The 72089-nt window shown below is 40.0% G+C and overlaps 1 protein-coding gene and 1 pseudogene across 1 annotated transcript; both read right to left on the bottom strand.

The window, feature by feature from the left end:
• Positions 1–27213: 27213 nt before the first annotated feature.
• LOC125931307 (probable G-protein coupled receptor 160) lies at positions 27214–28281 on the bottom strand (annotated as a pseudogene).
• Positions 28282–38182: 9901 nt separating this feature from the next.
• Positions 38183–45033, bottom strand: LOC125932153 (uncharacterized). The gene is given in 7 exon segments (XM_049644615.1): positions 38183–39647; positions 39650–39943; positions 39946–40462; positions 40465–41464; positions 41466–42048; positions 42051–42870; positions 42872–45033. Coding segments are annotated over 7 exon segments (4725 nt in total). The 5' UTR covers positions 44246–45033; the 3' UTR covers positions 38183–39510.
• Between the last annotated feature and the right edge of the window lie 27056 nt (positions 45034–72089).

Raw genomic sequence — 72089 nt, 5'->3', positions numbered from 1 at the left:
CAGGGGTTCATTTACAATGCAGAACTATGTACCTTTTAATCATAAAAACAGATTAAGCCAATATTTTATTTAAGCCTTGACTTTCTTCTCAACTCCATTCCTCTATGCCTCAGAATTTTTCATTTCTGTGAACCTCAACAAACAAAATGTTCTTCACCCCTAGTACATATTCCATCCCTAGAATCATAATATGATGTTTATTTTAAGACAGCTGCAGAAACCAAATTAAGCAAAACAAATGATCCTAACCAAGTCCATCCAGGCACTTGAAATATGTGCTCCCAAAGTTCCAATGTATTTAAAATGAAAGGCCCATGTTTGCTAATACCAATGAAACACTGTGGAATTTTATGAACTGTAAGATACTAAAGAAATTTGGCTGTTGAATTACCACCGCTTTCCAAATTAGCAAGTCAATGGCATTCAAGTATTAACTTCTCTGTGTCAATGGAATAATTTATGTTTTCTGCAGTTCAGTTTCCCTCATAAGATGACTAGGTTTTGAGTTCTAAGTTCTTTCCCAACTCATAAATATTCATAATAGAATCTATATAACTATGTAACCATAAAAAGACTTCTACGACTTCACCTTGTTTCAACTCTGTAAAGGGGTTTTCAACAAACAAAATTGACAGGTAATCATCACCTCTAGAAAAATGTATGTGTGCGCACGTGTGTGTGTGTGCATCTTCAATTCTTTAAAACAACTGAGATTTGAAGATTCGGTTGTAATATGAAATCACTTGAGATTGCTTGGTATATACCATGAACAAAGTTTCTTAAAATTTATGCAACAGATTAGGCAATCTTTGGAAAGCATTGTCCCTCCATTTGAATGTATTTTTTAAATACAAGCTAATTTCAGAAGTTTCCATTTTGCCATAGGGTTTGAAAACAGTACTAACAACCATTATTTTGTTCAGCAACAGTTTTGTCTGAAATAAAATCTTCCAACGCAGTTCTGTATCTCAGAATGTATATGATCAAAAGTGATAATAATGACCCCAAATCTACAAAGAACCTAAGAGAAAATATTTTTCCAACATTATGCCAAATGTTCCAGTTGTCCCATGAATTGACACTACTTTAAACAATGTCCTGAAATAGAGACAGCTTTTACCACTTTACAAAAGAAGAAGGAGGAGAAGGAGGAAGAGTTCACAGAATTCTAATTTTAAACATTTGTGGAGCCCCCGGTTCTGCTTTTCTCTCAGTTGTCTTGCTTTTGCTGATCCCTTGGAATCCTAGCATTAGGATATCAAATCTTGGGTCACCTAGGTGGTTCAGTTGGTTAAGCGTCGGACTCTTGATTTTGGCTCACGTCATGGTTTGTGAGTTTGAGTCCCATGTCATGAACTGACAGTGCAGAGTCTGCTTGGGATTCTCTCTCCGTTTCTCTGTCCTTCCTTCACTAGTTCTCTCTCTCTCTCTTTCTCTTTCAAAATAATTAAATAAACATTAGAAAAAGCATATCAAATCTTTTCCGATTCTGGTAGGGAAGAGAAAAAGGCAGAGATCTGTTCCAGACCAGCCATTTCCATTTATATCTACACATTTTTCTACTGTTGATTTCTTGCTACTACTTGGCAATCTGAAAAGTAAAAATATTAATGGTTTTGGCAAGTAAAACAGACTTGTATAGGAACATTAGTGTCTTGCACTTTTTATAAGGCTTATATCTATGTATAAGGGGACAGATTTACAGGAAGAGTGGTGGTATAATTGGTAAAGATGTAAGGTTGACAGAAAAGAGTAATACTCCTATACATGCAAAGGTATTTAATGAAAAATACCAGCTTATAAAAAGCAAGTACATGAGTTATATCTATCTACAGTTTACCCATCCAAGTAGCTGCCCAGGATCTGGGACTATCACTACATGTGTACAGGTTCCAGGAGGAGGATGGGGACTGATTTCCTTTTCTCTTCTTGTTCACAAGAGACAAGTGAGTAGTCCTTAGCCATTAACTAAATAGGATTTATCTAGAAAGACTTAACAAGTTTCCTTCAACACTCTCCTAGTAAGTTATTCCTCAATTAAAACAATACTATGTTAAGGGTGCCTGGGGGCTCAGTCCATTAAGTGTCCGACTTCGGCTCAGGTCGTGATCTCACGGTTTGTGAGTTAGAACCCCATGTCAGGGTCTGTGCTGAAAGCTTAGAGATGAGCCTGCTTCGGATTCTGTGTCTCCCTCTCTCTCTCTGTCCCTCCCTGGCTTGTGCTCTCTCTCTCACTCAAAAGTAAATAAACATTAAAATTAAAAAAAAAATACTATGCTAATAACTGCAAGTCATTAAAATGACTGACTTTCAATTCAAGCACCATTAAAACTTTGCAAAATCACTAGACTCCCACAGCCCTAATTTTATTCTCATTTTCCCCAGCTAGAAATCAAGAATCTGCTGCTAGCCAATAACATATGATTATGTATTTGAAAGTTCATTTTCCTTCTAAAAATAAGAGCAGTAAGACTATTATTCATTGCTCCTATGATTGGAGAGAAATCTAAGAACTAGCTCCTCCTGATTATGTTTTAGCCAAGTCTTTTCTGTGTGTCCTTTACACCTTCTGTGAGATTCTATAAACCATGGCTAAGGGATCCAGCTCAAAAGCCACTGAAATCAAATTAGAATAATTTTATTGAGGTTTCTTGGATTATTCCATTTCTTTTAATTGCAGGGCACAAACTGAATAATTTAACTTAGGTAATGGATAAAATAGAAAGAGGCCATCTGGCCATAATCCCTACCTATGCATCCAGAGAATCCTGAAAGACAAGGTTTCTTTTACTTCTTTTGAACTGAGGAGGATGGTGGTTGTCTTCTTTATTGTCATTCTTCTTTTCCTAAAAATAAATCGCAACAGAGAGGAAAATCTATTATCAAACAATTGATCTTTTGGACACTTAAACTGCAACATATATATTTGAGATCTTGTCTGAGAAAATACAAGTCACCATCGGCTACCCCCATGATTTAAATTCAGACGCATATATCACCAGGCACGAAGAGGAAAAATAAAAAGTAGGAACTCTAAGAAAAGTCAAGCTGTAAATTTCACTTCAAAACATTAGCTTCATAATTTGAAATGACTCCTGGAAATAAAATAAGAACAGGGAGAATTCATTTAGTACTATTTCAAAATCTACCTAATTAGGTTCATTGTCTTCATTCCCTCAAATCATTATTACAGGTTAAGTGATTTTAACACTTTCCATGTGATAACACTTAAGATAGGTGTGGCTGCCAGTGTCTACTATTAACTTTTTTTTAAGGAATTTTTTTTCTTATTTGCACTCTCTACTTTTATTTTTTTTAATTTTTATTTATTTTTTTTTTAATTTTCATCCAAGTTAGCATATAGTGCAACAATGATTTCAGGATATTCCTTAATGCCCCTTACTCATTTAGCCCATCCCCCCTCCCACAACCCCTCCAGGAACCCTCTGTTTGTTCTCCATATTTAAGAGTCTCTTATGTTTTTGTCCCCCTCCCTGATTTTATATTATTTTTGCTTCCCTTCCCTTATGGTCATCTGTTTTGTCTCTTAAAATCTTCATGAGTGAAGTTATATGATATTTGTCTTTCTCTGACCCATTTCGCTTAGGATAATACCCCCTAGTTCAATCCAGGTTGTTGCAAATGGCAAGATGTCATTCTCTTTGATTATCGACTAATACTCCATTGTGTATATATGACACATCGTCTTTATCCATTCATCTGTTGATGGACATTTGGACTATTAATACTTTGGCTATTATTTTCCATAGTGCTGCTATAAACATTGGGGTACATGTGCCCCTTCAAAACAGCATACCTGTATCCCTTGGATAAATACCTAGTAGTTCAATTGCTGGGTCGTAGGGTAGTTCTATTTTTATTTTTGAGGAAATTTTATACTGTTTTACAGAGTGGCTGCAGCAGTTTGCATTCCCACCAGCAGTGCAAAAGAGATCCTCTTTCTCTGCATCCTCACCAACATCTATTCTTCCCTGAGTTGTTAATGCTAGCCATTCTGACAGGTGTGAGGTTAGTATCTCATTGTGGTTTTGATTGGTATTTCCCTGATGATGAGTGATGTTGAGCATTTTGTCATGTGTCGATTGGCCATATGGATGTATTCTTTGGAGAAGTGCCTATTCATGTCTTTTGCCCATGTCTTAGGTGAATTACTTGTTTTTTGGGTGTTGAGTTTGATAAGTTATTTATAGATTTTGGACACTAACCCTTTATCTGATATGTTGTTTGCAAATATCTTCTCCCATTCTGTCGGTTGCCTTTTAGTTTTGCTGATTGTCTCCTTAGTTGTGCAGAAGATCTTTATTTTGATGAAGTCCCAATAGTTCATGTTTGTTTTTATTTCCCATGCTGCTGGAGATGTGTTAAATAAGACGTTGCTGTGGCCAAGGTCAGAGAGATTTTTGCCTGCTTTCTCCTTTCTCCATGAGGATTTTGATGGCTTCCTGTCTTACATTTAGGTCTTTCCTCCATTTTCAGTTTTTTTTTTTTTTTTTTTTTTTTTTTTTTTGTGAATGGTGCAAGAAAGTGGTTCAGGTTCATTCTTTTACATGTTGCTCTCCAGTTTCCTCAACACATTTGCTGAGGAGAGTGTCTTTATTCCATTGGATATTCTTTCCTGCTTTGTCAACGATTAGTTGGCCATAGGTTTGTGGGTCCATTTCTGGGTTCTCTATTCTGTTCCATTGATCTGAGTGTCTGTTTTTGTGTCTGTACCATACTGGTTTGATGATTACAGCTTTGTAATACATCTTGAAGTCCACGATTGTGATTACTCCAGGTTTGGTTTTCTTTTTCAAGATTGATTTGGCTATTCGGGGTCTTTTATGGTTCTGTACAATAGAAGAATTGTTTCTTCTAGTTCTGTCAAGATTTCTTGTGTTATTTTGATAGGGATTGGATTGGATATGTAGATTACTTTGGGTAGTATTGACATATTAACAATATTTTTTCTTCCAATCCATGAGCATGGAATATTTTTCCATTTTTTGTGTCTTCTTCAATTTCTTTCATAAGCTTTCTATAGTTTTCAGTGTATAGATTTTTCACCTCTTTGGTTAGATTTATTCCTAGGGATTTTGGTGCAACTGTATGGTGCACCTATGGTTTTTGGTGCAACTGTAAATGGGATCGATTATTTGATTTCTCTTTTTGTTGCTTCATTATTGGTATAAAGAAATGCAACCAATTTCTGTGCTTTGATTTTATATCCTGCCACTTTGCTGAATTCATGAGGCAGTTCTAGCAGTTTTTTTGTGGAATATTTTGGGTTTTCTACCTAAAGTATCATGTCATCTGCGAAGAATGAAAGTTTGACCTCCTCTTGGAAGATTTGGATGCCTTTTATTTTTTATTGTTGTCTGATTGCTGAGGGTAAGACTTCCAATACTATGTTCAATAACAGGGGCAAGAGTGGACATCCCTGTCTCGCTTCTGACCTTAGGGGAAAAGTTCTCACGTTCTCCCTATTGAGGATTATATTAGCATTGGGTCTTTTATGATCTTGAGGTATGATCCTTCTATCCCTACTTTCTTAAGGGTTTTTACCAAGCAAGGATGCAATATTTTCTCAAATGCTTTCTCTGCATCTATTGAGAGCATCATGTGGTTCTTGTCCTTTCTTTTATTGATGTGATGAATCACATTTATTGTTTTGTAGATATTGAGCCAGCCCTGTATCTAAGGAATAAATCCCATTTGGGCGTGGTGAATAATTTTTTAATGTATTGTTGTATCTAGTTGTCTAATATCTTATTGAGGATTTTCACATCCATGTTCATCAGGGAAATTGGTCTATAGTTCTCGTTTTTAGTGGGGTCTCTGTCTGGTTTTGGAGCCAAGGTAATGCTGGCTTCATAGGAAGTTTTCCTTCCATTTCTGTTTTTTGGAATAGCTTCAAGAGAATAGGTGTTAACTCTACCTTAAATGTTTGGTAGAATTACCCTGGAAAGCACCTGGCCCTGGACTCTTGTTTTTTTGGGGGGAGAGTTTTGATTACTAATTCGATTTCTTTACTAGTTATGGGTCTGCTAAAATTTTCTATGTCTTCCTGTTTCAGTTTCTGCAGTTTATTTGTTTCTAGGAATTTGTCCATTTCTTCCAGATTGCCCATTTTATTGGCATATAATTGCTCATAATGTTCTCTTATTATTGCTTTCATTTCTGCTGTGTTGGTTGTGATCTCTCCTCTTTCATTCTTGATTTTATTTATTTGGGTCCTTTCCTTTTTCTTCTTGATCAAACTGCCTAGTGGTTTATCAATTTTGTTAATTTTTTCAAAGAAGCAGCTTCTGGTTTCATTGACCTGTTCTACTGGGTTTTTTGTTTGTTTGGTTGGTTGTTTCAATAGCATTGATTTCTGCTCTAATCCTTATTACTTCCTCTCTCCTGCTAATTTTGGATTTTATTTGCTACTATTTTTCCAGCTCTTTAAGGTGGAAGTTTAGGTTCTGTATCTGAGATCTTTCTTCCTTTTTAGGAAGGCCTGCGATTACTATATACTTCCCTCTTATGACAACCTTTGCTGCACCCCAGCGGTTTTGGGTTGTGGTGTTATCATTTTCATTGGCTTCCATGTCATTTTTAATTTCCTCTTTAACTTCTTGGTTAGTCCATTCTTTCTTTAGTAGGATGTTCTTTAGTCTCCAAGTATTTGTTACCTTTACAAATTTTTACTTCTGGTTGATTTCAAGTTTCATAGCATTGTGGTCTGAAAATGTGCATGGTATGATCTCAATCTTTTTGTACTTGTTGAGGGCTGATTTGTGTCGCAGTATGTGGTCTATTCTGGAGAAAGTTCCACGTGTACTGGAGAAGAATGTATATTCCACTGCTTTAGGATGAAATGTTCTGAATATATCTGTTAAGTCCATCTGGTGTCATTCAAAGCCATTGTTTCCTTCTTGATTTTCTGCTTAGATGATCTGTCCATTGATGCAAATGGGGTGTTAATGTCCCCTACTATTATTTTATTATTATCAGTGAGTTTCTTTATGTTTGTGATTAATTGGTTTATGTATTTGACTATTCCCAGTTGGAGGCATAAATATTTGCAATTATTAGATATTCTTGTTGGATAGGCTATATTATGATATAGTGTCCTTCTTCATCTCTGATTTTCTGATTACATGATCTGTCCATTGTTGTAAGTTGAAGTCACCTACTATTATGGCATTATTATCAAGAGTTCTCTATGTTTGTGATTAATTGATTTATATATTTATGTTCTCTCACATTTGGAGCATAAATGTTTGCAATTTCTTCTTGGTGGATAGATGGATCTTCTTGGTGGATAGACCCCTTCATTATGATATAATGCCCTTCTTCACCTCTTGTTACAGTCTTTATTTTAAAGTCTAGATTGTCTGATACAAGTATGGCTACTCCAGCTTTTTTCATTGACCATTAACATGATAGATGGTTCTCCATCCCCTCATTTTCAATCTGAAGGTGACTTTAGGTCTAAAGTGGGTCTCTTGTAAACTATAGATAGATCTTGTTTTCTTATCAATTCTGTTACCCTATGTCTTTTGATTGGAGCATTTAGTCCATTGACATTTAGAGTGAGTAATGAAAGATATGAACTTTTTGCCATTATGATGCTTGTAGAGTTGGAGTTTCTGGTGGTGTTCTCTGGTACTTTCTAGTCTTTGTTGCTTTTGGTATTTTTTTTTCATCCTTTCTCCCCTCAGAGAGTCCCCCTTAAAATTTCTTGCAGGGCTGGTTTAGTGGTCACAAACTCCTTTAATTTTTTTTTTCTTTGGGAAACTTTTAATTTCTCCTTCTATTTTGAATCACAGCCTTGCTGGATAAAGAATTCTTGCCTGCATATTTTTCTGATTCAGCACATTGAATATATCCTGCCACTTCTTTCTGGCCTGCCAAGTTTCTGTGAACAGGCCTGCTGCAAACTTGATCTGTCTTCCCTTGGAGGTTAAGGATTTTTTTTCCCTTGCTGCTTTCATGATTCTCTCCTTGCCTGAGTATTTTGTGAATTTGACTATGATATGCCTTGTTGATGATCAGTTTTTGTTGAATCTTATGGGAGTCCTCTGTGCTTCCTGGATTTTGATGTCTGTGTCTTGCCCAAGTTAGGAAAGTTTTCCACTATGATTTGCTTAATTAACCCTTCTACCCCTTTTTCTCCCTCTTCATCTTCTGGGACTCCTGATTCTGATGTTGTTCCTTTTTAATGAGTCACTGAGTTCTCTAATTCTTAAATCGTGCTCTTTTGCTTTAGTCTCCCTCTTTTTTTCTGCTTCATTATTCTCCATAAGTTTGTCCTCTATACCACTGATTCACTGCTCTGCCTCATCCATCTTTGTTGCTGTGGCATCCATTCGATATTGCAGCTCATTTGTAGCATTTTTTATTGCATCCTGACTAGCTTTTATTTCTTTTCTCTCCACAGAAAGGGATTCTAATCTATTTTCAACCCAGCTAGTATTCTTATTATCATGATTCTAAATTCTGGTTCAGACATCTTGCTTATATCTGTGTTGATTATGTGCCTGGCTGTCATTTCTTCCTGCTCTTTCTTTTGGGGTGAATTCCTTTGTTTCATCATATTAAAGGAAGAAAAGGAATTAGTAAGGTAAAACATTAAAAAACACCCACAGACACACAAAATCAAATAAATGATGCTATATCCTAGGTGTCTTTGGTCTGGTTATTGAAAGGAGCTTGACAGATTCGAGGAAAAAAGGGGGGGGGGGAAGAAATAAAAAGAAAATCAAGAAAAAAAGGAAAATGTTTGAAAATTTGAGAAAATGAATACAGTGAAATAGAAAAAAATGAAATGATGGAAGTAAAATAGAATATGAAAAATTTACAAAAAAGTAAAAAATATGGTAGAAAAAATAAAGAAAATATTTTTAATAAAAATTGAAAATAAAAATATTTTTTTCTTTTTCTGTATTCAAGAAAAAGAAAAGAAAAAAAAAAGAAAGAAAAAAATTGAATAGATGGCCAGCAAACAGACTGAAATATGATTGAAATTACATTGGTTTCCCCTAGAAGTCAAACTATGAAGCACTTTATAGTTCATAAACTAAGCAGGCAGAGAGATTTGTGGTCGTCCTGAAGAGTGAGGTTGGCCCAGTTTGGCGGGGCTTAGTGTAATGGCTCCAGTCTCTATTAGATGGCGCTGCTTAGCTTAGTGGGGTGGATTGTTGTGGAGCTCATAGGTGTTAATGTGCATGCGCGGGATGGGTGAAAATGGTGTCACCCACCTACCCAGTCTCTAGTATCACACTCTGTGCTCTCTTCTACTGGCAATTGTGCACCCATCCTTTGTCTCCCACTTCCATCTCCTCCCCACTTCTACACTGTCTGTGACCAAGTCATGAGGTTGCCAGCCAGCACCTCCCTCCTAAGTTTTATCTCAGATGCGGCTATGTTTCCCGACCCCTCACTTCTAAGGGACTTGTGGCTTTGACCCGCTCAGATCCTCTGGGGGAAGGTCTCACAGAGCAATGGCTGGGTGCCGGTCACACCCAAGAATGTTCACAGGACCATGCTGCTGCCAATTCCCAGAGACCACAGCTGGGTGCCAGCCCACCCTAGAAAAAGTTTACACAATCGTGTGGCAGCAGTGTTTCATGGATTATGGGAAATCAAGATACACATCTGGCACCAGCCTTCACCCCTAATGACCTTGTTCCAGCACCAGCAAATGTGGTTGTTCTCTGGGGTCTGCTGGGACCAGGTGGCAGCACAGCCTGTACCAAATGTCCTTCCAGCAGTGTAACTGCTTTTCCTTTTTTGGCCCGAGGACCTCCCAGACCCCACTCTGCTCCTGGGGATTTGCCTTTCCCACCAGAGCACCACCAGGTCACTGAGCTGCAGAGTTTCAGACTCTGCACTCCCCCTGTTTATAGTCTTAATGGAATTTAAGCCCTTTCCTTTCTCCTTTCCCCCTTTTTAGTTCAGTCCCTGTGACTGATTCCACTTTTCCACTTTCTCTCCAGCTGCTTTTGAGGGGGTGCTTTTCCTGTATTCTCCTCCCATCTCCATCCTCTCTGCAAGCAGAAACAGCTCCCTGACCTCCGCAGCTTCTCTCTTCCCCAGTTCACCTCTCTGTGTCACGTACCTGCTGAGTTCTGTGGTGCAGGTTGTGCAGATTGTTGCGTTAATCATTAAATCAGTTTTCTAGGTGTGCAGGATGGTTTAGTGTTGATCTGGCTGTATTTCATGGATGAGAGATGCAAAAAAAAAAACAAAAAAAAAAAAACAAAAAAAAAACTTCCATGCTTTTCCTCCATCTTGGCTCCTGCCTCTTTGCTGTTAATGTTCTTATGAAAGTGTGGTAGAGACAAACACTGAAGAGACTTTCTATATGTGCTATCATCTAATTATTGTTGCTATACCAGCTATTACTATTACATAATTGTTACTTCCCTAGATTGTCATCATGAGGCTGTGGTTGATTACTAACTTGAAATATTATCTCTAAAAATGATTTTAATGGTTGGTAAGGTGACACCTTTAGCCCCAAGTCCCCTCTCAGTGAGTAATCAGATTGCAGCCTTTGACATTGCAATTGTTGCAGACACCCTACATTTGAGCAGGCATTCTCCCACACCATCTGCTTATAGAGTTGTAGATGTTTTGTTTATGGTACTCCTAAGAATGGCTGAGTCTATTCATTTTTATAATTCCATTTCTCTTCAACTTTCTTCTCATCCTTGGGAGACTGAACACTGATCCCATAGACCATTGATTTCAAACTTTTTTTAAAGTGAAAGAAACTCCTTTCTTATACACAAAAATTGTGATAAATAAGAGAAAAAAAGGAGTTACTGTACTGAGAACACAACTTCTTTAACCAAACCCTTCCCTGGATCCCCCTCACTATGCCACCCATGAACTAAGCCTGACTCTTCTTAAAATTGAGGAAGCAGCAGTCCCAGAGAAACAAAGTGAGTCAGAGAGTAAAATGAGTAAGGCTGGTAGAGCTGGAACTAGAAGGGAAATTCTCTTGAGCAGTGCCTCAAGGACTTGCACCAGAACGCTACAGAAAGAAAAAAATAGTGAAGAACTGCATGCCCAATCAAACAACATCTTTATAGTAAGAAGCTGTCAGTATAAATTAATTCAGACAATTTGTGCACAGTGCTGCTAAAAGGAAACATGTTTTTTAAAGAAAATATGTGGGGTTTTTTTTCAGACATATTAGCATGCCAAAGAAAGAGTATTAGCTGGACTAAGGAAGACAAAGACCAATACAATCATATCAGACTTCCCCTCATACACACTTACTGTCCAATTGTCACCAGCTAGACCCCAAGATCTGACTGACACTGCCCTCCTGCTTGTACTTACTAACCTTTGTCTTACCTTTTCATTAAACTTTTCTTTCTGGTTTACCAACTTACCTCTTAAATGAAACCTGAAACCACCCCTCAGGTGATGGCAACTGCCCTGACAAGACCTTCTGAGCTAACCTGCTGCCACTCCCTCTCCCCACACAGATACTCACACCTGTGCAGATGGACAATGGAGTGACCTCTGGAATGACCTGCCATTACCTTTACCTCATTTTACACTAAAATCTCCACCCAAAGAAGACCCTCAGCCTCATCTATGTAACATACAATGTAGATCTAGGCACGTTTCCTTAAGTGGCATGTGCAAACTTATGCCTGCCTCTACATGCAATGACAAGTCTTTTCCATCTAAATATTCATACTAACCTTAAGCATAAGGAACCCATTCACCCTCTCTCAGGGAGTCACAGCCTCAAAAGCCATTTCTCATGATTTCCTTATTTGCTGCAAATAAGTTTTCTTCGTGCAACAACTCAACCTGGTGCAGTTGCTGACTCACCAAGGAGCGAACTCAGGTTAGTTCAGCTACAGAATGGCTGTTCCTAATTCCAATAGCTGTTGGTAAATGGGCCCCTACATTCATATTTAGAACCAGGGAATACACTACTAGTGGCCAAAGTCTCCCTGACGCTACTGGCAGAAGAAGTCAAAGGGAGATGACCATAAGGACTAGAGATGGAAGGGTACAGGCCAATTGTCCCTGAAGAACCATCCCGGCCATGTCAGCCTTCCCTAATCCTGTTCCAGGAGCCAGGAAAAAAACTCAAACAGCAGCAGGATGTCCAGGTGCCTAGGGAAAAAATGCAAACCTTGGGGACGTGGGTAAATTCTGATTGGTGGGTTCTGGGCCAGCTAGTGGGAGCTGGGTGAGGTCTGTGCTAGTCCCCTTTGCCCGGTCCGTTGGAGGTTTCCAGACATGTCCAAGAACCTGGACCGGTGATATCCAGGTCCTGTCACTTGACTGCCCAGCCGCCCCTATTGCCCCACGTGCTGCACCTGTACAGATCTCTTGCCCACCCCAGCCTGTGAACACACATTCGAATCCCATAGCACTCTTGCTGTCCTCCTCTCAGCTCTCCCTCCTCTGCTTCCTCCCAACCACCTCACTGCTCAGGAAGATGACCCGGCTACCCCTGGCCCTCTCCATCCTCAAGGACATTCTCTTTCTCCCCAACCCAAGCATCCCAGTGCCACAGACATGACCTGGGTATCCTGAAACCCACGCTCCTCCATGATGTCCATTTCTATCATTCCTCATTCGTCTCTCTCATCACCCTCAACACCATGCCCTGGTCATAGAGAGTTCCCCCTCTCTAATTCCTCTGTACTGACAGCCTTTCTAACCTTTCATTAAGCCCCTCCTCACACAGCTTACCCAGGGCTATAAACTCTACCTCAAACACACCTCTTATGCTACTTTCTCCTTCCTCTCTACTCTCCTGGAAATACCACCAAATGGACACACTCTTTGCACCCTCCACACTTCTTTTTTCTCTCTCTCTTCTTCCTACAGTAGCCTTCCACAAGGACCATCACCCACTCTCCTCATGATATCCAATGATAATTCATTGAGAAAAGACCAGTAATCTCACCACTTTCCAACCCTGGATCTGTATTCTTGTATATTTGTATTCTTTGCTGCCCCTCTGGAGTAGGTGACCAGATCCCATTTGAGGTCAGGACCTTCATTTGAATCCCATATCCTTCCCCTTTCTCAAACAGTAAGCTTTTGCAATGATCATTCCTTTTTCCAGAATCATCACATTTCTCATTTCTTTTGGATCATCCCATCATCTACAAAGTGGGCAGGAGAATGACTGGAGTTTAGGAATTTGGCTTTTTGGTTCCTGCTGTGCTATAGGTGAGATACCAGGGAACTTCATTCCCTGAAGGTGAGATGTGGAAATTGGCTGAGTCTAGAGCCAGGGGTTCTACCCTGAAGGAGACTTAACCTGGATAGGGGCTTAGATGACTCTGCAGCTGAGGTTGTGTAGTGCACAGCTCTGCCCAAGGGTGGGGTGGAGGATGATAACCAGATTCAGAGAGGTCTACAGATGCCAACAGAGGTGAGCTGAAGCTGAGTCAACCAGGGAGCACCAGCTCCCAATCACGAGGAGAAAGACAAAAGTGCAAGTATCACCCACCACACACATGGGTGGTGCAGGTCAGCATCACCAACTGGATCTTGGAGACAAAAGTTATCCTCTCCTCAGAGGATACTGTGAGCAGCATAAGAATTTCATAGACCCCTCCCCCTTCCCACATCACCCAGGAGACTTAAAAAACCATACATACCCCTTCCCCATCTTGGAAAGAAGTAGGGAGGCAGGGTGGAATCTGAGCATTTTCACCAAAAAAAAAAATGCATATTTACTCAAATGAACCATTCATATTATAGTGAGAACAAAAGACCCCGATAACTAGAAAGCAAGATGGAAGAGAAGCTAAAATTTTAACCCAGACAAATGACCATGAGGAGCAAAATCAGCACAACCTGAGGTGACAAGCCTGCACGAAATTCAGCAAAATTCCCAAAAGACCCCTGCAACACATCCCGCCATGCTCTTCAGCAGCTGTTACATCCTGAACTGCTACAGGAAATAGTGAATTGTACCCTGCTTGTCACTCTGCTCCCAAAGTTTGCAATTTGGGACCTGAGTCTGACCAAACTTGATAAAGGGCACAGAACTTGTGTGTTTTTTTTGCCTATGTAACCTTCCCCTTTGGAGCATACTGTCCATTTGTAACTGAAGCCTGCCTCTCCCCAGTTTGCAAACTGCATGGCAATAAAGCTTTTCCTTGCTTCTGACTAAATCGTTGCATTGCAAGATTTTTTGTTGTTGACAATAGCATCTATCTACATATGTAAGACTAGACATAAATTCAGTGGGTTTTTTTTTTTTTGGTTTTGTTGTTGTTGTTGTTGTTGTTGTTTTCCTCTTAGTGTCAAGTCCAGAGCATGGGCACTCATGATAAAGATCGCATCAACCAGACAGAATAAATTAACCAACATTACCTTGTGGTCTGAGGAGCACTAGTGAATCTGTGATCTCAGCTCACCATCCCCACTAGCTTCTCTTCTGTCCACCCTCCAATCAATCCATATTAGAGGAGATTGGGGCATCCTTGCCTTGCCCTCTCCCTTAACTAATGCAATGTTTCACATCCAATAAATGGACCTCCAAAGCAGAGCACAAAAGGAAGATCAGGCCAGACAGACCCACAGAGTAGAGTAACTCATGAGATCTGTCACTGAAGTGAGCAGGTCCTTCTCAAGTCTGTCATTGCCCCCCACAAGTGATGCCAGGCTCTATTCTCCTTTAATAGCACATACCCATTTTCCAGGGCATGAGCCATAGAGCTTGGCTTCAGAAAATGGTGTGGCATCCTGTACTTCTGGAGAAAATCACAGAAACACATTACAGCTAGTCTGCTTTCATAGCCTTCATAACCTCCTGGGACTTCAGTGCTTTACAGGATGCTTTCTTTGGGTTGTAGTCCCTTCTGAGGACATCCCAAGATCACGCTTCTCTCCTTGCATCCTCTACCATACATATAGCCAAACACTTTCCCATTCTCAGGTGAGATCCTAGAAGGCAGGGAGAGGGAGAGAGAAGGGCCTATGTGCTGGGAGGGGGTAGGGGATTATGTTGTCTTGACAACATTCTTCTGTCCGTCCTCACTGGATCACTCAGCCTCAGGCATCAGCCCAGCTGAAGGTCCAGGATAGATGAGAAAGCACTTCTCTCCATGTTGCTCTCTTTCTGTGACCAGAGGTTGAGATAACAAAAAAATTGGTTACTAGGGAAACTGAAGCTTCATCCATCTGACCCAAGCATAAAAGAAACAAAGGAGTGGAAACTAAGACACTAAATGTATGGTGGGAGGCCACCCACAGACATGGAATCGTCACTCAATAAAGGTGCCTGTCCCAAGGGTCCTGTGCATGCACAGATATTTGCACAGGTGGGTACTCAGGAGCACACCTTTCAGCCCAGAGCAACACAGTTACTGTAGCATAAAGTACTTAAGTGGGAGACAGAGGATGAGGCAATGAGGCAGAAATGTAGGCAGAAGCCAGATCATGAAAGACAGGGAGGCACCATTTATCTTTTGAAATTACTACCTACCATTTATCACAAGGCTTTTAAAAAAATAGACTGTATTTCATTCAGTGGTTTTAGGTTTACAGGAAAAAAAATAAGTGGGAAATACAGATGGTTCCATATCTCCCCTCCCCCACATCCAGTTTCCCCGATTAGTAGCATCTTGCATTAGTGTGGCACATGTGTTACAATTGATGAACCAATATTGATACCTTATTAGCTAAGGTGTACAGTTTACATTTAGTTTCACTCTGAGTTGTACACTCTGAGTTTTGACAAGTATATAATGACACATATCCACCATTAAAGTATCATACAGAACAGTTTCACTGCCCTAAAAATCCACTGGGGTCCTCCTATTCATCCTGCCCTCTTTCTTCTTGAAACCCTGGCAACCACTGATTTTGTCATAGTCTCCATAAGTTTGCCTTTCGAGAATGTCATATAGTTGGATTAATATGGTATATAATCTCTTCAGATTAGTGTCTTTTACATAGCAATATGCACTTATAGTTCGACTATGTATTTGTGTGTCTTGATGGCTCATTTCTGTTTATCACAGAATAATATATCATTGTATGAATGTACCACAGTTTATTTATTTATTCACCTAATGAAGGACATCTTGGTTGCCTTCAAGTTTTTGAAATTATGGCTACCACAAGATAAATATTAATGGGCATGTTTTTGTGTAGGCAAAATTTTCAGCTCATTTGGGTAAATACAGAGGAGCACAATTTCTGGATTGTATGGCAAGAGTATGTTTAATTTTGTATGAAACTGCCAAACTGTCTTCCAAAGTGGCTTTAACCATTTTGCATTGCCACTAGCAATGGATGAGAGTTCATTTGCCCATTTTCAACCAGCTTTGATACATTCAGTGTTTCAGAGTTTCACCATTCTAATAAGGTGTGCAGTAGTATCTCATTGTTTCTTAATTGCAATTCCCTAGTGACACATGATATTGAGCACCACTTCACAGGCTTATTTGCCATGTGTACATTCCCTTTGGTGAGGTGTCTACTTAGACCTTTTGCCCATTTTTAAATTGGATTGTTTATTTTGCCATTGCTGAGGTTTAAGTGTTGTTTCCATATTTCAGATAACAGTCTTTTATCACATTTTTAAAATAAATATTTTCTCCCAGTCTGTGGCTTGTCATTTCATTCTCTGAATAGTGTCTTTCACAGAGAAGAAGTTTTTAATTTTCAGTGAAGTCCAATTTATCAATTTTTTTTCTTTCATGGATCATGCTTTTGGTATTGTTTTTAAAACATCATTGCCTAAATTTGCCTAAAATAGGTTACCTAAATTTTCTCCTATGTTGTCTTCTAAGAGTTTCATAGATTTTCATTTTTCATTTAAGTTGGTGATCTATTTAGAGTTAATTCTTGTGAAAGGTGTAAAGCCTGTGTCTAGATTTTTTTTCTTTTTGCATGTGGATGTCCACCAAGGCTTATGTTGACATTTGTATTATGTTTAGTGTCTTATGTACATTTATTTAGGGGAAACTCTACATTAAACTAACTTCATCTAAAAGAAGGTACAGCCATATTCCTAGCAACTTATGGGGGGGAAAGCAGACATATTCTCTCTTCAGATAAAGCAGGCTGGGAATTTACCTAGTGTAAATCAAATAGATGGGGAGATGGTTGTATAATACAGTGAAAGACTTAACTTACACACTGAAAAAAAAATATGATTCCCAAATTGTATTTTTTTAACAGCTTTAGACGTTGCACTTCCTGCTCCAGGATGCATTTGTGTTCAACAGCACTACTCGTGTGGATATGTGCCTATTAGGTCATTTGGTTCTAGGTCCTTTATAGTTATTTGCTTCTGGTAAGTGGGAGGAACCCCAGTGATTTATCATCTGAAAAGATGTGGAAAAAAGCCTGGTTCCATCTGAGATCTTTTGTTTATAAGTTAAAGATAAGTATGTCACACACACACACACACACACACACACACACACTCAAACGAGGCCATTGGGCTTAGAAGAGACATAGAAGATTGGAATTTCAAATTTGGGGAAAAGGTCCTTTGACCTGCATCATAGGATGATGCTGAAGCTTTTTAATGGGACGTGGACTGTAGTTTAGTTCTCAGCCTCTATAGGATCTCAAAGCATATTTGGGGGGGGGGTGGATATATGGTTGGAGCCATGATATCATGCATGCATAGGTAAATAGCTAGACATTTTAGTTCCTAGTTTCTCTGATGAGGTCACAAGGGGGCTTTCCAGCCCAAGTTAACTTACATGTTTTATAATTGCTTTTAGAATGAAAATAATAATCATTATTAGAAAATGAATAGAAGATAGATCTGAAGATTAAATCAGAAAGGATAATGACTCCTTGCCAAACTGTCCATGAGAAGAATATTATGAATGGGGCTGAGTGCCCATCTGAGGAATCTACAGATACCAGTGAGTCAATATAATCCATTATGCATCATGAAAAGTATAGATATACAACTATAAGCCAACGTACATGCACATGCTCTAATTCTTATGCAGCCAGTGTGAGAATGCTCTTTATATAATCCCACAAGGAGGCATCCAGGCACAAGGACTGGAATTTGAAGTATCTCAACTAAGGGCAGGAGCAACAATATGCCTGTCTTTACCACTGTGTGGAGAAACCTCTGGATCCCACTGCAGGGACAATGTGCCACCTGACTACCTCTGAAAGCCCTTCTGCCCTATGACTGGTTTTAGGTGTGGTTTAGCTACTCATTCAGATTAAATCTTTTTTCCATGTTTCAGTCATTGCTCATAAATTTTGACCTTCAGGGAAATCCTCCTTATGTTTTAGGACACACTAATTTAAAATAATCCATTAACCATTTTAGTATAACTTCACATAGAACGAAGAATCCGACTATGGATTCAGACCACTAACTTGATGTAACTTACAACTGAATTTATCGTCCATAAAATTCATTGAGGAAGTTCTGCTTCTGGCCACCATGGAGTGAACCCACTACTGCCTATCTCTTCCACTGATTACAGCTAAAGACCCTAGAAAACATACACAGAGCATGTACCTGAGGAATCAGAAAATTGGTCAAAAATAGATGGATTGTAGTAAAGGATCAAAACATGGAACCCATCCAAATTTATATCTGAGGACCATTCTCTTTTTTGAAACCCAGACTTGTCTAACCTATGTGACTTCCCTGTTTGAACTCTTGGGTTTGTTGTATTTTTTCCCTGAGTGTCCATCAGCAAGTTCTCTTGATTGTATCTTGAAAGTATATCCTGAGTAAAACTGCCCGATCTATTGCTACCATGTTAATATCCAATGTCACTCATCGTCTCTTGCCTTAATTACTGTAATATCTTAGTTTTCCTTCTTTATTCAACTCTCATCCTCCTAAAATATATTGTCCACAAGCTAGCTATCATGATTTTTAAGCATGTTGAACAAATTATGTCAGGACCTATTAAATTAAAATGGGACTTTGCATTTTAATTTGAATGAAATCCACTCTCCTTTGCATGGCCTGTAAACCCCTACACTATCTATCTGCCTTCTGCCTACCTCTACACCTTCTCCCCTCATTTAGCACAATCTATCCACACTCATCTTTTTCTGTTCCTTGATTATTCTAGGTTTGGTTCCTTCATGGGGATTTTTTATGTTTTGTTTTCTCTGATGTTCTATTTTTTATATTGTTGCTTTCAAAATTTCCATTTGTCTTTAGTTTTCAAGTTGTACTTCTCTTTATGTTTCTCCTGCTTGGAGTTTATTTAGTTTCTTTCATCTGTAAGTTAATCCTTTTACCATAATTTATAATTTTTTGCCTTTTTTTCAAAACCTTTGCCCCTTCTTTTTCTCCCGTCCTTCTTTTATTACAATTACACATAAATTGGGATGCTTGATGCACAAACCTCTGAAGCTTCATTCACATACATTCACTCTTATCTCTGCTCTTTCTTTCTTTCTTTCTTTCTTTAATTTATTTAAACTTTAGTTGGTGCTAAACATACAGTGCACTATGGTTTTAGGAGTAGAATTCAGTGATTCATCATTTACATACAACACCCAGTGCTGATCACAACAAATGTCTTCCTTAATAACCATCATCAATCTAGCCCATCTCCCACCCACCTCCTTCCATCAACCTTTAGTTTGTTCTCTGTCCTTAAGAGTTTCTGGTGGTTTGTTTTCCTCTCCTCTCCCCCGCTTTCCCATATGTTCATCTGTTTTGTCAGTACACCCTGTGCCACAGCTCTTCTGCATTTTTTCTTTTAGCATGCAGCTGGGATTCAAAATTTGAAATCTTAAAGGACCTAGTGCCATACAGACTCGCCATCCTCCTCCAGAGTAGAGCCTCTCTCTGCTGTGTCTGATGTCCTTTTTCCCATAAAAACAGTTCCACATCTGCACAGTGCACAGTAGCTATGATGTAGCACCGCAAAAAGCAGCAAGCAGGTTATCTGCTCTCTGCTTGCACCTCTGTCCCCTGCCAATGAAAGACTTTTTTCTGGTGTTGGCGGGGCTTTTTGTCCTTGGAGAGTCAATATACCCTCTTCCAAATGTACTCCAGGAAGGGTAGTGTGACCCAGGAGATCTCTACACCATGACAAGCAGTCTGGGTCAACACCATCTTTTACCCCAGGAGTGCATGTCACAGCTCTGCTCTGGAGAAAGTTGCACACTTCCAAAATCTCAGTTTGAGCTCCATATGCTGTTTGCAAAAAAAAAACAAACAAAAAAAAAAAAAAAAAAAAAAACAAAAAACAAAAAACCCTGCAACACTCAGCACCTCTTGCTCCCCAGTCCATGGTACTGAGAGGTTTCCTCTTGTGTGATCCCATTGCTGCACTCTGTCAACCCCTCTCGCTTTCTCTCCCTTTGTCTCCCCATGGAAAGGGTTCTGTCCCCCCCTTGGCCCTGCCATTTTTCTCTCCTTCAATTCACTTCCATGCACCTTGTACCAACCATGCGGTCTCCCTCTAACCATAGAGATCCTTCTGTCAGTCCTCAGATTGATTTCCTGGGTGTTCCAAGTGATCTGACCTCAATACAGCTGTGATTGAGGAACAAGGAAAGCCCAGGGTCCCCCTACTTCTCTTCCATCTTAACTCCTATATCTGTTCTTTAGATTGAATAATTTCTGTTGTTCTGTCTTCATGTTTTCCAAATTGTTTCTTTTGCTATCTCAGTTATGCTCTTGAGTAAATTTAGTGATTTTTTTTCTATATTTTGGTTGTTACACTATTCAGCTCTAGAATTTCCATTTTTTTTTCCTTTCAGAGTTCTTATTTCTTGGCTAATATTCCCTACTTTTGACCTAAATCCACTCTATTTTTCCTTTAACTTTTAAATATTTATTTCTTAAATTCTTTTGACTTATCTATAATAGTTGCATTAAAGTCTATCTGCTAAATTAATATCTAGTTTCACATAGGTGCAGATTCTACTGACTCATTTATTTTCTTGAGAATGTGTTATGCTTTCCATTTTTCCCCCTATGTAGTAAATTGGGATTGAAAGATGAATCTTATAGATGACACATTGTAGTGATTTTAATTTTGTTTGTTTTTTTCTTAATGTTGCTAACTTCATCTTTTTTTGAATTATTAGTTGATAATTATTGTGACCTCAATTAGACTCAGCTGCTAAAACTGTCTCCCACATGGTGTGTAGGCAATAGTATCTCTGCTCAGCATTTTTCCCTTTCCTCCCCACCCCCCTTTTTTTCTTTTGCTGGGAACCCTGGCAGTCTTCCTTTCACTTGTATAGTTGCTTTGTATTCAGACAATGATTTGGGTAGAGTTTTTGTTCAGACACCTCAATTCTAAGGTTGCCAGATAAACTACAAGATGCCTTTTGAATTTCAGGTAAATGATGAATACTATTTTTAGTATATTTAAAATTCAAATGTAACTGAGCATTTTCTGTTTTTATTTGCTAAATCTTGCAACTTTACTCAAGCCAGTAAGGCCACCTCTTTCTGCCACCCAAGGTGCATGTGGGTTGAGGAATGCATTCAAAGGTACAGCAACATCCATCAACATCCATCATAAGTAATCCCACACTTCCAACTTTTGCCTGACTCCCTGTGTCTTCCCCATGCATGCATAGTTTAGCAGTCAGACCATGAGCAGTGGAGAATATAATATCTCAACCCTTTTATGACTCCTCACTTCCAAACTCTCCGTACAAAGTCCCTAATTGGTCTGTCAACATTACCAGATTAAGTCCACCACCTCCACACAGTAAAGGAGTTGATTTTTACTGTCTGAGCTGGAGAGTGGAGATGGGTACACCCCCAGGTAGAAAGGCCACAAACTTTTCTTCTTCCCAACATAGCAGGAGTTTTTCATAAAGAAAAACTTTTCAGGGTTTCTATTGTTTGTCAGTGTCATAAAATAGTTGTTTTTCAACATTTTTGTCCAGGTTTTTACTTGTGTTCTGTGAAAAGTGAATTGCCCAAACTCTTCATACCACTGTTACTGGAAAGAGAATCCCCACGGGGTCAATTTTTAAAGACAAATAGCCCAAATAAGTGAGTCAAGAGGTGCTATTTAAGTACCTCTTAATGAGCTTAATGAGCTTTCCACTTAATTAGATGTCAGAAGTACGCATGAGTGATGCAGTGTGGTCACTGACTTTAATAATTCTATGGTTGAGCTGGGAAGTCAGTTTGCAATGACACTATGATTGCTAAAAGGAAGCACAGTTTGAGCAGAAAAATTTTGTGGATTGCTTATGAGTGAAAGTGGTTCTAAAGCCTGATATATGCAGCCTTAAGCCATTCTGGGTACTGAAAACTGATTTTCTTAGTGTGAGGTGGTAAAGGAAATAAGTCCAAGTTATACACATGTAACATATTAACCACTCAATACAATAGCCTATTTACCACCTGGTACCTACACATATAATATCTACATTAAATTTTACAGAACAAAGGGAGTGTATCTTCTGTCAGTGTCATTACAAAGATAAATGAATTAATGCAGTTAGCAAACAGCAATGCCCACTGTGTTTCAAGGATATCCTGGAAGTGGGAAATGAAAGAAGAATGGATTATAGCCTTTGATATCTGGGATATCACAATTACTTGGGGTAGATAGACATACAAACAGAAAAGCTGTGTAAGTACAAAGAAAAGACACAGGGGGAAGGAAGCCTATGAGAAAAACACAGAATAAGTTCTGGCCAAAACATCAGGAGAAAGGCAGGGAGAGAATGTGAAAGAGCTCACTGTGACTCATCCAAGGCCACTGATCACTGAGGTCATGTTCTTGATTATGCTAGTGTAAGCTTGCATACATAAGAATGACAGCTACAGTAACTGGCTGAAAAACTAAAGTACCTCATGGCAGTGTTGTATTCAACCAACAAATATTTATTGAAACCCGACTCTGTTAATCAGTTCTTTTGTATTTAGGTTTATGAAAGGGAAAAAGTGGAGAATACAATGGTACCAGAATATTCTGAACAAGATATGGTATACAAACCACCACCACCAGCACTGCCCCCCAGCCCTGTTCTTATGAAAATAAATGTAAGCAGAGATTTTCTATGTTCACTCATCTTCAATATATTATATTATAGTCAATATATTATATTATGAGCAAGATCATATAATAATAGAGTGTTTGAGTAAGCAGCATGTGTCATCATTACTCCTTTGCTGAGTACCAGGGTCCAGGTGCTGGGTGAGGCAGACTATGGAGACACAGGGATGATTCTTGCAGGACAACAGTGCTTGAGCAACTATAGTCTAATAAGCAGATGACCACAGGGAAAATAATTAAAAGGCAAATGTGATAAGAATCATAGCAGGAGTGAGCTAAGGAAACTTGGAACACAGAGAAGAACGTGTAATCCAGATATTTAGGAGCAGCCTCGCAGAAGGAGTAATATTATTCACATTTATGCATGAGGTAATGGAGGATCAGACAGGCTGAATCATTCATTCATCCTGCCAGTGATGAAGCCAGTTATCAACCTAAGTCTGTTTAAATGCAAAGTCCTGAGAAAATGTACTGTGCATTACAAGAATCTTTCCTTCTTACTAGTATCCTCTTTTTGATTCCAATTCACCACCTCTACATGAATTTGGTTCTGTTTTGCCTTCAAAACCTGCCTTTCTATTTCTAATTTTAAAGTTTTATTGTGATAATTGTAGATTCACATGTAGTTGTAAGAAATAACACAGATATGGGGCACCTGGGTGGCCCACTCAGTTAAGTGTCTGACTCTTGATTTTGGCTCAGGTCATGATCTCATGATTCTTGGGTTCAAGCCCTGCATTGGGCCCCATGCTGGCAGTGCAGAGCCTCTATCTCCCTCCCTTTCTCTCTCTTTCTCTCTCTGTCTCTCTGCCCCCCTCTTCAACTTGCTCTCTCACTCTCTCAAAAAATAAACTAAAAAAATAGAAAAAAGAAATAATGCAGATGAGATTTTGCAAAACTATAGTATATCACTATTAAGATATTGGCATGGATGCAGTCCACTGATCTTATTCAGATTTCCCAGTCGTATTTGTGGGTGGGAGTGGGTGTGGGTGTATACTTAGTGTTATACAGTTTTACCACATGTTTGGGTTTGGGTATCCAGCACCATAGTAAAACCAGTATGGTTCACCATACTGAACCATAGTTCAGTAAACACTGAAGTGTTTTTTCATCACAAGGATCACACATACAGTCTTTTTATAATGACACACATTTTCCCACCCTACCGTCCCTGACTCCCCTAATCTGGCAACCACTAATGCATTCTACATTTCTAAAATTCTCTCATTTCAACAATGAAATCATACAGCATATAACTCTTTGGTTTTATTTACTTTTTCCCCAGTGTAATTCTCTGAAGTTTCATTCAAGTTGTTGAGTGTATCAAGAGTTTGTTCCTTTTATTGCTGATTAGTACCTTGTGCAATGGATGTATTGCAGGTTGTTTAACCATTCACTTGTTGAAGGACATCTGGGCTGTTTCTAGTTTTTGGCTATTAGAAACAATGCTGCTATGAGCATTTGTATACCGATTTTTGTGCAAATATTAATGTTTATTTATAAGGGATAAATGCCCGAGTAAAATATCTAGGACTTAAAGTTACTGTATATTTAGTTTTTTAAGAAACTGCCAAACTGTATTGCAGAGTGGCAATGTCATTTTACACTTCCATTAAATATGCATGAGTATGAGTACTCCAGATTTCCCACACTTTCACCAGTACTTGGTATTGTTTGGTCTTGTGAGAATTCTTTATGTGGTCAAAATACTAATCCTTTGTCAAATACATAGTTTGCAAATTTTTCTCCCAGTCTGTAGCTTGTCTTTTTTCACAGAACAAAAGTGTTTAATTTTGATGAGGTTCAACTTATCAGTTTTTCCTTTTGTGGATCATGCTTTTGGTTTCAAGCCTAAGAACTTGTTTCCTAGCCCTAAATATCAAAGAATTTTCTATGTATTTAAATTTTTTGTTATTGTCTTATGTTTTACTTTTATGTCTGTAATTTATTTTGTTTTTGTTTTTTTTTGTTTTTTTAATATATGAAATTTATTGTCAAATTGGTTTCCATACAACACCCAGTGCTCATCCCAAAAGATGCCCTCTTCAATGCCTATCACCTACCCTCCCTTCCCTCCCACTCCCCATCAACCCTCAGTTTGTTCTCAGTTTTTGAGTCTCTTATGCTTTGGCTCTCTCCCACTCTAACCTCTTTTTTTTCCCCTTCCCCTCCCCCATGGATTTCTGTAATTTATTTTGAATTAACTTTTATATAGTGTGTGAAGTTTAAGTCAAGATTCATTTTTTGGACCTAATGAAGTCTAATTACTCTTATACCATTTGTTGAAAGGTTATCCTTCCTCCATTGAATTAGTTTTGCACCCTTGTCAAAATTTAATTCAGCATATTTGTGTGGGTCTATTTCTGGATTCTCAACCCTAGTACACTTATGTACATGTCTATCCCTCAGCCAACACCACACTGTCTTGATTAGTGTAGCTAAATAATAGGTCTTAATATTGGGTAGAATAATTCTTCCCATTTTATTCTTTTGGGAGGATTGCTGTCATTTTTAACAGTTGTACCATATTTTATTATATGGTAACTTTTTCAATTAAGTTTTTTTTTTGAGATCATTGTTGAATCACATACAGTTGAGAGAAAATAATACAGAGAGAACCCAGTTAACATTTACCCAATTTCCCCCAGTGGTAATATCTTACAAAACTATAGTGTAATGACAACCAGGATATTGACATTGATATAGGCAAGCTACAAAACATTTCCATCACAAGGATCCCTCATGTTACCCCCCCCTTTTTTTACAACCAGATCCACTTCATTCCCACTCTTAGCACTCTTCAACCTGGCAACCAACAATCTTTCTCACATATATTATTTTTGTGGTCTTAAGAATGGAATAATCCTGTGTGTAACCTTTTAATATTGGCTTTTTTTCACTTAGCATAATTCTTTGGCAATTCATGAATAGGGTTGCATATGTAAATAGTTCATTCCTTTTTAGCAGTGAGTAGTATTCCATGGCATGGATTCACCATATTCTGTGTAACCATTCACCCACTGAAGGACATTTGGGTCCTTCCCAGATTTTGGCTATTTCAGATAAAGCCACTATAAACATTCATGCACAGATTTCTGTGTGAACATAGTCTTCATTACTCAGGGATAAATGCCCAGGACTGTAATGGTACCACTTTATTCTCAATCAAAATCGTTTTAGCTAACTTTGGGCCTCTGAATTTCCATATAAATTTTTAAAGTTTATTTATTTATTTTGAGAGAGGGAGAGAGAAAGAAAGGGGCTGAGAGAGGAGACAGAGAGAATCTCAAGAGAGAGACAATCTCAGGCTTGAGATTCTCTGCTTGAGACAGTGTGCAGAGCTTCATGTAAGGCCCGAACCCAGGAATGGTGAGATCATGACCTGAGCCAAAATCAAGAGTGTCAACTTACTGACTTAGCTAAGTCAGTCTGAGCTGATTGAGAATTAAGAGTCAATCAAAAGTCTCAACTTAGCTTAACTGAGCCACCCAGGCACCCCAAATTTCCATATAAATTTTTCAATAGGCTCATCTACAAAAAAAACCTTCTTGGGATTTTGATAACCACTGCATCAAACCTATTAAGCAATTTGGAAAGTGTTGACATGTTCTCTAGTTTAATCTTTCAATCCATGACTATGGTAGGTCTCTCCATTTGTTTGAGTTTTCTTTAGTTTTTTTTTTCATCAATATGTTATAATATTCATTATATGGATCATGTATATGTTTTAAGTGCACATGCAAGTGTTTCATTTTTCTGGAGTGATTTTAAATGGTAATGTGATTTTACTTTTGGTCTCCACTGTTTCTAGTTTACAGAATGCAATTTACTTTTTTTAATTTGATAAAAAATGTCTATTTCAGGTCATATTTTAAAGTTGGCAGTAAATCTCAGATTTACATAGTAGTTTGCATCGAGATTTTTTTGTTTGTTGTTTGTTTTTGTAACAGAAACATTAATATGACCAAAATATTAACTCATTTCATGCTTGTGTTAGTAACAAATTAATATTTGTAATATACAGTGTTCCTCATAAGGTATAAAGACTTGGAATTGTTTTGTTTTAAAAAAACATACAGTTTAATAAATAATAGCATAGTTCCAAAAGACACATAGTGATAATTTATGAAAACTAGAAGGAGAGACTTCAATTCAGTTTTTTATTTGTCCTGAGCCATCGTGCCTACCTGTTTGTAAATGATGATTCTTATTGTAGTTATAAGTTTTAATTAGTTTCAACATGACAGCATACTAACAAAATTGTCCAGCCTTTTTGAGATATAATTCGCATGTAACAAATTATTAATGGTATAAGCTTTTAAATTTGCTCCAGATTATAAATTGTGAGTGAAATTAGGCATCATTTCCAGTTGACACATTAATCCACAGGTAATGTGATGTCTCTTAAATTATGCTTGTGGCAATTAAACCAATAAACAATAGCAGTGAGAAAACTATTGATAAAATACAGGGAATGTTCGTTTCTATATACTCTGGCTTATATGTATTTTAAGTAAAAGGACAATTTGAAGTAGGACAAATGGTAACCAGCTACCAAGAAAACAGGTAATGAGCTCAGTCAGGAGTACTTTTTTAAAGCTCACTATATAACTAGATGGATGAAAAGAAAAATATAGGAGACTCTCATTCCTATAGAAAGATATCCTAATAACCTGTACTAAGGTAGTAACTTCTGACCAAGATGTTATTAAAGCTATAAATAAAATCAGCCGTGGGAAATGACAGACAGTAACTCTGAATACTCAAGTAGAAAGGACATTGATAAGAATAAACATTCTGTGCCTTCACATTTTGGTGGATAGTTGGATCTCCCAAAACATAAGCAAGGACTGAAATCCAAATGAAAATTACTGTGAAGAAATAAAATAACTTTTGATTCTTAAATGGAAGTTTGGTGGTTTTAGAGAAAATCAGAAAGTAATTTATACATTTTATCAAGAAACCTGGATGATACAAAAAGCCATGATTAAAGGAAACAATTTCAGTAAATAGGCAGATGTTGTATTCAGTAAACTTAATGCCTAAAAATATGTCATAAAATAGGTCATAATGGGCATATTTGCCAAAAGTAAAAGAGCAATGAATGCTAGTGAGATGCAAAAATATTCCATAAAACTTGATAGGTATTTTTCCTTCTCATTCCTAGCATGAGTATCTTCAATAACATGTCCCCAAGTATAATCAATCATAGTAAAGAGTTAACACCTAGGGTCTGGTTGGTTTGATGTAACTGCCACTGAAAAGCACAGTTCTTTGAAGAAAAAGTAGCCATATTTTTTTAAATTAAATTTCACAAAGACTGATGAAATACATTGAATAAAACACTGTTTCATTTTCTTTTTCATCCTCTGCTTTCTCCAATAGATCTTTCTTGGATGATGATATTTATGTTTTATTTAGGTTTTACTGCCTTCAGACATCTTAGTTTTCGTTCCCTGCCTATCATTTTGCTATAGCAAAATGCCAGGTGAGTAAGCTCTGAGTCATTTGCACAAGTGTGGATGAAAGAAGTGCCTTTCCTCCTAAGTGAACCTTCCCCAGCAGGCTAGCTGAGCGTGGTCACTTCTGATGCAGAGGATGGTCCTTGCAGCAGAGACCACGCAAGGTGTGGCAGTTCACGCTGTCACTTAGTTTCCCAGACTCTGGGCTAGACCAGTCGTGTTTGAGGTCACCACCAGGGCAATTTCAGCCAAAGGGACCAACTGACTGTCAGAAAGAGGGACAGGAACCCCACGCGCTCCCTTGGTTCCGCCCTGCCTTGTGCGGAAGGAGGAGGAGCCAGACGACTGCGTGGCTGAACCCCCAAGACCTGCCAGGGGTGTCCGCAGGCTTGTGACCAGGAGGTGCAGACATAGGCGCCACGCTGCGTGCAGCTTTTGTATCCTCAGACCTGATTTAAACTCATTTTTTTTAGTTTTTGTTTGGTGTGTGTGTGTGTGTATGCGTGCGCAAGTGTGTGTGCATTTTGTAAATTTCTTTGTATTTTCTATATAGACAATGTTATCATTGAGTCAGGGCAGTTCTATTTTTTCCTTTCCCATTAATTTGCTTTTATTTAGTTTTCTTATCTTACTTGTTTTAGGGGCTAGTTTACTGTTTGTTTTTTAAGTAAGAGTGGAGAGACTAAGAATAATTTCTTTGTTTTCAGTCTTAGTGGTAAACACTCTGTCTTAGCCGTAGGCTTTTTTTTGTAGATGTTCTTTATCAAGTTTAGGAAATTCACCCCTATCCTAACTTTCTGAAAGTTTGTACCATGAATTTGTGTTGGATTTTGTCAGGAGTCTTGTGTGTTCTTTCACATAATCATGTTATTTTCTTCTTTAGCTTATTCAGATAACATTAATTGAATTTGGAATGTTGCAACACTGAATACCTGGAGAAGCTCCCACTTGACCATGATATATAGTTTGTTTTTATACGGTGTTGGATTTAATTTGGTCATATTTCACTAACAGTTTTTGTGCCTGTATTCATAAGAGATTTGATAATGTGGCTTTTTGGTATTGTCTTCATCTGGTTTAGGTAACAGATTAATATTGGCCTCCTCCAATGAGTTGGGAAGTTTTTCCTCCTCTTAACTTTTGAAAGAGATTGTGTAGATTGGTGTTACTTCTTATTTAAAGAAGATTCTATGATTCATAGAATTTTCCAATTAAATCATCTGGTCCTGGGTCTTTCTTTTTGGAAGATTTTTTAATTAAAATTTAATTTCCTTAGTAGTTTTGTGCTATTCAAATATCTAATCTGATAATGGAGCATAAGACAAGCTGATAGGCTGCAAACAACCCCCACCCCAAGGTGGAATATGTGTGATATTCCTCCAGCACTCCTGGCTGCCCAAGAAGAAAGGAAAGGGAAGAAAACAAATGGTTAACTGATAGAGATCACAGTCCTCCAGGACATGAGTTTCCATCATTTTAAAATATCTTAGTAAATTACCAGAAAAAGACAAACCTCTCAATAGGCTAATCTCCAGAAACCTATAGACTCTGTTTCCTATAGACCCTCCCCTCCATAGTGATGTGGGGAACAAAGGCAAGAAGGAAATAGCAGATAAAATTAAATTTCCTTATAACCTGCAGCCAATTGACAACTATTTGAGGCAGACAAAGTAAAACATTTCTCCAGGAACTCTTTACTGTCTTAATGTTACTGCTTTCCTAGAGGGAAAAACAACCTTAGCTTGGCAATAGCTAGGTCTCCAGTATCCTGTGAGTCTTCCTCAGCATATGAAAATCTCATTGGAAGCTTCTCCTGGGCTTTACCTCCCCCAACTCCCAAATATATGCAGTCTCTCCACAGAGTCCTGGGCAGCTCTTCCTGCCCATGGGTCCTTCCCCTGCTTTAATAAAATCATTTTTGTACCAAAGATGTCTCAAGAATTCTTTCTTGGCCATTGGCTCTGGACCCCACCCTTACCTCAAAACCTCATCATAATGTTTTATGAGTTTTGACAGTTTTTGAGGAATTGCTCTATTTCTTCTAAATTGTTGAGTTTATCAGCATACAGTTGTTCATGGTATTCCTATATTATGGTCTGGATCACCCAGCAGAAGAACCAAGCAGTACTCGGAGACCTTGGAAGGCAGGAGGTTTATTTTACACCAGTGGGCTCAGAGGAGATCATTCTCCAGAGGTCTGAGTCCTGAGCATAAGCAGCAGGGACAATTTATACTCTGTTTGTTATGCCCAGAATTCGTGATCCCCAAAGACCACCAGGGAGCCGAGTCTGATGCAAAAGCAAAAGAGCCTTTATTCGAGCTAGCTCAAGCTCAATCCCCTACCTGCACTGACGCAGCGGTGAGATACCGGAGAGAGAGTTTCAAAAGCACAAAGGTTTTATAGGGGTCTAGGGGCAGTTGGTGAGGTAATGGCTGTGGCCTCAGCCAATTGGCTGGGGAAGGGTCGTGGCCTCAGCCGATTGGCTGGGGAAGGGTTGTGGCCTCAGCTGATTGGCTGGGGAAGGGTCGGAGTCCTGTTACAAAGGTTGCTGGGCGTGTTTTGATCGGGAAGTTTGAATGGGTGAGCGGGAGGTTACTCAAGGGGAGGAGGCGTGGTCTGAGGTTTCTGCGATTTTCCTGGAAAGGGGGCATGTCAGGGACTTAGTCACTCAAGGTGGAGGACACAGAACAAGATAGAGTCCGCTGGCGTAGGTCTGCCCTTTCAGGTTCAAGCCTGGCAAGCGGGGTGGGAAGAAAAACCCGGAAGGGGAGTCTTTGGGCAGGGACTAGAATTCCCCTATCAGTCCTTTCAGCCACTCATAACAGATTTTTCCCTATCAATGGAATATCATTCCAGAATCTGCAGCTATTAAAAAGCATAATATAGGAATAGCAGACCAGTTTCCATAACATTTGGTTCCCTGACGAGGAAATCCAACCGCACTGGCCCATTGTTGCCACCTGTTTGTGAAAATGGCAAGGCAGTGATGGAATGAGGAATCCCAATGGAGAATGCATGCCCTGCTGAAATTTCAGCAGTCTCCCACTCAGTTGCTTCAGGCCAGCCCTGCTCTGCCTTTCTCACCAGACTCAGGAGACTTGACAGGTGAGAACCTGCATCAAATGTTGGATCCTGGTAAGGCTTGGGGTCCCAATTCTGTCCTGTCCAGCCCACCCATAGTGGTGGAAGGGGGACCTGATCACTCCCCAGAGACTTCAGAGGTCTCACAGTTACAGGGCCCCAATTCAGTCTGATCCACCCATAGTGGTGGAAGGGGACCTTATCACTACTCAGAGACCTCAGTGGTCTCACAGGTAGAAATTCTGAGGGAGGGAATGTAATAACCTCTGGTGTGTGAGTGTGAATGTGCAACTTGGTCTGGCTTGCCTGCCAAGTTCAAGTCTGTGGCTCTTGGGCGGGCACTCTTAAGGTCCCCAAAACCCCATGGAGTCTGAGTCTTCCAGTCTGAGTGGGCCCGTCTGTGATTCTGTGGTGAACGGCATACAGTCTATGGCAGCATCAGAATAGTTTCCGATTGTAAGTCACAAATCTGAGACTGCTATGGCTAAGCATCACCTAAGTTCCTTTGGAACACGGCCAGATGTACATGTGACTGGTCTTCTCATTAGAGGGGGCATCCCTACCCCTCTGTCTGTCTTTGTGACTCTGTCTCATGGGAACGTTACAGAGTCCGGACAGAGCAAAGAAGGGGTTTTCAGGAGACTATGGAATTAAGATAACTGCTGGCAAGTTAAGGACCCTATGTGTGTTAGAATGGCCCATTTTTGGTGTAAGATGTCCCTCAGAGGGAACTTTAGATGTCCCGATAGTCTGCTGCATCTGGCATGTTGTCTCCAGAGATACAAGTTACCCTGATCAGTTCCCATATATGGACTCCTGGCTAGATATTGCCCAAACACTTCCCCCTTGGGTGTGATTTACCTGCAACAAACAGGGACAGGCTAGGGTCTTAGTCACCTCGACAAAATGGCCCCAGGAAGGTCAACAGGAAGTCCTGACTTCCACAAATTCTCGCTGGTGATCCAGAGGAAGAACCAATCTTGCACCCCCCCATATGAACCTCCTGGTTCCCAATACTCCACCACCTTCGGTCTCCCCACTCCCTCCAGACTCAGCATATCCTCTCTCCCTTGGATCAGAGGCCATATTGGACCCTCAGCCAGGTGTAAGTGCCCTCCAGATGCTGGTCCACATCCGCCGGTACCAAGAGGCTCTCCTCTGGGGGATCCTAGTAGGGGCTAAGAAGGCCATGAATATGCACAGCACAAAGGAATCACTCGGGGATTATTATGAGAGGCTATGCGAGGCTTACACCCCATTTGACACCCTCCTCAGCCAGATCCCAGGCTCTGCCAGATGTATTACCTGCCTAGACTCAAAGAATGCCTTCTTCTGCCTCCTCTTGACTCCCCCAAGCCAACCCTTGTTTGCCTTCAAATGGACCGAACCAGACACAGGGTGTCAGATGCAACTGACTTGAATGTGCCTCCCACAAGGGTTTAAAAAACTTGCCTGCCATCTTTGGAGAGGCACTGGCCAAAGACCTTTCTGGCTTTCCAAGGGAGGCCTCATGCTGCATCCTTCTCTAGTATGTGGATGACCACCTTTTTGCCAGCAATACCTGAGAGAATTGTACAGAGGGCACAAGGACCTTCTTACAGCTCTTGTCGGACTCAGGGTATTGGTTCTTATGGAAAGAGAGCAGTATAGCTGGAGTAAAAGAAGGTCATCACCTCCCTACCCCAGCCCTAAACTAAGAGGGGGCTAGGAGAATTCCTGGGGGCTGTGGGATTCTGCCATATCTGGATTCCCAGATTCTCACCAATAGAAAGACCCCTCTATAATCTCTTGTTGGGGCTGGATCGAGAACACTCTGTCTGGACAGAGGAGGCTGAAGCTGCCTTCCTAGAGATAAAGGCTGCCTTGGGGCAGGCACCAAAACTTGGCCTGCCAATTATAAAAAAGCCTTTTATTCTCTTTGCGCATGAGAAGGAAAAGGTCACCTTCGGGGCTCACACCGACAGTTGACCCTTGGCAATGGCCGGTAGCATACCTGTCAAAGAGGCTGGACCCAGTAGCATGGCTGGACCCAGTAGCAGGATGGCCACCATGCCTTAGGGCACAAGCGGCCACAGTTCTGCTCATTAAGGGGGCAGATAAACTCACCCTGGGAGAAGAATTAAATGTCAAGGTTCCCCATGCTGTCTCATCTCTCGTGCTGCTCCAATTCTCGGTTAGCACAATACCAGGGGCTCCTCTGTGAGAATCCACAGGTCACTCTTAAAACAGTGTGGATGCCAGAAGGGAGACAACCCTATAGCATGAGGAAATTGTCTAGCAGACAAAGCAGCCAAGATAGCAGCTAATAAGGAGGTAGATATAGCTCCCTGCTTTATCCACAGTGACCCTCACCAGGAGTTCAAAGAAGAAATTACCCCCCCCCCCGGTTTGGCCTGCTGGCCACAATCCACAGTGATAATGGACCTGCGGACACCAGCCTCAAAGCTCAGGAAAAGTAGAGTGAATGAATTGCACCCTCAAGGGAAACTTAGCCAAGTTCTGTCAGGAAGCAGACCTCCCATGGCTGGACCTTTTGCCCCTGGCCCTCCTGCATGCCCGTTGCACACCAGGAACTCAAGGTTTCTCCCCTTTTGGGAGACCTCCTCCATGTCTAGGGGGCCTCCCAGAAAGTAAATAAGAGAACAACTTCAAGCTTTAGGGGCCACTCTAAATGAGTTACAATGATACCATAGACAGGGCACCAATCTCTTTAGAATCCCCTGTACACCACTTCTCACCAGGGGACTCAGTCTAAGTCAAAGACTGGAAAAAAGACCCTCTCAAACTACAGTGGACTGGGCTTCATATCCATACTATATACCATGATTCTTGCCACCCCTACTGCCCTCAAGATCACAGGTATCACTCCATGGGTCCACCACTACAGAGTCAAGAGGGCCAATCCTGAGGAGCCCCAGACTTGGAAGACTGACCCAAATCCGATCTTAGCCTTTCAGCCCGATATCACCCCAGAAGCTGGGTGGTCTACATACAGCAGAAGCTTGAGAAATTGCTGGTCTGATAAAATAAATAAACTATCCTTACTCCTTGTCATCGGATTGGCAGAGGTTGCCCCTAGAAAGCTGGGGAAACAGCGAAAGGTTCCTGTTCATGCTCACCTTCCTCTTATGGATAGGATGTTTTGTTGGTATTGATTGCCTCCAATCTGGGCTGCATTTGTAAGAGCAGGGCACTTTCAGTGGAAGAATCTGGGGGGTTTAAAAGCTTAAATGTGGTGTAACCTCTTTCAGTCTGCTGGTTTGCCTGCCAGTAAGGAGGTTGTCAATGCCATTTTGGGGAAGTGTTTGCACTAATGTATGTACCTAAAGCTTCAGGAAAAAAGAGATTAAATGATTCTCAGGATAAAAGTTGGTGCTTAGGTTAACCTTCAGCCTTATGCCCAGGCTAAATGAGCAGTGTTACTACCCATCCTCCTAGGGGCAGGAATAGCCATGGGGATAGGGACTTGGCATAGGAGGCATAGGCTCTTTTGTGGGACTAATGAGTGACCGGCTCCCTAGTGTCCCTGCAGAGCCAAAAAAAAGTTCCCTGGAAGGAGTTGTCCTCCAGAACAGATGGGCACTTGACTTCCTCACTGCCGAGAAAAGGGGCACCTGCATCTTCCTCGGAGAAGAATGCTGTTACTTTATAAACCAGTCAGGAATAGTCAGAACCAAAGTCAGGGAACTGAGAGAAAGGACCAACCCAAAATAAATAAAGATGATGCCCTCTAATACAGCCTAGATCTGTTTAAGGGGGGATCATAGTGGGGGATGATAGGGAAAAATCTGTTATAAAATGGACGATAGGACTAATGGAATTCCAGTCCCTTGCCCGAAGATTCCCCTTCTCGGTTTTTCTTCCCACCCAGCTTGCCGCTCCAACAGACTATAAATTGTCCCCACTGCTTATGCTAGGGGCTCAGATCTCTGGAGAATGAGCTCCTCTGAGCCCACCTGTGTAAAATAAACCTCCTGCCTTCCAAGATCTCCAAGGGCCACTTGGTTCTTCTGTCAGGTGATCCAGACCAGTTTCTGTAACACCCTATCTGGTTTTGGTGATTTGTGTCCACTTTTGTATTTTTATTAGAATTGCTAGAAGCTTATCAATTTCAGTAATAGTTTTGAAAAAAGAAACTAACATTTAATTTATTTGATTTTTCTCTGCTGATTTCCTATTTTCAGTTTGGTTTCTATTCTGGTGTTTTATTATTTCCTTTTCTGTAATTTCATTTATTTTTCTCTTCTTTTCCAAGTTTCTTGGGATAGAAACTTAGATTACTTAATTTTTTCTAATGTAAGCTTTCAGTGTTGTAAATTTCCCTGTCAGCACTGCTTCAGCAGCTTCATTTTAATTCTGCTTCATGTATATTTTATTTCCTTTGTGGTCTCCTCCTCCCATGGATTATTCATAAACACATTGTCTCATTTCGATTTGTTTAGAGATTTTCCTATTGCCTTCCTGTTATTGATTTCTTGTTGCATTCCATTATGTTCAAAGAACACATTGTATGATATCAATTACTTTCAAATTGTTGATGGTTGTTTCGTGGTCAAGGAAAAGGGTCTATTTTGATCAGTGTTCCATGATTGCTTGAAAAAAAATATGTATCCTGCTGTTATTGACTGGAATATACTCTATATATACTGACTATATACTCTATATATAGTCTCTCTCTCTCTCTCTATATATATATATATATATATAGTCTCTTAAATTTCACTATGGCAATTAAACCAATCAATAATAGCAACGAGAAAACTATTGATAAAATACAGACAGGGAATGTACATTTCAATATACACTGGCATATATGTACCCACCAGAGCGCAGGTTTGTGGGAGCTGGTGTAAGCAAGTTAGGTGGCCAGTTGGAGCTGCTTCCCTCAGGTGGCTCTGTGTTTATGCTTAGGGGCAGGGAATAGAAATGTGGGCTGCCAGCTCCTTTGTTCCAGGAGAGGGGATGTATTCTAAGAACAATCCACCCACTGTGTGCCCCAAGAACTCTTCAGATTGTTGTTTTCATGCCCTCTGCCCCATGTTGTTACCCTGCTTTCTCTCCAGAAGTAAGACACCCAAGCATCGCTGACCTTTAAAACTCCACTCTTTAAGCCCCACCGGTTGCAAGAACTCCAGAAAAATCAGCCCCTCTCTTTTTCCCAGCCAATGGCTTTGGGGAAGTATTCTCTTTGTGTGTTCCCCTGTGTGCTCCTCTCCCTCTGTCCTTTCTCCAAGACCATAGCTTCCTCTCCTCCACAGCATCCATGGTCTGTTTCTTCCTCAATCCGTATCTCTGCACTTCCTACCTTCTTTGATGTGGCCTTAGTTTTAGAATTTGTTCTGTCAGTCTTCAGGTTTATTTCTGGGGTTTTTAGAATGATTTGATAGTTATCTGGTTATGTTCAGGGGACTAGATGAGCCTAGCGTCTTCCTATTATGCCACCATCTTAGCTACTCTACAAGGATAAAACATTTGAGCTTCAGTTACTACCTCCTACTTTGCAAGGTCATTGCAAAAATAAAGTGAATTATAGAAGAAATCATAGCAAAGATGGTACTAATGATGATGATGATGATGATAGACTGATACTTTACAGTAGGTTTTGAAGTTGAGAAGTGTGATATTGCTAACTTTGTTCATTTTCAAGATTGTTTTGGCTTTTCTGGGATCTTTTTGTTTTCTTATTAAGGGTCAGCTTGACAATTTCTGCAAAACAACAACAAAAAAAGCCAGCTGGGGTTTTGATAAGGATTGCATTGAATCTGTAGATCTGTTTGGGGAGTATTGCCATAGTAACAATATTAAGTTTTTCAGTCTGTGAACATAGGATGTTTTTCCTTTTATTTAGATCTTTTAAAATTGTTTTCAATAAAACTTTTAAATTTCAGTGTACAAGTCTCATAATTATTTATTAAGTTTTATCCTATGTATTCTCTTCTTAATGCTATTATAAATAAAAATTTTAATTTTATTTTCAGGTTGTTCATTGAAAGTATACAACTGATTTGTGTATATTTATCTACTATCTTGCATTTTATGAACTTATTTATCAGCACTAATAGTTATTTTGTGTATCCCTAAGATTTTCTATATGCAAGATCATGTCATTTGCAAAGAGAGATAGCTCTATTTTTATTTTTTTTCTTTATTTCATTCTATTACCTGACTGCTCTATGTCCTCATGTATAGTGTTGAATTGAAGTGTAGAGAGCAGACATCTTTGAGTTGTTTCCAACTTTAAAGGGAAAGCTTACTATCTTTCACCATCAAGAGTCATTTTTTCCCATAAGTGCCCTCCAACAGGTTGGGAAAATTTCCTTCTAGTCCTACTTTGAGTGCTTTTTTAAAATCATTGAGTCATCTTATATTTTGCAAAATACTTTTTCTGCACATATTAATATTATCATATGGTTTTTGTCCTTTATTATGTTAGTATGCTTTATTACTTTGTTTGATTTTCATATGTTGAACCAACCATCCATTCCTGGGATAAATCCAACTTGGTCATGTTGTATAATCATTTTTATATGTTGCTAGATTCAGTATTAGTATTTTGTTTGGAATTTTCTTTTCTATTCAAAAAGTGTTGTTCTATGGTTGTCTTGTATATCTTTGTTTGGCTTTTGTATCAGGGTAATAATGTCCTCATAGAATTAATTGGGAAGTACTCCATTCTCTTCTATATTTTGTAAGAGTTTGTGATGAACTGATTATAATTCTTTAAATGTTTGATCGAATTCACCAGTGAAACCATCTTGTCCTGAGCTTTCCTTTGTGGAAAGTTTTTGGATTACTAATTGGTATGCCCAGAATTCGTGATCCTCAAATACCGCCAGGGAGCCAAGTCCAATGCAAAAGCAAAAGAGCCTTTATTCGAGCTAGCTCGAGCTCAATCCCCTACCTGCACCGACGCAGTGGTGAGATACCTGGGAGAGAGAGCAAGTTTCAAAAGGACAAAGGTTTTATTGGGGCCTAGGGGCAGTTGGTGAGGTAATAGCTGTGGCCTCAGCCGATTGGCTGGGGAAGGGTCCGAGTCCTGTTAGGCAGGTGAGGGGGGGGGTTACTCAAGGGGAGGAGGTATGGTCAAGGTGAAGGACACAGAACAAGATGGAGTTGGCCGGCGTAGGTCCGCCCTTTCATTCCCCCCTTGTCATGTAGCTTACGGACCCAGTCATGGGACCGGCTGCATTTATGGTGACAAGGGGAACAGAGTTTGGAGGTTTACACAAAGTTCTGGGAACCAAGTGTCCCTGGGGTGGCTCTGGGAGGTCTGATTAAGTATTGTCCCTGAGCTGGTGTCTATGATCTGCCAAGTGATGTTTTGGGGGGCGTGGGGACTCCCGGCAGCATGAGCAATGACAAGCAGAGTTAACAGAGTTACCAATATTAAGTGGGTCGAATGCGCTGTAGCTTGAGCTTGAGTGGGTTGTGTTGGTCTCTACTGACAGCCCATCGCGTGACGAAGTCCTTCCAGATCGAGGAGGGGTCCGCTGGCCGAACGTGGGTGTGATGGACCCAGGTCGCGATGCCATCTACTTTGAGAGCGGTGGGGGTTGTCAGCACCACGATGTAGGGTCCCTTCCAGCGCAGCTCGAGGGTCTCTCGGTGGTGCCTCTTGATGTAGACCCAGTCTCCCAGCCTGTACTGATGAGGTGTCGGGGTCGGGCCAGCCTCGTAGAGGGCACGTAGGCGTGGCCAAATGTCCTCCTGCGCCCTCTGGAGCCTTCTCAAGGAAAGAAAAAGTTATTGATCTTTAAACTCAGCAAGAAGTTCAGCTCGAAGGTTGGGAATAACAGGGGGTGGCCTGCCAAACATGATCTCATAAGGAGTAAAACCCAGAGTGTAAGGAGTGTTTTTAACCCGGTAAAGGGCGTATGGTAGGAGAGTCACCCAGTCCCCGCCAGTCTCCATGGTTAATTTGGTAAGGGTCTCTTTTAGGGTTCTATTAATTTTTTCTACCTGTCCTGAGCTCTGGGGCCTATAAGCACAATGTAATTTCCAGTTTGCCCCCACCGCCTTGGCTACTGCCTGTGTTACCTGCGAGATAAAAGCTGGTCCATTGTCTGATCCTACCATGGCAGGAAAACCATACCTGGGTAAGATGTCTTCTAGTAGCTTCTTAGCCACCGTCTGAGCCATTTCATGCTTGGTTGGGTATGCCTCCACCCAGCCAGAGAAGGTGTCTGTAAATACTAAAAGATATTTATAACCATACTTTCCTGGTTTGACTTCAGTGAAGTCGACTTCCCATTGGGCTCCTGGTCTGGTGCCTCTGAGCCTGGTTCCTTTTTTATTTGATGGGGCCCTCGCGTTGGTGAGTTGGCAGGTCTTGCAGACAGATACAACTTGCTCTATTTTGGTGTCCTGTTGGTGAATCTTGATTCTGGCATGTCGGATTAAGTCTTTTAATTTTCAGGCCCCATGTGAGTAGACTGATGCATGTGCTCTAATATTGAAACTCCGAGCCGGTCTGGCAGCATGAGCTCCTTGTTAGGTGTATACCACCATCCCTTTGTCTTCTGGGCCATGGGGAGTTTCTTGATCCGCTGTAACTCCTCCTGGGAGTATTTGGGCTGGTCTGGTAAAACTGGGTCTCCTGGGTCCGGTAGTTGTATGGTCATGGTGGGGACTGAAGTAAGGGCTACTGCTTTGGCTGTCTGGTCAGCCTTTTGATTACCTCTAGCTACTGGGTTATCAGCTTTTTGGTGCCCTTGGCAGTGGATAATGGTTAGCTTGGCAGGAAGCCATAAGGCCGTAAGCAGGTTAAGTATCTCCTGCTTATTTTTTATAGTCCGTCCTTCTGCTGTCAGTAACCCCTTCTCCTGATAAATTACCCCATGAATATGAGCTGTGGCAAACGCATAACGGCTGTCTGTGTAGATGTTAAGCCGCTTTCCGGCTCCCAGCATCAGCGCCTTGGTGAGGGCTATATGAGCTCTGCTTGCTGGGCTGACGTTCCGGAGGGTAGAGCCTCTGCCCATACGGTGTCCGTTTCGGTGACCACCGCTGCACCCGCATACCTGTGTCCATCTCGCACAAAGCTGCTGCCATCAGTGAACCAAGTAGCCTCAGCATCGGGGAGAGGCCGGTCGGTCAAGTCCATCCAGAATCCCTGTACTTGTTCCAGGATTCCCGCACAGTCATGTATTGGAGCACCTAGGTCAGGGTCGGGCAGCAGGGTTGCAGGATTGAGGGCTGCACTGGGGTGGAACTGCACTCATGGAGGGTTGAGTAGGAGGCTCTGGTAATGAGTCATACATGTGTTGCTCATCCATCTATCAGGAGGCTGTTTCAGGACCGCTTCAATGGCGTATGGGGTTGTGATCCAGATCTCCTGTCCTAGGGTCAGTTTGTCTGCATCCTTGACTAGGAGTGCTGTCGCAGCAACAATTCTTAGGCATGGCGGCCAGCCGGCAGCCACTGGGTCTAGTTTCTTGGACAGGTAAGCCACTGGGCGGTTCCAGGGGCCTAAGGCTTGAGTTAGAACCCCTTTTGCTATTGCCTTATGTTCGTCTACAAAGAGGTGGAAGGGCTTCGTAATGTCTGGTAGGCCCAGGGCTGGGGCACTTAGGAGGGGCTTTTTTAACTGATTAAAGGCAGTTTCTTCTTTTTCAGCCCATTTAAATGTTTCCCCCTCTTTGGTAGCTTCATATAGGGGCCTGGCGATCTCAGCAAAACCTGGAACCCAGAGGCGGCAGTAGCCGGCTGATCCTAAGAATTCCCTTACTTCTCTTCGGGAAGTGGGAGTAGGGATCTTTAGGACAGTTTCTTTTCTGGCATCTGATAACCACCGCTGTCCACCCTCCAGGATATATCCCAGGTAACTTACCCTCTCCCTGCATATCTGAGCTTTCTTCATGGATGCCTGGTACCCTAAGGCCCCCAGGGTAGCCAGCAGGTCCTGGGTCCCTCGCTCACAGTCTGGCCATGTCAGCAGCAATCAGGATGTCATCTACATACTGTAGGAGGGTGAGGCCAGGGTGCTCCTTTCTGTACTCACCCAGGTCCTCCTGTAGTGCCTCGTCGAAGATGGTGGGCGAATTTTTGAATCCCTGAGGTAGCCGTGTCCAGGTGAGTTGCCCACTGTAGCCCTCCTCTGGATCATGCCACTTGAAGGCAAACAAGGGTTGGCTCTGGGGTGCCAGCGGCAGACTGAAGAAGGCGTCCTTTAAACCTAGTACAGTATACCAGACCCTGAAGGGAGCCAAGGAGCTCAAGAGAGTATATGGGTTGGGAACAGTTGGGTGTATGTCCATGACCCTCTTATTTACTTCCCGGAGGTCTTGTACTGGTTGGTAGTCATTTGTGTGAGGCTTCCTGACCGGCAGTAGGGGGGTGTTCCAGGGAGACTGGGAAGGAACTAGTACCCCTAGGCTTCGTAGTCTCCGGATGTGTGGCTGGATCCCCTTCCGGGCCTCCTGAGACATGGGGTATTGTTTGATACTTACCGGACTCTCTCCTGGCTTGAGCTCTACCAGGACCGGGGTCCTGTGAGTGGCTAGTCCTATCCCCCCATCTCTGCCCAAACCAAGGGGAATTCTTGTAGCCATCTGTCTATATTATCCTCTCTCGGGAGCGCCTCCTGGTGGAGGTGGTATTCATCCTCCAGTTTCATGGTCAGGACCTGTATGGGGTGGCCCTTGCCATCGGTGACCTGAGGCCCCCCTTGCCTGAAAGTTATATAAGCTCCAATCTTGGTCAGTAAGTCCCATCCTAACAGTGGGTAGGGGCATTCTGGTATTACCATAAAGGAGTGGGATACCCATCCCGTCCCCAAATCTACCATTCTTCAGGTAGTCCATGAATACTGGCTCATACCAGTTGCCCCTTGTACCCAGGACTTCTTGCTGGCTAGTTTTCCTTGTGGGGTGCGGAGGACTGAATGTTCTGCTCCAGTGTCGACAAGGAAGTCAACAGGGGTCCCCTCCACTTTAAGAGTTACCCTGGGTTTGGGGAGAGGGTCCGAACTCCGACTCCCCTAATCACTCAGTTCATCTAGCTCTAGGACTTTTACTCGATCAGTCTTGCTTCCCTTCCCGCCGGCCTTTTTCGGACAATCTCGGGCCCAATGCCCTATCTCCTTGCAGTATGCACACTGATCTTTCTGCAGCCTCTGCTTCCCCCCCTTGGTGGTTCCTTTACCTTTCCTTGCATCGTCTGCCAGCTGCCGGAGACAGCAGTCTTGTTCTTCAGGGGAGTCAGCAGTGGTAGCTAGTAGTATTCTGGCCAGGTCTCGAGTCTGCTTACTGCTGGCAGCCGCCATGGCACTAGCCTGCTTGTCCTCAGGAGGCTCCCGGTTATTATATACCTTTTCGGCTACCACCAGTAAGTCCTGCAGACTTTTTTTCTCCTAGGCTATCTATTTTCTGTAATTTTCTCCTAATGTCTATGGCCGATTGGTTTACAAAGGCCATGATAACAGATGCTTTGCTTTCCAGAGCCTTTGGATCCATGGGGGTATAGGTACGGAATGCCTCCATGATCTGTTCTAAAAAGGCAGCCGGAGATTCATCTTTTCCCTGTTGTACATTTCCTACCTTGGCCAAATTGGTTGGCTTTCTAGCAGCCATTTGGAGACCCCCCATTAGAGTCTGGCGGTAGACCCGGAGCCTCTCCTTACCTTCTGCTGTGTTGAAATCCCACTGGGGCCGAGTTAAAGGGAAGGAGGCATCTATCTGAGCCTGGTTGGTGGTGGGATTCCTGTCTGCGCCCGGAACTAGTTTTCGGGCCCCATTGAGGATTCTTTCTCTTTCTTCAGTCATGAACAGGACCTGCAAAAGCTGCTGGCAATCGTCCCACGTGGGCTGATGGGTAAAAAGAACAGAGTCTAATAAATCAATAAGCCCTGCTGGTTTCTCAGAAAACTTAGGATTCTGAGCTTTCCAATTGTAGAGGTCACTAGTGGCAGAAGGCCAATAGTGATGGGGCTGATTCCCCTCCGCGTCTGGGGGTCCGGTGGCTTGCAGGGGCAGAATAGTGGAGTCAGCAGCAGAGGCGGATTGCTCCCTCTGAGCCCTTTGTCTGGTAAAGGGCGGGTTTCCCACTGGAGCATTTCTGCCTCCCACTCTTGGAACAGTGTTTGCCTCCCCCAGAGGGGGAGGATGGTGTTCTTCCGGCATCCTAGAGGGGTTATATGGGGGAGGAAAAATTAATTCTTCTTCAGTCCCCCCTTGTAGGACAGGGTGGAGGGGTACTGAAGGCTGGGTAAGACTTTTCTTCTTCTTTGTCCCCTGCAAAGCAAGAATGGGTTTTGGCTCCGGAGGGAGCGGGACTAGGAAGGGCTTAAGCAAAGAGGGTGGGTCTTCTACAAGGTCCTGCCAAGTGATAATGTAAGGGAGCTGATCAAGATGGCCCATCTTAGGCCGAGAGATGATACTCCTGACTCGGTAGATGGTAGGGAGGTCGAAGGTCCCCTCTGGTGGCCATCCGACATTGAAAGTTGGCCACTCACTAGAACAAAAAAACTGCCACTGACCCTTTTGGACTTCCACACTGAGGTTGTTAGCTCTTCCCCTCACATCCTTAAAGTGATCAATCATAATACTTAGAGGAGTAGTCTGAGTCTGTCCCATAACATCCGTCCAGTAAGTCCAGTAAGTCCACAGAACAAAACAGAGAAACACAAAAACAGACAAACAGAGGGCCCCTAGAAAGTCTTCCAACTCCATGGAAGCAAAACTGAAAGCTAGCTTAGACCTTTGAGGGGATTCCATGTCCCTCCAAAACCGATGAGGGGATTCCACATCCCTCCAAAACCGAAAGCTAAACGACGGCCTCACGCCGACCGGCAGGAGCGACCCGCCTCGTCTCAGACCTTTGAGGGGATTCCGTGTCCCTCCAAAACCGATGAGGGGATTCCATGTCCCTCCAAAAGGGAGGATCAGAACGTCTTCCAAAACTCCCGGCCCGTGGTCCTCCAGTGCGTCCACTTAGACTGCGTCGGGCACTACCAGAATTTCAGACATGAGCTCACACAGAAAAGACAGAACGAACAGACACTAACCGTGGCCAGTCAGGCTCTCCGGTTTGGGGGTCCCTCAGGGGTCTTGGGGATCCTGGACGAGCCCCCAAATGTTATGCCCAGAATTCGTGATCCCCAAATACTGCCAGGGAGCTGAGTCCAATGCAAAAGCAAAAGAGCCTTTATTCGAGCTAGCTCAAGCTCAATCCCCTACCTGCACCGATGCAGCAGTGAGATACCAGGGAGAGAGAGCAAGTTTCAAAAGGACAAAGGTTTTATTGGGGCCTAGGGGCAGTTGGTGAGGTAATAGCTGTGGCCTCAGCCGATTGTCTAGGGGAGGGTCCGAGTCCTGTTAGGCAGGTGAGTGGGGGGGGGGTTACTCAAGGGGAGGAGGTATAGTCAAGGTGAAGGACACAGAACAAGATGGAGTCAGCCGGCGTAGGCCCGCCCTGTCACTAATTTAATGTCATTTCTTCTAACACTTTACTATGGTCTAAATGTTTGTATCCCCGCCATGAAAATTTATATGCTGAAATTCGAATCGTAAATTATTGGGAATTATGACCTTTGGGAAATGATGAATTCATAAGGACAGAGCTTCACAAGTGGGTTTAGTGCCCTTATAAAAGAGGCTCCACATAGCAATATAACCCTTTCTATCATGTGGGGACACAGTGAGAAGATAATGGCTATGAAGCAGGAAGACAGCTGTCACTAGTATATGTGCAGCTGAAGCTAGCACAAGAGCTCTCACTAGAAAATATGATGAAGCCGGCACCTTGATCTTGTCCTTTCCATCCTTCACAGCTGAAAAAATAAATTTCTGTTGTTTATAAGCTATCCTGTTTATGTTCTTTTTGTCATAGCAACCTTAATGGACTAACATAAAATTGGTACTGGGAGTGAGGTTGGTACTATAAGAAATAACTAAAAATGTGCAAGCATCTTTGGAACTAGATGATGGGCAGAGGCTGGAAGAGCATGTGAGTTCTAGAAAAAGTTTACATGCCATGAACAGATAGATCTTTAAAGGCAATTCTGGTGAGGATCCAGAAAGAAGAGACTTTCTATCTTCTTAGAGAATATCTAAGTTGTTGTGAATGGAATGTTGGTAGAAATACCAATGGTAAAGGTCATTCTGATGAGGTCTCAGGTATAAGAAATGTATTGAAAACTGGAGGGAAGGCAATTCTTGTTATAAAGTAGGACTTGGCTGAATTGAGTCCTAGTGTTTTGTAGAAGGTAGAACTTGTGAGCAATGAAATTGGATGTTTGGCTGAGGAAATTTCTAAGCAAAGCTTTGAAGGAGTAGCCTGGTTTCTCTTGAATGATTATTTAAAAAATGTGAGAAGAGAGAAATGACTTTAACGTGAAATTATTAATATAAGAAGAGCAGGACTTCAAAATTTGGGAAGTTTTTACTCTGCCAACATAGAACAGAATGAAAAAAAAAACTTGCTTGGGAGAGAATCTAGAGGGTGTGACTAAATTTGATTAAGTATACTAGTATGGATAGGCCATCTTAAAAGAAAGTAGGAGCTATTCATCATGACAATGGAGTGATTAGCAAGCCGTATAATATAAGCTAGGACCTATTGTCCAAACCATGGGAGAATGATCCCAACTGTGTTGTGGAGATCATCAGGGCTGCTTCTCCTATTACAGGCTTTTCTGCCTGTGGTGGGCAGAAAAGTTTCAAGATGATAGTCCTTGTATTCTACCACCAGGCTCCTAGGACTCAACAAGTTCAGCTCTGGAGGGCCCAGGTGCAGTTAGGTTCAGGGCAGCCACTTCTCCAGAGGGCACAAGCAGTAAACCTTGAATATACATGGTGCATAGGGTCCACAAGGCATTGAAACATTGTTCTATTCACCTAGATTTCTAGAATGGAGCCTCTGGGAAATGTAAGCATGCAATCCAGGAAGAGGGCTGCTGCTATGGAGGGACCATTGACTGATAGGGCCATGGTGATGAGGTTTTGGGGGTGATGGTGGGGACTCCATAGGCAATGGCCAAGAAGGAATTATTTAAGACATCTTTGGTGCAAAAGGGTGATTTTATTAAATCACAGGACAGGACTTCTGGGCAGGAAGAGGTGCACTGGGGTTGTGAAGAGTGGCTCCTTATATATTATGATGTTGGGGGAAGTAAAGTCAAAAGGGAGGCCTCCAGAGGGACTTTGATATGCTAAAGAGGACTCCTAAGACACCTGAGGCCTTGCTATTGTCAAGCTAAGGTTGTTTTTCCTCTAGTAAGGCATTAACATTAGGATGGTAAGGGGTTCCTGGAGAAATGTTATCCTCTGTTTTTGCCTCAGGTATTTGTCAATGGGCTGCAGGTATAAGGAAATTTAATTTTACCTGCCATTTCCTTCTTGCCTTTGTTCCCCATATCACTATGTTGGGGCTCCAGGAAACTGAGTCTATAGGTTCCTAGATATTAGGCTTGTGATAAGATTACCTTTATTCTTGTAATTTACTACAATATCTACAAACAGATGGAGACTCATGTCTCCATGACTCATGTCTCCATGATCTCTATCAGTTAACCACTTGTTTTCTTTGTTTTCCTTTGTTCTTGGGCAACCAAGAGTGTCTAAGGAATATCACACATATCCCACCTGGGCCTAGGATGGGGGTTAGCTTGTATTTTGCCCTCAGTCTGCTTTATGCTCCCTCATCAATGGGAATGAATTTCCAGCCTGAGAGAGATATGGGCACTCCATTCCAACCCCTGAGAACTGCTGCATGGATATTACCATGCAGAGCCATAGAGGCAAAGCTACCTAGATCCTTGGAGATCCAAATCCAACCCCAATGTATCCAGAAGGTGTGATGACAACCCCAGTGGGCCTGAAAGGCTAGGCTTTGAGGCCTTGGGGTTTAGGGTTGTTTGCTCTGTTACAGAACCAGGCTGCAACGCTGGCGGAAAAACCAAGCAGCACTCGGAGATCTTGGTGGATTGGAGATTTATTTAACACTGGCAGGCTCAGAGGAGACTGTTTCTCCAAAGGTCTGAGCCCACAATGCAAGTGGGGAGGGTAATTTATAGCTGACAGCCTCCATATCTGTGGGGGTTTTCACCGCACAGCAAACAAAGGAAGAAAAACCTGGAGAAGGTCTCTAGAGACCAGAGTTTGTTTTAGCCCCATCGGCCATCTTTGATGTATTTTATTTACTTCTCCAACAGCTCCACTAGATTTTAGACTTTCCTGGGACAAGTTAATCCTTTTTTAATCTTCTATCCTTTCCTTTTGGAATGGGAATGTCTATCCTATGCCTGTCCCACCACTGTATTTGGAAGCACATAACTGTTGAATTCACAATTTCATAACTTAAGACCGATTTGTTCAAGGATGAAACATCTCACCCATATTAAATTAAGATGATATTTAAGATCAACCTTTAAAGTTAAACTTTTGAGTAAATACTGGAACAAATGAAGACTCTGGGCCTAGTGGGATGGAATGAATGCATTTTGGATGCAAGAAGGACATGAATTTTGGGTAGCCATAGACGGAACTCAATGGTCTGAACGTTTTTTTCTCCCACTGCCCCCCCCCAATTTTTTTGTTGAAATTCTAATCCTCAAGGTAATGGTACTAAAAAAATGAGGTCATAAAGGCAAAGTCTTCATCGACATGACTAAGTTATAAAGATAGAGCCCTTATAAACGTACTTTATAAAGGATGACTTGCATATCTCCCTAGCCTTCTCCACCATGTGAGGACATTGAAAAGATACCAACTGTATACAAACAAACAAACAAAAGGATTCTCATGAGAACACAACCATGCTGGCATCTTGATCTTAGACTTCTATGTTCAAGAACTGTGGGCAATAAATTTCTGTTATTTTTAATCATCCATTTATGATACTTTTGTTATAGCAGTCTGAATGGACTAAGACACATGTCCATTCAGATTATTTGTTTCTTCTTGAGTCAGGTTTGGTACAAAACAAAACAAAACAAAACAGGTCAAAATGGTGTCACTTGTACTAAGCCCCATGCCAGCCAACCAAGACTTAATACCTAGCTTGTTGGACTTTTGGTCTCTCCCAGAAATGGAATTTTAAACTAATAAGTCTGGAATTTTTTGACCAACACTAATGAGGTAATCTGCATGATAGATGTCCACCCTTCCCCCAAAGAAAGATGACCTAGCCTAAAATAATATTTTCTTTTATTACTTCTTCATTCCCATACCTTCTGATTATACAAAATGCTTTCATTTTGTACACCTTATTGGAGCTCCTTTTTATTTCCTAAATGGAATGCTGCCTGATTTATGAATCATTGAATAAACCCAATTAGATCTTCAAATTTACTATTTGAATGATTTTTTTTAACATATTTATCAGCAGTATTGAGATCTGAAGTAAACTTATGACAACACTCAGTGACAGTGAGAAACACAGGTATGGTGTTTGCAAACCTCCTTTCAGTTACCCTTTTTACTGTTTCTGAAAGCTATGAGTAAGTACCTCTCAGTTCTCAGCTCTTCTTTCTTTGTGTCAAGTTCTCAATAGAATTGGCTTTCCAATACAGGGCAGGTCAGCTTTAGCTGGTAGATGACTGTACCAAGAGTCAAGTCCTTAGTGTTTCAGACTGCAAATCCCTAGTTTTTGAGTGAAAAACTCTCAGCTTTTAAATCTGCCAGAAGATCCATGTGGGAACTGTTAGTGGCAGTGTGGAGCCCCCAGTCTTTAGCTTGAATTTCTTGAGTTCTGCTGGATAAATTCATTCCCCAGTTAAAGATTCTAAAAGAATTGTTGGTGTGCACAGGGCCTTAATCTGTGGCCAGGAAGTAGTAAAAATCTCTTGATTACTGCTGATATATTAAGGTACACATGTTTATTTCTCTTATTTTTTGGAAATAAAAAATAATTGTTAATGGGAATATCAGAAGTAAAAAGGGAGGTGCCTGGATGGCTCAGTCGGTTAGGTGTCTGACTCTTGATTTCAGTTCAGACCATGATCTCACAATTCATGGTTTTGAGCCCCATGTCAAGATCCATGCTGACAACATGAAGCCTGCTTGGGATCCTTTCTCCCTTTCTTTCTGCCCCTTCCCTGCACACACTCTCTCTCTCTCTAAATAAATAAAACTAAAAAAAAAAGGAGTAAAAAGAAAAACTTGAAAAAATTGGTGGCATTGATCAAGCATTTAAGAGCTGTTAGTGTGTATACCACTTAACAAAAAGACCTTATATTAGGATAAGTTGATCATGGAATGAGTTAGGTTGACACAGCCTAACCTCAAGAAAATGCCCATGCAAATAGGTACACTGTAAAACACCACACAGTCTCCAGCCTGGTGGCACATCACTTTTATGTAATAGTTCAACTGTCAGAGACTCAAAGCCTTAGCAATAAATAAGTAAGTAAATGAATAAAATCTTAAAATCCAGAGTTGAGAGTGCCACCTTTAGGCAAAACTGTTTATTTTATGTCTAAAAACTGTGGTCCCAGAAGCTGTAAATATCTACAAAAACAGCAAAGTCTTACTGAAAACAACCTAGAATTAAATTGCCACAATTAGGAACAATCCAATTAGATAAGATCACTTATTTAAGAAGGACACTTGAGAGAGAGAGAAGGAAATAGTGGAGTAGGAAGGTCCTGAGCTCACCTCCTCCCATGGGCACACCAAGGCAACAACTACATGTACTGCAACTAACTCTGAAAATAACCGAAAGACTAGAAAATATATGTCTCACAGCTAGTCATGGAAAAAAGGCCATATGAAAAAGGGTAAGAGGTGAGGAGATGCACTCAGGAACCAAACACCCAATGCAACTACCCACAAATGAAGGGATATAGTAAGAATGGAGTAGTGAGGAATTCACACACCATACTGAGCACCCTGGCCCTGGGTACCTGCCCTGAGAAAGCAAGACCCCATAATGTATCGCATTGCATACACTGATTTAGTGGGACTTAACTTTGTGAGCTTTAAAACTCAGCCAGTTTTGGTACTTACATCAGACAAAATAGACATTTTTTTCTAGCTTTCCAAACATTTTTTTTAATATGACATTTATAGTCAATTGATTTCCATACAACACCGAGTGCTCATCCCAACAGGTGCCCTCATCAATGCCCATCACCCACTTTCCCCTCCCTCCCCCCCCCCCCCCCCATCAACCCTTAGTTTCTTCTCAGTTTTTTAAGAGTCTCTTATGGTTTGGCTCCCTCTGTCTCTGACTTTTTTTCCCTCCCTCTCCCCCATGGCCTTCTGCTAAGTTTCTCAGGATCCACACAAGAGTGAAAACAGATGGTATCTGTCTTTCTCTGTATGACTTATTTCACTTAGCATCACACTCTCCAGTTCCATCCACGTTGCTACAGAAGACCATATTTCATTCTTTCTCATTGCCATGTAGTACTCCACTGTGTATATAAACCACAATTTCTTTATTCATTCATCAGTTGATGGACATTTAGATTCTTTCCATAATTTGGCTATTGTTGAAAGTGCTGCTATAAACATTAGGGTACAAGTGCCCCTATGCATCAGCACTCCTGTATCCCTCGGGTAAATTCCTAGCAGTGCTATTGCTGGGTCATAGGGTAGATCTATTTTTATTTTTTGAGGAGCCTCCACACTGTTTTCCAGAGTGGCTGCACCAATTTGCATTCCCACCAACAGTGCAAGAGGGTACCCATTTCTCCACATCCTCTCCAGCATCTAGGGTCTCCTAATTTGTTCATTTCAGCCACTCTGACTGGCATGAGGTGGTATCTCAGTGTGGTTTTGATTTGTATTTCCCTGATGAAGAGTGACGTTGAGCATCCTTTTAAGTGCCTGTTGGCCATCAGGATGTCTTCTTTAAAGAAGTATCTATTCATGTCTTCTGCCCATTTCTTCACTGGATTGTTTTTCAGGTGTGGAGTTTGGTGAGTTCTTTCTAGATTTTGGATACTATCCCTTTGTCCGACATGTCATTTGCAAATATCTTTTCCCACTCCATTGGTTGCCTTTTAGTTTTGTTGATTGTTTCCTTTGCAGTGCAGAAGCTTTTTATCTTCATGAGGTCCCAACAGTCCATTTTTGTTTTTAATTCCCTTGCCTTTGGGGATGTGTCAAGTAAGAAATTGCTGTGGCTGAGGTCAGAGAGATGTTTTCCTGCTTTCTCCTCTAGGGTTTTGATGGTCTCCTGTCTCACATTCAGTTGCTTTATCCATTTTGAGTTTATTTTTGTGAATGGTATAAGAAAGTGGTCTAGTTTCATCCTTCTGCATGTTGCTCTCTAGCCCTCCCAGCACCATTTGTTAAAGAGACTGTCTTTTTTCCATTGTATATTGTTTCCTGCTTTGTCAAAAATTAGTTGGCCATACTTTTGTTGGTCTAATTCTGGGGTTTCTATTATATTCCATTGGTCTATGTGTTTGTTTTTGTGCCAATAACATGCTGTCTTGATGATGACAGCTTTGTAGTAGAGGCTAAAGTCTGGGATTGTGATGCCTCCTGCTTTGGTCTTCTTCTTCAAAATTACTTTGGCTGATTAGGGTCTTTTGTGGTTCCGTACAATTTTTAGGATTGATTGTTCTAGCTTCGAGAAGAATGCTGGTGCAATTTTGATTGGGATTGCATTGAATGTGTAGATAGCTTTGGGTAGCATTGACATTTTAACAAAATTTATTCTTCCAATCCAGGAGCATAGAATGTTTTTCCATTCCTTTATATCTTCTTCAATTTCCTTAATAAGCTTTCTATACCTTTCAGCATACAGATCTTTTATATCTTTGGATAGATTTATTCCTAAGTATTTTATGATTCTAGGTGCAATTGTGAATGGGATCAGTTTCTTTATTTGTCTTTCTGTTGCTTTATTATTAGTGTATAAGAATGCAACTGATTTCTTTACATTAATTTTGTATCCTGTGACTTTGCTGAATTCATGTATCAGTCTAGCAGACTTTTGGTGGAGTCTATCGAGTTTTCCATATATAATATGATGTCATATGCAAAAAGTGAAAGCTTGATTTCATCTTTGCCAATTTTGATGCCTTTGATTTCCTTTTGTTGTCTGATTGCTGATGCTAGAACTTCCAACACTATGTTAAACAATAGCGGTGAGAGTGGACATTCCTGTCGTGTTCCTGATCTCAGGGGGAAAGCTCTCAGTTTTTCCCCATTGAGGATAATATTATCTGTGTGCTTTTCATAAATGGCTTTTATGATGTTTAAGTATGGTCCCTCTATCCCAACTTTCGCGAGGGTTTTTATTAAGAAAAGATGCTGAATTTTGTCAAATGCATTTTCTGCATTGATCGACAGGATCATATGGTTCTTATCTTTATTTTATTAATGTAATGTATCACCTTGATTTATTTGCAAATGTTGAACCAGGCCTGCAGCCCAGGAATGAATCCCAAGTGATCATGATGAATAATGCTTTTTGTATGCTGTTGAATTCGATTTGCTAGTATCTTATTGAGATTTTTTGCATCCATATTCATCAGGGATATTGGCCTGTAGTTCTCTTTTTTTACTGGGTCTCTGTCTGGTTTAGGAATCAAAGTAATGCTGGCTTCATAGAATGAGTCTGGAAGTTTTCCTTCCCTTTCTATTTTGTGGAATAGCTTGAGAAGGATAGGTATTATCTCTGCTTTAAACGTCTGGTAGAATTCCCCAGGGAAGCCATCTGGTCCTGGACTCTTATTTATTGGGAGATTTTTGATAACTGATTCAATTTCTTTGCTGTTTATGGGTCTGTTCAAGTTTCCTGTTTCTTCCTGTTTGAGTTTTGGAAGTAGGTGGGTGCTTAGGAATTTGTCCATTTCTTTCAGGTTGTCCAGTTTGTTGGCAGATAATTTTTCATAGTATTCCCTGATAATTGCCTGTATTTCTGAAAGATTGGTTGTAATGATTCCATTTTCATTCATGATTTTATCTATTTGGGTCATCTCCCTTTTCTTTTTGAGAAGCCTGGCTAGAGGTTCATCAATTTTGTTTATTTTTCAAAAAAACAACTCTTGGTTTCATTGATATGCTCTACAGTTTTTTTAGATTCTATATTGTTTATTTCTGCTCTGATCTTTATTATTTCTCTTCTTCTGCTGGGTTTGGGTTGTTTTTGCTGTTCTGCTTCTAGTTTCCTTATGTGTGCTGTTGGATTTTGTATTTGGGATTTTTCTTGTTTCTTGAGATAGGCCTGGATTGCAATGTATTTTCCTCTCAAGACTGCCTTCGCGGCATCCCAAAGCATTTGGATTGTTGTATTTTCATTTTCATTTGTTTCCATATATTTTTAAATTTCTTCTCAAATTGCCTGGTTGACCCATTCATTCTTTAGTAGGGTGTTCTTTAACCTCCATGCTTTTGGAGGTTTTCCAGACTTTTTCCTGTGGTTGATTTCAAGATTCATAGCATTGTGGTCTGACAGTGTGAATGGTATGATCTCAATTCTTGTATACTTATGAAGGGTTGTATTATGACCCAGTATGTGATCTATCTTGGAGAATGTTCTACGTGCACTCGAGAAGAAAGTATACTCTGTTGCTTTGGGATGCAGAGTTCTAGATATATCTGTCAAGTCCATCTGATCCAATGTATCATTCAGGGCCCTTGTTTCTTTATTGATCCTGTGTCTAGATGAGGACATGGAGGATAAATAACATGTTACTAAATAAAAAATGGGTCAATGAAGAAATCAGTGAAGAAAAAATATCTGACGACAAATGAAAACAGAAAAAAAACGCAGTTCAAAATGTTTGGGACACAACAAAAGCAAATCTAAGAGAGAAGTTTATAGCAATTGGAGTCTACCTTAAGAAACATGAAAAATCTCAAATAAACGATATAACTTCACATGATATAAACTAGAAAAAGGACAGTCAAAGCCAAAAGTTAGTATAGGTAAGGAAACAATAAATGTAAGAACAGAAATAAATCAAATAGAGAATAAAAAATCAATACAAAAGATCATTGAGACTAAGAGATCATTATTTGAAAAGATAAAATTGAGAATGTTTAGCCATACTCTAAACAAGAAAAAAGGAGAGAATACTCAAATAAATAAAATCAGAAGTGAAAGGTGAGGAGTTATTAACACCACAGAAATACAAAGAATTATGAGATTACTATAGAAAATTATATGCCAGCAAATTGCAAAACCTAGTAGAAATGGATAAATTCTTAGAAACATAAAACTGAATCAAAAAGAATCAAAAAGAAAAAATCTGAACAGAAAAATTACTAGTAACAAAATCGAATTGGTACTCTTAAAATCCCCAACATAAAGTCCAGGACCAGATGGTTTCACAAGTGCATTCCAACAAACATTAAAAGAAAAGTGAATACTTGCCCTTCTCAAATCATTCAAAAAAAAATAGAAAAGAAAACTTCCAAATTTATTCTATGAGGCCAGCATTACTCTAATAGCAAAGCCAGTCAGAAAGTACAAGAAAAAAAAATTACAGGTTAATATCTCCAATAAACAGAGATGGAAAAATACCCAACAAAATATTAGCAATGTGAATTTAAAAATGCATTGAAATGGTCATTTAACACAAGTATGATTTATTTAGTGATGAACTGATGCCTTAGTATATGCAAATCATTCAATGTGATACACTACAAAAACAAAATGAAGGGAAAAATATGATGATCTAATAGATGCAGAAAAAGCAGGTGACAAAATTCAACCTCCATGCATGATAAAAACTCTCAACAAAGTAGATATATAAAGGGAATATACCTCAACATAATGGCCTTATATGAAAATCTCACAGCCAACGTCTTACTCAATGGTGAAAAACTGAGGGTATTTCCTCTAAGATCAGGGACAAGACAAGGATGTTCACTCTCACCACTTTTCTCGAACATAGTACTGGAAGTCCTAGCCATAGACATTAGACAACATAAAGAAATAAAAGGCATCTAAACTGGTAAGGCAGAAGAAAAATTCTATTTGCAGATGACATGATACTATATATAGAAAACTTGAAAGGCTCTACCAAAAACGTATTAAAACTGAAAAATGGATTTAATAAAGTTGCAGGACATAAAGTCAATGTACAGAAATCTGTTGCATTCGTATACTCTAATAATCAAGCATCAGAAAGTGAAATTAAGAAAACAATCACATTTACATAAGGAATTTATAAAACTCAATACCCAACTCCCTCAAAAAAAAAATGGGCAGAAGACATAAATAGAGATTTTTCCAAAGAAGACATACAGATGGCCAACAGACACATGAAAAGATGTCCAACATCAGTCATCATCAGGGAAATATAAATCAAAACTACAATGAGATATCACCTCACATCTGTCAGAATGGCTGAAATCAACAACACAAGAAACAACAGTTGTTGGCAAGGATTTAGAGAAAGGAGAAACCTCTTTAACTTTTGGTGGGAATGCAAACTGATGCAGCCACTGTGAAAAACAGTATGGAGGTTCCTTGAAAAGTTAAAAAAAAATAACTACCCTATGACTCAGCAATTGCACTACTATGTATTTGCCCAAAGGATAAAAAATACTAATTCAAAGGGATACATGCTTCCCAATGTTTATAGCAACATTATCTCCAACAGCCAAATTTTGTAAATAGCCCAAGTGTCCATTGACTGATGAGTGGATAAAGAAGAGGTGGCACTATATATATATATATATATATATATATATAATGTAATATTACTCAGCCATAAAAAAGAATGAAATCTTGCCATTTGCAACTATGTGGGTGGAGTCAGAGAGTAATACGCTAAGGGAAATAAGTCAGAGAAAAATACCATATGATTTCATTCATATGTGGAATTTAAGAAACTACAAATAATCATAGGGGGAAAAAAAGAGGAAAACCAAGAAACAGACTCTTAATTACAGAGAACAAATTGATGGCTACCAGAGGGGAGGTAGGTAGGGGGATATGTTAAATAGGTGATGGGAGTTAAGAAGTGCACTTGGTTGTGATACACACTGGATGTTGTATGTAAGTGTCACATCACTAAATTTTTTACCTGAAACTAATATTACACTGTATGTTAACTAACAGGAATGTAAATAGAAACTTAAACTTTATTTATCTTTTTAATTTTTTTTTCAAAATTTTATTTACATTGTAGTTAACTTATAGTGCAATATTGGTTTCAGGAGTAGAATTCAGTCATTCATGACTTACAACACCCAGTGCTCATCATTAATAAGTATGCTTCTTAATACCATTACCCATCTAGCTCATCCCCCACCCACCTTCTTCATCAACCCTCAGTTTGTTCTCTATCATAAAGAAAACAATAACATGTACAATTGCACCAAAAACAATGAAATATCTAGGGATAAACTTAACTGAAGAGGTGAAAGATCTGCACTGTGAAAACTGTAAAACATTGATTAAAGAAATTCAGGATGACCCAAAGAAATGGAAAGACATTTTATGCTCATGGTTTGGAAGAATAAATATTGTTAAAATGTGTGTACTATTCAGAGTGATCTACACATTGAATGCAATCTGTATCAGAAAACCAACAGCATTTTTCACAGAACTAGAACAAACAATCCTAAAATTTATATGAAACCACAAAAGACTTCGAATAGTCACAGCAATTATGAAAAAGAAAAACAAAACGGGAAGTATCACAATTACAGATTTCAAATTTTATTGCAAAGTGGTAGTAATTAAAACAGTATGCTACTGGCATAAAAGTAGACACATAGATCAATGAAACAGAATAGAAAACCCGTAAATAAATCCACAATTATATAGTCAATTTACTTTTGACAAGGGAGGAATGAATATCCAATGCAAAATTACAGTTTCTTCAACAAATGGTGTTGGGAAAACTGGACAGCCACATGCAAAAGAATGAAACTATATCCCTTTCTTTCACCAATCACAAAAATAAACTCAACATGGATTAAAGACCTAAACGTGAGACCTGAAACCATAAAAATCTTTGAAGAAAGCACAGGCAGTGATTTCTCTGACATCAGCCATAACAACATTTTTCTAGATATGTCTCCTGAGGCAAGGAAAACAAAAGCAAAAAATAAACTATTGGGTCTACATTGAAATTAAAAGCTTCTGCACAGTGAAGGAAACAAACAAAAAAAACTAAAAGGCAACCTACTGAATGAGAGAAGATATTTGCAAATGACATATCTGATAAAGGGTTAGTACCCAAAATATATAAAGAACTGATACAATTCAATAACCAAAAAACAAATAATCCAATTTAATAATGGGCAGAAGATATGAACAGACATTTATCCAAAGAAGACCTATACATGGCCAACAGACACATGAAAAGATGCTCAACTTCACTTGTCATCTGGCAAATGCAAATCAAAACTATAATGAGGTATTACTTCATACTTGTCAGAATGACTAATATCAACACCACAAGCAAAAACAAGTCTTGGTGAGGATGTGGAGAAAAAGGAATTCTCTTGCAATATTAATAGGAATGCATATTCATGCAGCCTCTGCAGAAAACAGTATGGAGGTACCTCAAAATTAAAAATAGAACTAACTACCTAATGGTCCAGGAATCGCACTACTGGGCATTTACCCAAAAAATGCAAAAACATTAATTCAAAGACATACGCATGTACCTATGTTTATTGCAGCATTATTTGTGGTAGCCAAGGTATGAAAGCAGCCCAAGTGTCCATTGATTGATGAATGGATAAAGAAGATGTGGTGTGCGTGTGTGTGTATAATGCTAAGTGAAATAAGTCATTGAAAGGCATACCATACGATCTCACTTGTATGTGGAATTTAAGAAACAAAATGAAAGAGGAAAGGGAAAAAAGAGAGAAAGAGACAAACCAAGAATCAGCCTCCTAGCTATAAAGAACAAACTGATGGTTACCAGAGGAGAGATGAGTGGGGATTGGGGGAAATAGGGGATGGGGATTAAAGAGTACACATGTCATGATGAAATAAAATAAAGTGATAAAAAGTGAATAAATAAAAAAATAAGTCAAAATAAACTCAAAATTGATTAAATCCTTAAATGTGAGACCCCAAACCATAAAAATCCTAAAGAAAACATGGGCAGTAATCTTTTGAACATCAACTTTAGCAATGTGTTTCTGGATATAACTCCTCAGGCAAGGGAAACAAAAGCAAAAATATATAAAGAACTCACAACTCAACACCAAAAAAGCAATATTAAGATTAGGAAATGGACAGAGCGACTGAATAGACAGTGTTCCAAAGAAATATAGATAGCCAGGAGACACATGAAAATATTCTTAACATCAGTAATCATTAGGGGAATACAAATCAAAACCACAATGAGATATAACCTCATGCTAATCAAAATGGATAATATCAAAATAAGAACAAATATTGATTAGGATGTGGAGAAAAGGGAACCCTTGTGCACTGTTGATGGGAATGTAAAATAATACAGCCACTATGGAAAACAATATGAAGGTTTTTCAAAAACTGAAAATAGAAGTGCCATACGATCCTATAATTCCATTTCCAGGTGTTGTGCTAGGTAAAATATATCAGACAAATAAAGGGAAATACCATATTATTTCACTTATGTGTAGAATTTAAAACCAAAATGAACAAACAAAAGAAATAGACTCATAAATACAAATAATAAACTAGTAGTTGCCAGAAGGGAGGAGAGTTGGGTGACAGGCAAGATAGGTAAAAGAGATTAAGAGGTACAAACTTCCAGTTATAAAATAAATAAGTCATGAAGATAAAAAGTACAGCATAGGAAATATAGTCAATAACATTGTAATAATGTTGTGTGGTGAAACATAACTACATTTGTCATAGTGAGCATTTTGTAACATCTATAATTGTCAAATCACAAGGTTGTCTAACTGAAACTAATGTAATAGTATATATCAACGATACTTAAAATAAATACATAAAATGAAAACTTCAAGACAATCAGAGAAAAATAACACAAACTCTGGATTATAGTCATTTAATTCTTGTTTTTTTCTGATTCCATTTCCCTCTGGAACTCTCCACACTTTCCACACAACCTATACTATGAATGCCTCCCCTCATGGACATAACTGGAAAACATTTAAAAAGGTATCTCAAATTGAAGGGAAGATAAAGAACCACAGAAATCAGAAGTTTGTCATTTCGATGGACATGTTACAGATAAGGAAACAAACCCAGGAAGGTGAATCTGACTTGCTCAAGTTTAGAGGTTAATGACAGAATCAGAACAAGAGTGCAAGTCCTTTTTTTTATGGCTTGTCTTTTAACTTTTTATTACAGAAAACTTCAAATGTACAAAAGTTGATAGAGAAGTTTAATAAACTCATATATACTCTTCACTCAGTTACAATTATTAACATTTTGCCAGTGTTGTTTTATCTATCCCCTCTTCTATTTGTACTGAATTGTTTTAAAGCAAATTCAAGATATTTTGTCATTTCTTCTGTAAACAGTTTAACATGCTTTTCTAACTGATGAGAATATTTTTAAATATTTAAAAAAAGAAAAATCTATGCCATTAAACATCCAATAAAGTTGACAATAATTCCTTTAATTTCATCAAAAAAAGAGGAAGTTCACTTAAAAGTAAAGTTTCCCAAATTGAACAAACATAATGGGATACCTATTTAATTTTCATGCAGGAGCCTCCAAGAGGTTTCAAAATTCCAAAATAACTTCATTAAAATCTTCATTGCAAAAGGCTAATTCAATATTAAAATACCTAAAATGAAAGATGATAAGACTGAGGTAACTTCTACTGCTCCCTGCATCCTCATTTATTTGAGCACACATTCTAGTAATCCTCTGTATAATTTGCCTTCTCACTCTGAAAACATTAGTAAAGTTACCTTTTGAAAAAGGACCACCCCAAGACTATAGATGATTCTCCTTATCCTTCACTTCTAGATCAAAGGCTAATCTAAGGCACATTGCACCTCCCTTTCCAAATTCAGGTCATTGGTTATTGATCTTTGGGAGTGCCTCTAGATCTGGTGAAGATAATATCTTTTGCACCTTCTTTGAAAGATGCTTCTTGGGTCCATGGGGTTAACAGTGCCAGTTTTTTCTGTTTCATCTCAGTTGAAAACTGACTTAAAAGAATTTTTAAGTAGCTCTGTTTGTGGAGGTTAGCAAACATGGATGCTGAAATTCAGATCCTGATAAGAACTTTTAATTTTTTTTTAATGTTTAGTTATGTTTGAGAGAGAGCGAGACAGAGCATAAGCAGCGTGGGAGCAGAGAGAGAAGAAGATGCAGAATCTGAAGCAGACTCCAGGCTGCAGCTGTCACAGAGCCCAATGTGGGTCTCAGACCCATGAACCATGAAATCATGACCTGAACCAAAGTCTGAAGCTTAACCAACAGAGCCACCCAGGTGCCCCTGATAACTTTTCAAAGGCTTTCTCCACTAAGCCAAATGTACTCAGAGGTGGGGAATAGACATTCCAACATATATGGATGTGTGTGTTACTCCTTTGATATCCTTCAGATAGCAATCCAATTTTTGAATAACTAAAAACAGCTGTTCTTGATTTACAAATCTACTCTTTATAGGACCAGAGATGTGGTTCCAGAAACAATTCAAAGTCCAATCCTTTTTACCAATCACAAAACCACAAAAGCCTCCCCTATTTTTCTCAAGAGGCTTGTCCCAGTGCCTTTGACATGTAAATACCTCACCTGGTCCTTTCCAGGAATTCTTATCTAGGTGATCTCTAAAATATCAACTTCAGGAAGGTAATTCTTAGGAGAAAAAAAAAGGAAAGATTATTTGAAACTTAAGCAAATTAAAAAAAAAAAAACTTGTGTCTTCTCCGCAAATAACTGTTTCATAACAAAAATCTTACAGTGGAAGATTCAAGGACTCTGTCTGTCTGTTCATATGTGTTTATATATGTGTGTACAGATGTGTGATATTTTCTATGTCCAGGTAGCATTGCCAACATTAATTATAAAAGAGCTCTATTTAATTGAATTTTTTTTCAATATATGAAATTTATTGTCAAATTGGTTTCCATACAACACCCAGTGCTCATCCCAAAATATTTAATTGAATTTTAAAAATTAAGTGTTTAGGGGCTCCTGGGTGGCTCAGTGCATTAAGCATCTGACTTTTGATTTCAGCTCAAGTCATGATCTCATGGTTTCATGGGTCTGGGTCCCATGTGGGGCTCTGCGTTAACAGTGTAGAGCCTGCTTGGGACTCTCTTTCTCTCTCTCTTTGCCCCTCCCCTGCTCATGCTGTCTCTGTCTCTCTCAAAAATAAATAAATAGACTTAATTTTTTAAATTAAAAAATAAATAAAAATGAAATGTTTGTATAAATTAAATTCCCAGAAATATAACAAAAAGTTAATTCAAATGAATTTCAGTTTTACATAATCTGGAAAATATTTAATATTAAAGCTAGTTTAAGTTTGTTTGATTTTTTAAAGCATGGCTTTAGGGTTATCAGCATTAAATATAATAATGTTAATATATGTATCAGCATTATATAATAATATAAAAACCTTGTATTCTACCTAGGATTACTAAAGGTCAAATAAGTTAGGGGCACCTGGGTGGCTCAGTCGGTTAAGCGTCTGACTTTGGCTCAGGTCATGATCTTGTGGTTTGTGAGTTTGAGCCCCACGTCGGGCTCTGTGCTGACAGTTCAGAGCCTGGAGCCTGCTTTGGATTCTGTGTCTCTCTCTCTTTCTCTGCCTTTCCCCCACTTGTGCTCTGTCTCTGTCTCTCTCTCTCTCAAAAATAAGTAAAATGTAAAAAATAAATAAATAAATAGATAAATAAATAAAGGTCAAATAAGTGTTATCTCTTACAAAATTTGTCAGTAAGAAAAATATCTTGACACGATGGTTGACTTTTTCTAATGTATAAATGTATTCATAAACTTGCCAATCTATAGAATGATAGAATAACAGATATTTCACAATTGTTTGCTTCTTTATTTTCACATTAAATTAAGGCATTTAAGGGTTAAATTTTGTAATACATACATAAGCTACTAGAAATTATAAGGAAAACTTATCTAAATGCAAGGAAAGTAAGATGGTTGTTTTGAATAAGAGAAGGTATGAGGAATGTGATGCATTTTTTTCATGAGGAAAAGGAAAGTAATTTTGTCTAAAAATGAAGTTCATTGTTTAAAGAGGAAAAACAGGACAAGATCTGAATGCATAAAGAAAGTAGGGGAAGGTTTGTGAAAATGAAACTTGGGAAAGGACTTTTATGCTGGACAAGTTAAATAAATTTAAAAGTTTCTTTTTTAAAAAAATAAGTTTAATATCTACAAGGTGCTTATGTAAATGTAAACCTTAAAATTTTTCAACTGCTGAAAGGACAAGATTTATTGGCTTGTTCTTCCACTCTTAATACGAAACTGTAAGCAAATTGTTTCATCTTTTATGTGATGTTTCTATCAAAACAATTTCCCGTGTTTGTTGTTTCTATTAAGTTTTGATTACTTAAACCTAATCTTCTGGATACTGAAAGAGCTCTTTTGCTCATAACTATGAAATCTATATTTTACTATAAAGTCTTTAACTGTCACTTTGGTTAAATAGATAACTAAGTATTGTTTCACAGTAATCTATTATCCTATTTGGCCAAGTATTTTAAAACCTTTTGATATTTTTGATAAACTTCCCCCAAATCCAATTTTAAATAAAGTCTCTTTGAACTCCAACTAACTTTGGGATTTATCAGAAGTTCTCTGGAAATCTCAAGGGATTTGTTCTTTCTCTTTATAAAAAGGGAGATGCTAAATAAATTAGGCTAATTTGGTATATTAAGTTACATGGGAAGCACTGTCAAACAAGAAGTAATACTAAGCTTTCTTTGTCATATTTATATATAAGTGTTCTAGAAATTGTATGACATGCCTAAAGTCTGATATGTTCTGGTACAATATTACCATAATAATTTCAGTCATCATCTAAAAATATTGTGTCACTGAAATAGTCAAATTCCTCTGTCAATTCCATTATAATGAACTCTCATAAGATCTTTAACAATGGACACTTTTAAGTCTTTGTAATTAACAGAGAGTTATTGTTTTACTCTCATGGTTTTACAAAATTATTTCTGCAAGAGTGCTTCATTTTTAAGGAGACTGATGGAAAGTACTATAGAATATAGATTTCTGATAACTTTAGGATCATAAAAATGAACTGGGTAAGAATATACAGAACTAATGAAAAAATTGTATTCAAGGAGAACAAGAATTAATAACATGGGACTGAATGAATTGATGAGGGTGATTATAATTTTTTATAACTTTTTATTTGAAACATTGCTGGTTTATTCATGTTTTGTTTTTTTTTCATATTTAAGGAAATATTTTTCTCTTACTATTGGCTTACAGCAGTTTGGTAAAGTAAACCTTTGTAAGCAAAGATAAAACATTTACTTCTCTCCCTACCTGATCCCTCCAGAATTCAAAAACACTTGAGTATTCTTTTCATTGCAATATAGTTAATTATTTGCATAAATTCAATAAGAATATTCCTCCTTGTCACAGTACACAATTGAAAACATTGGCTTTATTACCAAGGCTTTTGACTGGAATGTCATATTGCAGAGAGATATGCATAGATTCAGATATGGTCAGACAGATTTAATAAACTGGTTTAACCTTGGCTAAGCTTCCTGACTTCAGAGGCTTCTAAGAGTACAATCCAAGTTCCTTATTAAAAGTACCAGCAAAGCAGTCATAAAAATAACTCATATGGTCAATCACTATTCTTGCTAAACTTATGTTAATCAGTTCAAATTTAATGCAAACAAATTAGTTTTACTGTGATTATCTTTGGTTAAAAAACAGGTGTGATTGTAGGGAGAAAAATTTGTTAGCACCTTTGTGGCTATTGGATTCTAATCCTGTTGATGTCTTGAGGATTTTATTATGTACTTGTAAACTGGACTGGATCCTGAATTCTTCTAGTTTCCTCAAATGTCTGGCTACAACTCTCTAATGTTTCCAAATTTCTCTCCTGTTTTGATTTTATTTTATTTTTTTATTTTTTTAACGTTTATTTATTTTTGAGACAGAGAGAGACAGAGCATGAACAGGGAAGGGGCAGAGAGAGAGGGAGACACAGAATCTGAAACAGGCTCCAGGCTCTGAGCAGTCAGCACAGAGCCCGACGCGGGGCTCGAACTCACGGACCATGAGATCATGACCTGAGCCGAAGTCGGACGCTTAACCGACCAAGCCACCCAGGCGCCCCTCTCTTGTTTTGATTTTAAATCACTAAGAAGACTGCTCTTGAATCTTCTTGGAAAGGACTATACAAAGTCCTCCTCACTAAACTTAAGAGACGAACCTTGGATATACATCCTGCATGAAGAAGGCTTCACCTGGCATCTGGAGCTGTGCAATTGCTGGAGAACTTCAAATCAAAACGAGTAAAAATAAAAGTAGCTGACAGCAAGGTAGGCTGCTCCTGCCAAGACAATGAATAGAGCTTTTCTGCTTTAAACATTAAATCCTTTATTTCTTTTTTCCCTTTATTCTGGCATTGGCCTGGAAAGATAACACCATCATAGTAATCTCCCAGACTATTGATAAAGAGGTAACCTTTCAGACTGTTGAATTTGTCATTATAAACCCTGACCTGTGCATAATGCTAGAGACCCCTGGTTTATTTCCCTGTCTCTGGTTAACATTCCCAAACTTGGGGGAATGTTGTGTTCAGGCTGTATGCATAGAAAAGGACATAATGCAAGGGTTAACTAAAATAAAACTGCCTGAACAGCCTATGGACTCTCAACATTTTACTGGCCTCCATGGATGATCCTTTTAGTCTTGAGCCACAGATTCAAATAGGAATTACCAGAAGGCCATTGTGAATCCTTCCTGAATCCTTTCCCTTGTCAGGGCTCTACTTCCCTGGTTATGTAAATGTAAATGAGGCTGTAAATGTAAATGAGGCTGTAATCAGGAACCTCTAGATTCTTGAAAATATTTCAGAATCCCCTGGAAAGCAATGTCTGCCCAACAAATATCTTTAGATTCTCTGGAAAAAAGTTATTATTTATAATAGGATAGCCCTCTATTATCCTTTTGTTTTATTTTATTTTTATTCTCACGTCAGATAACATACAGTGTAGTCTTGGCTTCAGGAGTAGAATCCTGTGATACATCAATTACATACAATTCCCAGTGTTCATCCCAACAAGTGCCCTCCTCTCTGCCCATCACCCACTTTCCCCTCTCCCCCACCCCCCATATACCCTTAGTTTGTTCTCAGTCCTTAACAGTTTATTAAGGTTTGCCTCCCTCTCAGTTTTTATTTCATTTTTCCTTCCCTTCCCCTATGTTCATATGTTAAGTTTCTCAAATTCCACATGAGTGAAATCATGTAATATCTGTTGTTCTCAGACTGCCTTATTTTGCTTAGCATAATACCCTCCAGTTCCATCCAAGTTGTTGCAAATGGCAAGATTTCATTCTTTTTCATCGCTGAGTAACATTCCAGTGTGTGTGTGTATCACATCTTAATTAATTCATCAGATCATGGACATTTGGGCTTTTTCCATAATTTTGCTATTGTTGATAGTGCTGCTATAAACATTGGGGTGCATGTGTCCCTTTGAATCAGCATCCTGTATCCTTTGGATAAATTCTAGTAATGCAGTTGCTGGGTCATAGGGTAATTCTATTTTTAATTTTTGAGGAAACTCTACACTGTTTTCCAAAGTCACTGTGCCAGTTTGCATTCCCAACCAACAGTGCAAGAGGGTTCCCCATTCTCCACATCCTCACCAATGTCTACTGTTGCCCAAATTGTTAATTTTAGCTACTCTGACCTGTGTGAGGTGGTATCTCATTGTGGTTTTGATTTGTATTTCCCTGATGAGGAGTCATGTTGAGCATCTTTTCATGTGTCTGTTAGCCAACTTGATGTCTTCTTTGGAAAAGTGTCTATTCATGTCTTCTGCCAATTTCTTCACTGGATTATTTGATTTTTTGGGTGTTGAGTTTGATAAGTTCTTTATAAATTTTTTGTATTAACCCATCATCTGATCTGTCATTTGCAAGTATCTTCTCCCATTCCATTATTTGCCTTTAGTTTTGTTGATTGTTTCCTTTGCTGTGCAGAAGCTTTTTATCTTGATAAGGTTCCAATAGTTCATTTTTGCTTTTAAGTAAGAAGTTGCTGTGGCTAAGGTCAAAGAGGTTGCTGCCTGTTTTCTCTTCTAGGATCCTGATGGTTTCCTGTCTCACATTTGGGTCTTTCATTCATTTTGAATTTATTTTTGTGTATGGTATAAGAAAGTTATCCAGGTTTATTCTTTGCATGTTCCTGTCCAGTTCTCCCAGCACCATTTGTTAAATAGACTGCCTTTTTTCCATTGGATATTCTTTCCTGCTTTGTCGAAGATCAGTTGGCCATATATTTGTGGGTCCATTTCTGGGTTCTCTATTCTGTTCCATTGATCTATGTTTCTATTTTTGTGCCAATACCATACTGTCTTGTAATACAGGCTAAAGTTGGGATTATGATGCCTCCAACTTTGGTTTTCTTTTTCAAAATTATTTTGTCTCTTTGGGGTCTTTTGTGGTTCCATACAAATTTTAGGATTGTTTGTTCTAGCTCTGTGAAGAATGCTGGTGATATTTTTTTATTGGAATTTCATTGAATATGTAGATTCCTTTGGGTAGTATCAACATTTTAACAATATTTTTCTTCCAGTCCATGAGCATGGAATATTTTTCCCATTTCTTTGTGTTTTCTTCAATTTCTTTCATAAGCTTTCTATAGTTTTCAGCATACAGATCTTTTACTCACTTTCCCCTCTCCCCCACCCCCCATCTACCCTTAGTTTGTTTTCAGTCCTTAAGAGTTTCTTATGGTTTGCCTCCCCCTCAGTTTTTATTTCATTTTTGCTTCCCTCCCCCTATGTTCATATGTTAACTTTCTCAAATTCCACATATGAGTGAAATCATGTGATATCTGTCGTTCTCAGACTGCCAACCAAAAGGTTGGTTTATTCCCAGGTATTTCATGGTTTTTGATGCAATTGTAAAGGGGATTAATTCCCCGATATTTCTTTCTGTTGCTTCATTATTGGTATATAGAAATGCAACTGATTTCTGTACAATGATTTTATATTCTAAGACTTCGCTGAATTCATGTATCAGCTCCAGAAGTTTTTTGGTGGAGTCTTTTGGGTCTTCCGTGTGGAGTATTGTCATCTGTGAAGAGTGAAAGTTTGACTTCTTCTTTGCCAATTTGGATACCTTTTATTTCGTTTTGGTGTCTGATTGCTGAGGCTAGGACTTCCAACACTATGTTAAACAACAGTGGTGACAGTGGACATCCCTCTCATGTTCCTGATCACAGGGGGCAACCTCAGTTTTTCCCCGTTGAAGATGATATTAACTATAGGCCTTTTCTATATGACTTCTATGATGTTAAGCTATATTCCTTCTATCCCGACTTTCTTGAGGGTTTTTATTAAGAAAGGATCCTGTATTTTGTCAAATGCTTTTTCTACATCTATTGACAAGATCATATGGTTCTTACCCTTTCTTCTATTAATGTGATGTATCGTGTTGATTGATTTATGAATACTGAACCAGCCCTGCAGCCCAGGAATAAATCCCATTTGATCATGGTAAATAATTTATTATACTGTACTGTTGAATTCAATTCGCTAGTATCTTGTTCAGGATTTTTGCATCCATGTCCATCAGGGATATTGGCCTGTAATTCTCCTTCTTAGTGGGGTCTTTGGTTTTGGCATCAAGGTAATGCTGGCTTCATAGAACAAGTTGGGAAGCTTTCCTTCCATTTCTATTTTTTGGAACAGTTTGAGAAGAATAGGTATTAACTCTGCTTTAAATTTCTAGTAGAATTCCCCTGGGAAGCCATCTGGCCCAGGACTCTTGTTTTGGGGGAGCTTTTTCATAATTGATTCCATTTCTCTACTGCTTATGGGTCTGTTCAAATTTTCTATTACTGTTTGAGTTTTGGGAGTGTGTGTTTAGGAATTTGTCCATTTCTTCCAGATTGTTCAGTTTGTTGGCATATAATTTTTCATACTATTCTCTAATAATTGTTTATATTTCTGTGGTGTTGGTTGTGATCTCTCCTCTTTCATTTGTGATTTTATCTATTTAAGTCATCTCTCTTTTTGAGAAGTCTGTCTAGGGGAGTATCAATTTTGTTTATTTTTTTTTTAAACCCAGCTTTTAGATTCATTGATCTATTCTACTTTTTTTTTATTCTATATTGTTTATTTCTGCTCTAATCTTTGTTATTTCTCTTCTTCTCCAGGTTTTAAGCTTTCTTCACTGCTGCCTTTCTATCTTCTTTAGGTGGAATGTTAGGTTGTATATTTGGGACCTTTTTTGCCTCTTGAGATAGGCCTGAATTACAATGTATTTCCCTTTCAGGACTGCCTTTGCTGTATCTTGTTATCTTTTAGCTGAAAAGGGAGGTGTCTGTGCTGTTGTCATCACCACCTGCTGTTCCTGGATTAACACTTCTGGGAACTTGAAGATCACTGAGCATCCCACTTGGCTTAAAGAGGTTACTCCTTCAACAAAGTCTTTGATATATTTGATTTTTATTGGTTTGTGTCTTGGGGAACATAGCTCCAAAGTGCACTACAAACATTGGTAATTATCCTTTTCGTGATAGTCACAGCAACCTCTCTGGCACATTGAATTCTCTCAAAATATTTAAATTCATGTTTGCAACCAATAACCACAAAGCAAATGATATCCCTAAGACTGGAATGTAGACATAGAACAAAGAGAATGACAAACTAAAAAATTGTGAGCCTAAAGTCATGACCTATGTGTACCACAGAGAAACAGCAAAGAAAAACATGACCTGTGAATGTCACCCAGAGGATCAATAAAAGCTTCAAGAACTACTGAACTTAGAGGGACACTAATACCTTAAATTTTGATCACATTTCTTGGTTAGGCTTAGAATCTGATCAAGAGGGAGAAATTGTAAAATAACAAAACAAAACAAAACAAAACACACAACAGGCCCCCAAATGGAGTCATTTGTGCTACGTTCCATGGCAGCAAACCAAGACTTAACACCTAACCTAACTGCAGTTTCATCCTTTTACAGTATTGGAATTAAAATCAACAACTCTCTAAGATTTTGATCAACAGCAGTGAGGTAATTTGCATAATAGATCCCTGTACTTCAGTCAAAGGAAGGTGATCTTGCCTAAAACGATCTTTGTTTTGCTTATGACTTCCTTGTCCCTCTCTCCTGTCTATAAAAACCTTCCATTTTGTACAGCTTCTCAGGGCTTCCTTCAATTTGTTAGATAATATGCTGCCCAATTCATGAATTGCTAAATAAAACCAATTAGATCTTCAAATTTCCTCATTTTAAAACAGGTAACCTAAGGGGGAGGAAGTCAGCAGCCAGGAGCAGCAGCGTCCCAAGCAGCTGCAGCATTCCGGAAGCTTCAGGCGGTTTTTCTGCCGAGCCTGGGTCCTGGTCCCCATCTTCCCCGCCCCTTCAGTTGTTGTCTGGGCGGGTCATAGCACAGATGTGAGTCTAAGCTTTTTAAAAATACAAAATGAAGAGGGATCCTGGGAAGATGGTGGCATAGGAGGACACTGGGCTCACCGCGCATCCTGCTGATCACTTAGATTCCACCTACACCTGCTTAAATAACCCAGAAAACCACCAGAAGACTAGCAGAATGGAGTCTCCGGAGCCAAGCGAAGACGAGAGGCCCACGGAAGAGGGTAGGAAGGGCGGAGAGGCGGTATGCGCTACACGGACTGGCGGGAAGGAGCCGGGGCAGAGGGGCGGCCCATGGGCCAAGCAGAGCCCCCGAGTCTGGCTTGCAAAAGTGGAGGGGCCAGACGGAGTGTGTTCTGACAGCAAGAAGGTCTTGACATCTGGAAGGTAATAAGCTAACAGCTCTGCTCCAAGAACAGGAAGGCTGGAGGATAACGGGAGGGAGAGTTGTTGAGCCCCGGACAACAGAGCTCAGCTTGGCTGGGAACAAAGGCGCTCACCAGCGCCATCTCCCCCGCCCATCCCCCAGCCAAAATCCTAAAGGGAACCAGGTCCTGCCAGGGAACTTGCTTGCACCGCTAAAACACCCAACGCTGTGCTTCTGCAGATCCATCCTTCCGGGGGGTCTGACTTCCTCCCTGTGCCACAGGGCTCTCCCGAACCGGATCTCGAAAGGAAAAGCAAGCTGAGCCTCCCCTCCCACCCCTTTACACCTTGCCGATCCACCCCAGCTAATACCCCAGATCCCCAGGACCACAAGCCTGGAGTGTGCAAGTATCCCAGACAGGCCACGCCACACCACAGTGTATCCTGGCACTAGGAGAGGGAAAGAGAAGGCACACACCAGTCTGACTGTGGCCTCAGCGGTGGGCTGGGGGCAGACAGGTCTGACTGCAGCCCCGCCCACCAACTCAAGTTATTCAAGACAGCACAGGGGAAGTGCCCTGCAGTCCCGCACCACTCCAGGGACTCTCCGAAATGACAAAACGGAAGAATTCCCCTCAGTAAAACGTCTAGGAAATAACAACAGCTAACGAACTGATCAAAAATAATTTAAACAATATAACAGAAAGTGAATTTAGAATAATAGTCATAAAATTAATCGCTGGGCTTGAAAACAGTATAAAGGACAGCAGAGAATCCCTTGCTACAGACATCAAGGGACTAAGGAACAGTCAGGAGGAGCTAAAAAACGCTATCAATGAGCTGCAAAATAAAATGGAGACAACTACGGCTTGGACTGAAGAGGCAGAGGAGAGAATAAGTGAAGTAGAAGATAAAATTGTGGAAAAAGAAGAAGCTCAGAAAAAGAGAGATAAAAAAAATTCAGGAGTATGAGGGGAAACTTAGAGAACTAAGTGATGCACTAAAGAGAAAGAATCTGGAGAGGGAAGATGGCGGGCGTAGGAGGACGCTGGGCTCACCGCGCATCCTGCTGATCACTTAGATTCCACCTACACCTGCCTAAATAACCCAGAAAACCGCCAGAGGATTAGCAGAACGGAGTCTCCGGAGACAAGCGCAGACGAGAGGCCCACGGAAGAGGGTAGGAAGGGCGGCGAGGCAGTGCGCGCTCCACGGACTGGCGGAAGGGAGCCGGGACGGAGGGGCGGCTCGCCGGCCAAGCAGAGGCCCCGAGTCTGGCTGGCAAAAGCGGAGGGGCCAAACGGACTGTGATCCGACAGCAAGTGCGACTTAGCGTCTGGGAGGTCATAAGTTAACAGCTCTGCTCAGAAAGCGGGAAGCCTGGAGGACAAAGGGAGGGAGAGCTGCTGAGCCCCCGGAAGGCAGAGCTCAGCTTGGCAGGGAACAAAGGCGCTCACCAGCGCCATCTCCCCCGCCCATTCCCCAGCCAAAATCCCAAAGAGAACCAGTTCCTGCCAGGGAACTTGCTCGCTCCGCGCAAACACCCAACTCTGTCCTTCCATGGAGCCAAACCTCCGGCAGCGGATCTGACTCCCTCCCGCTGCCACAGGGCCCCTCCTGAAGTGGATCACCTAAGGAGAAGCGAGCTAAGCCTGCCCCTCCTGCCCCGTGTACCTTGCCTACCAACCCCAGCTAATACACCAGATCCCCAGCACCACAAGCCTGGCAGTGTGCAAGTAGCCCAGAGGGGCCACACCACCCCACAGTGAATCCCGCCCCTAGGAGAA

The sequence above is a fragment of the Panthera uncia genome, chromosome X (assembly GCF_023721935.1).
Source record: "Panthera uncia isolate 11264 chromosome X, Puncia_PCG_1.0, whole genome shotgun sequence".
Lineage (NCBI taxonomy): Eukaryota > Metazoa > Chordata > Mammalia > Carnivora > Felidae > Panthera > Panthera uncia.
This window is presented reverse-complemented; position numbering and strand designations above follow the sequence as displayed.